General features: G+C 36.5%; 3 protein-coding genes across 4 annotated transcripts; 1 reads left to right on the top strand and 2 right to left on the bottom strand.

Annotated features, from left to right (window-relative positions):
* Positions 1-2,106: 2,106 nt before the first annotated feature.
* Positions 2,107-3,647, bottom strand: LOC131429397 (uncharacterized). Its single transcript, XM_058593474.1, has 2 exons — positions 2,223-3,647; positions 2,107-2,127 (listed from the first exon to the last, which is right to left on the bottom strand). Exons 1-2 carry the CDS (start codon positions 3,645-3,647, stop codon positions 2,107-2,109), a joined length of 1,446 nt encoding a protein of 481 aa, XP_058449457.1.
* Positions 3,648-11,216: 7,569 nt separating this feature from the next.
* LOC131432118 (transmembrane protein 87A) lies at positions 11,217-14,312 on the top strand. 2 transcript variants are annotated; one of them, XM_058598210.1, is made up of 9 exons: positions 11,217-11,421; positions 11,667-11,727; positions 11,791-11,888; positions 11,967-12,140; positions 12,211-12,369; positions 12,433-12,716; positions 12,777-12,986; positions 13,043-13,314; positions 13,375-14,312. In XM_058598210.1, the coding sequence occupies exons 1-9, from the start codon at positions 11,320-11,322 to the stop codon at positions 13,593-13,595; spliced, it is 1,581 nt and encodes a 526-aa protein (XP_058454193.1). In that variant the 5' UTR covers positions 11,217-11,319; the 3' UTR covers positions 13,596-14,312. The 2 variants fall into 2 exon arrangements, with proteins under 2 accessions (XP_058454193.1, XP_058454192.1); XM_058598209.1 differs by having other exon boundaries at positions 11,952-12,140.
* Positions 14,313-29,915: 15,603 nt separating this feature from the next.
* LOC131432117 (uncharacterized) lies at positions 29,916-70,354 on the bottom strand. The gene is made up of 6 exons (XM_058598208.1): positions 69,011-70,354; positions 52,784-52,992; positions 52,538-52,673; positions 52,007-52,269; positions 51,754-51,886; positions 29,916-31,800 (listed from the first exon to the last, which is right to left on the bottom strand). The coding sequence occupies exons 1-6, from the start codon at positions 69,072-69,074 to the stop codon at positions 31,634-31,636; spliced, it is 972 nt and encodes a 323-aa protein (XP_058454191.1). The 5' UTR covers positions 69,075-70,354; the 3' UTR covers positions 29,916-31,633.
* Between the last annotated feature and the right edge of the window lie 1,735 nt (positions 70,355-72,089).

Here is a 72,089-nt window from a genome sequence, read left to right as displayed (position 1 = left end):
GCCAAATCTGGAGAATACGGTGGATGAGGGAGCAATTCGAAGCCCAATTCGTTCAATTTCAGCATGGTTTTCATCGACTTGTGACACGGTGCATTGTCTTGATGAAACAAAACTTTTTTCTTCTTCAAATGAGGCCGTTTTTTTGAAATTTCGTCCTTCAAACGCTCTAATAACGCTATATAATAGTCACTGTTGATGGTTTTTCCCTTTTCAAGGTATTCGATGAAAATTATACCATGCGAATCCCAAAATACAGACGCCATAACCTTACCGGCCGATTGTTGAGTCTTTCCACGTTTTGGGTTCGGTTCATCGCGTGCAGTCCACTCAGCTGACTGTCGATTGGACTCCGGAGTGAAGTGATGGAGCCATGTTTCGAAAAAAATCGGTTTTATTTCGATATAACAGCTCCAAACACTGCTCAGAATCATCAATTCGTTGTTGTTTTTGCTCGATTGTGAGCTCACGCGGCACCCATTTTGCACAAAGCTTTCTCATATCCAAATATTCGTGAATAATATGTCCAACACGTTCCTTTGATATCTTTAGGGAGTCAGCTATCTCGATCAACTTCACTTTACGGTCATTGAAAATCATTTTGTGGATTTTTTTCACGTTTTCATCGGTAACAGCCTCTTTTGGACGTCCACTGCGTTCATCGTCTTCGGTGCTCATATGACCAGTACGAAATTTTGCAAACCACTTACGAATTGTTGCTTCGCCCGGTGCAGAGTCTGGATAACACTCATCAAGCCATTTTTTGGTATCGGCGGCACTTTTTTTCATCAAAAAGTAGTGTTTCTTCAACACACGAAATTCCTTTTTTTCCATTTTTTTCACAATTACAAAAGTAGCTTCACTCAAAATGAAATATCTCACAAACTAATAATCAGGCAGCTGTCAAATTTATACACGTATCTTTTGAAGGTTGGTACTTACTAAAAATGGTATGCATTTAATTCTAGTGGCGCCCTCTCATACAAACGATACGAACTTTTCAGCCGATCTGTTATATATGGTGAAACGATTTGGTTTTACTGATTGAGGCAGTGCTGAGGTCGTAGCAAAGCCACTAAAATCACTAGATCCAACAGATGTGCTGGTTTGAATCTCATCTAACATTTCTAATTCAATATATTCGATGCAGTGTGCAGTATTTCCCTTAACATTTTCGTATCGGTTATCACAGATGTCCTGTTGGGACAACGATAAATCCAACGGGTCGATTTTATCATCTTGCAAAGATGATACACTGGCACAAGCCACATCGACGAATACATGCCCATCTCGGCTGAGTTCTACATTGTTTTCTTTGAGTACATTGTTTAACTATGTAAGGAAAATGTAAATATTAGTTGTAAACATACATACTACTAAACAAAATGATTTTCGCAGTCACAGTTTTCAAAATAACATACAATTTGCTGCAGATAGATATCATTGCTCGCCTTTGCTGCTCCCTGCTGCTTCTTTTTATTTCCACCTTCAAACAAACATATCGTTAGTTTTTGTTCGTCCTTTTTATAATTATACATACCAACACTAGTCTTTTGATCAGTTTTTCTGCTACGCTTAGGCATTTTACGCTTAATTAAAGAACAAGAAATGCTTGAACGCGACAGGATATCGTAAAATCTTTTTTTTCAATTCAAGGTTATAATGTGTGAAGTCATGTACACTGTTAATTGTTTTGGAAAAAACACAGTCGAGTTCAATAACGTAACAACATTTTATATTGTTCAAAATTTGTCTTTTATTTATTTAATAAACTATAATATCAGAGCTAATATTTGCATTTCGATGCATTCATTGAATTAAATAAAAATCATCTTAAAAATTCACGGAAGGTCAGGTGAGTTGACATACGTAATAATATTTTTTCAGCTGCTTTAGCCGTTGAGTGGAAATTCAAGAAAAAAAATTTAGTATGCTTAAAAAAATAAAATGATGTATTTACGAAGATTCGTTTGGCGGTATCGAAAAAAACTCATATTTTCCAACAATTGCCATTTTTCTATGATTGTGAATTACTTAATATCCTAAGCTTTAATAAAAAAAACTATGGAAAATAATGTAACAGTAAGTATTATTCTTAGACTGTTGGTTTTACATTGCTTGAAGTTGAATCTTTACAATAAAAAACAATAATTACCATGGTATATATTGTTCTTTACGCGTTTGTAAAATAAAAGTGAATGTAAATTTCTATTCGGGTAGGGTACCGTCGATGCGTCGGCAAAGCCATGCAGTTCGAACACCGTAGCACCATCCATTTTCAGTCCTCGCTCGATTCTAAGAACACTTATTTCGCAAAGCTCCGATCGTAATCTGGACCAGATGCGCAGCTGATCATCAGGAATCGGTTCGTCCCAATTCATCTTCTCCTTCCATAGTCGTTGCATTAACATCTTGGCACTAACCACCGTAGGTGCCAGGAAACCTAACAGATCGAACAGTTTGGCTGTCTCTGATAAAACCAAACGCTTCGTTGGCTTCATGGCATTTTCTTCGACAGGCTTCACACGGAACATAAAAACATCATTAATGGGATCCCATAGAATTCCGAGGGTCTTGATCACACCATCGACGTCAATATCTTCGAATTTCAATTGTTTCTCAATGGCGTGCTCCTTTATATTCTCCAGCAGTGCCTGATCGGTTGCGCACCACTTGAGCAATTCGAAACCACCTTTAGCTAACAGCTCCGTCAATTCCGCTTGCAAATGTTTCGCTTCCTCTAATGTATCTGCACCAGCCAGCAAGTCATCGATGTAGAATGACCTTAGAACAACATCACTAGCTGCTGGGTAGTTATCACGTTCGTCATTAGCCAGTTGTACAATTGCTCGTGTTGCTAAATAAGGTGCAGCCGCCATTCCGTAAGTTACGGTATTCAATTCAAGTTCCTTTATCGGTTCGTTGGTATTTTCACGCCACAGAATACGTTGATAATGTCTCTGAGCCGGGTTCACTGGCACCTGACGGTACATTTTAGAAATGTCAGCCGTAAAGGCGAATCTATACATGCGAAACCGGAGAAAAATATCGAATAAAGGATCCTGGACCGTTGGGCCAACCATCATCACATCGTTCAGCGATATCTCGGTGGTGCTTTTCGCTGAGGCATCAAATACCACTCTTAATTTGGTAGACGAGCTTCCTGGTTTCATCACACAATGGTGAAGAAGGTAGTACGCCGATTCTGATTTGTGTTCTGCATCACTCACAACACAGCAATGACCTAATGTTAGGTACTCATTGATAAAATCAACGTACATTTTCTTCGTTTCCGGAAATCTTACTAATCTTATTTCTAATGAGTGAAATCTTCTCAGCGCCTGCTTTCGAGATTCACCCAATTCACACAAGTTGTCAGAGAATGGAATCATCACGACATATCGTCCCTCCGGAGTTCGATAATGCGTCCTTGTGAAGTGAACGTCGCAATCGTCGCTGTGTTCATCAGGCAGACTGTCTTGTTGATTATCAATCGTCCAGAATTTCTTCAGCAGCTCACTCAATCTTTCGTCTGTTACCTCCGATGGAGCAGCTTGACACACTTTCACCGTATTAATAGCTGTTGCACAACCAACGGGTCCTGCTACCAGCCATCCCAAATAACTTGCCTGTAGAACATTCGAAGACATTCGACATTTACCTGATTGAATCCGATCAAAAAATATTTCTGCGCCGATCAGCATGTCAATGCGACTCGGTTCGTAAAACTGTGGATCCGCCAAAGCGGTTTTGGAATCGGCCAATTCGAAGAATCAATTTTCATCGCTGGAAGAATTCCAGTCACTCGCGGTACAACAAGATAATCTAGAATAAAATTGTAATCGAACGTTTTCGAAGCCACCTTAGCTTTTATGAACTTTGAGTCATCGATTGGCCACCAGGAGGCAGCACCCGCAACAGATAATGGTTTGGGCCGCTGTAACCGCAGATGGGCGCTCTCCAATCGTTTTCATCGAGCCTGGCGTCAAGGTAAATGCGACATATTATCGGGAAAGTATTCTGGAGGTTGCTTTGAAGCCGTGGGCAGACAAACATTTCGGTGGCAGACCATGGACGTTTCAGCAGGACTCGGCACCGTCTCACAAAGCTCGAGTGAACCAAGAATGGCTGAAAAACAACGTTCCGAACTTCATCACGTCCACACAATGGCTCTCGAATTCACCAGATGCGAATCCAATGGATTATTCTCTTAGGGCCATTTTGGAGAGCAAAGTCCGAACTAAAAGATACACCAGTCTCGAGGCGCTGAAAAAAGTTATTGTCCGCGAGTGGGCCAAAATACACCTGCAAGTCACATTCGGGCAGCTTGCGATTCGTTTTTTGACTGTCTCAAGGCCATAGTCAAGGCAAAAGGTGGTCATATCGAGCAAAAGTGAATTGATTCTGAATTTTGTATTATTTTTACATATTTTGTACTTTGAATTAAGTAAAAGTAATTTTCCAAACTGAATTTATGGCCTTTTTAATTGGTTACACTTCGAGTGCCGGACCCTGTAAGATTTTCATTTCAGTGCTGAACCAGAAGTTACATTCACACTTGATCGTCGAACTTGATCAATAGTAGCTTTCAAACAAGCATAAAGTTTATTGAAACCGGTTCTACTTTAAAATTGAGTAGTAATAACATCTCTGGGAAGTGCATGCACATAAATACAAACACACACACAACACATGCATTTACCGATCTCATCAAACTGAGTCGAATGGTATATAACACTGGTTCAATCGATCTCCCCACACCAAGAAGAAAAATTTCAAGATAAAAGGAACAAGCTATGGACTCATGCGACCGTTGGTCATATGATGACAATTTTAATAGTATTATAAATATATAGAGAACATGTCATACAATTTCGAGTTAGTGAAAATAAAGTTCAGTTAAATGACATAAATATATGCTCGGTAATGGTACCGGATCAATTTTGAGACGATTTGACGATTTAATTCATTCCCTCTCTACGTACGTGACGTCCTGTTCGAGATGAAAAATTTGTAGGAACGATTATTTCGATAGAATAGTATCAAATTGCAATACAAAAGCCTAACCAAGGGCGTTTGCGATGCCAATGAAATATATGTATTGAGCGTATTAAAGGCCTGAGGACAGTGGGTCGCGTATTGATTTTAGATCGCTCTCCCTGACTCCCTCAATTCCCTTTGTAACCGTGTCTTTAGGAACCTTGTCGAGTAAATTTTATTTCTCTTCATGACTTGACGTTTTGATGTGGAACAGATGTTTATTTTCTATATAGGGGTGCAAATTAGAAACTCAAGGAAAACTGCACGTAGAAATGTGGTCAGGTTTTAAACACTTACAGCTCAGTATATTTTGTATCAATTATTAATATTGTTTCATTATTTGATTGGAAATTGAAGGTAATGAACGGGTAAGCAAACAAATAAAAGCATTCTAACGGGAAAAGTATTTTGAATCCGCTTTCTAGAGGAAAACTTGTTTCTTTCTCATCTGTAATTGCATGTCGACACTAGTGAGTATTCTGCTCTTGTGCGTCTAATTTTGAATCTTTTGATATAATTCGAATGTTCTTACTTCAATGTGTTTGCGAAAATCTCTCATTTAGTAACAACAGCAACAACAAAAGCTTTATTAGTACTAATGTCGATGCGAACGGATCGTCAGTTCCAAGAGCCGCGGAATCGATAACAGCAGCTGGATATAAACAGTAGTGGTGCTCCAGCCGGAACGAGATTCTTGGTTCTAACGTTGAAGCGAACGGATCTCCTACTCAACAGCAGCAGCAGCAACAACAACAACAACTGGTTGCCCTACTATAAATAGCAGTGGTACTCCAGTCGGGGCTTCAACAGTTCACCAAATAGCAAACGTCACTACCGTCAACGAGAAACTTATTTCAGCCAATAGAAAATTTCAAGAAAAATGTGCAATTTCTGAATACCCTCTAAATAGTTCACTATTTTAGTTTTTGTTGTAGCTTAGTTTTAAAAATCAAACTGTCTGACAGTTAAACTGTTAAAAAGAAATTCAATCAAAAATTATTAACTAGTAAATTACCGTGAATTAAAAGATGAAAAGTAACATTACTATATCACTTGACATCAGTGCGGAAAAATTTCATTTTCAATCGAATAACATAAGATGAAAATGAAATTTATGGCCACTGACCGTCAGCACATTCCTACTAATTCATTTGACTTTTGCTGCCATTTTTTAATTGAAGCTCCCAGAATTTATAGTTAGTTGAATAATCGTACCTAATATTTGAAGTTTTGCTTCCTCAGTTTCAAGTGTCAAGTAGTCTAGCTGCTTCATTGTCTTCGCTCTTGGTAGTGAGCAAGTTCAACTGAATAGAATTATAAATGGAGTAAAGTATAAAAATTGAAACTGAATAAAGAAACTATTAATTTATGTATATTCTGTAAATGATATTTCAGCTATCTAATTTGTCTTTCATCTATTATCTTGAACCAATTCGAATGTTTACATGAACCTCATTTGAAGGCCGCTTTCAGAGTATTGAAAGAGATATTTTGTTACTTCAAGAGTTCAACTGACGGTAATTAAACTGAGCCTCGATTGAAGAGAAACGAGTGAAAAACTGAATGCTTCCCGTTGGTACGTCAGCGAACGTTGTATGTGTCAGAGTATGAAGTTTGCTGCAGTAGGGTGATCGTCAATGTATTCCACATTCAGTTTCAATTGAATTGAATGAAGTTTTACTGCACTGCTTGACATGTAACATCATACAGAAATGTTACCAATATTCTAACGTTGAAGCGAACGGTTCTCCTACTCAACAGCAGCAGAAGCAACAACAACAACGGATAAACGGACAAGAACTATTTAGAAATACTTCGATATATTCTGCTTTTAATGTGGAACACATTTTTGTTTTCTATATACGAGTGCCAATTAGAAACTCAAGAAAAATACACGTAGAAATGTGGTCAGGTTTTGATCAATTACAGCTCAGTCAGTTTTGTATCAATTATTAATATCATGTCACCATTCGATTGGAAATATTTCTACGCATTGATTTGAATGTTCATAGCCATGTATTTTTGATAGTATATCATTGAAATGTTGATCAATAGCTAGCAGTGTCCTATTTTATCTGCAAACAATATCCGGCATACCGGATTTCCCTTCCATAGTCGACGGTTTTGAAGGAGTAAGCGATATATCAAAGGGAAAGCATCACTCTGATTGGTCAATCGATGCAAAAGCGAAGTCGTTGGAATCACGCGAATCTATAAATAGGAGCGAAATTATAGCTAACGTTCCAGTCCTACGCGTAGCTTGCTAGAGGTAGGTTGCTAGACAGCAAGATAAAAAGTGCCATAAAACGATTTGAAGCTTTAATTGCTATGCTCTGATCTTGTGTCATGAAAGATTGGATGAAATTCCATGTTATGTCGTTTCGCCTGAGAAATTGACAACTACCCCAGGGTAAATTTTGAGTGCGTAAGAATAATTTCTAATTTATATAAGATGAACTCGATTGATAATCAGAAAAAGTTTATCGCTTCAATCGAAATCGCAGAATGGTTGTAATCAGTGATGCCACTTTTCCCTGAGGTGAAATCCGTAGATTTGGTTCCAAGTGTATTTATTCTCATATATTTGCGTTAAATTATTATTGTTGTTATGTCGCTTATTTAAACACGTGCGTGAAAAGCTTGGTGCTCTGAGCCATAAAGCCAAAGATGAAGATGATGTAACGATATTTCAAGTGTTTTTTTCCGAATAATGGCCAGTAAGTCATTGGTCAACATCCCCTTTCCGATTACTGTTATAACTGACTACCAGTGAGAGCCAAGTCATCCAGAATCATTCTTTAAAGTGAATGTTGACAGATGGATCATAGGCCATGTTCAGAAAAAACGCGAGATTTAATTATTGACCGTAGATATCTGGAGAAATAATGCGAAATCCGTAGATACCAAGAGGTTCATCCGTAAATCCGTAGAAAAGGCAGAAATCCGTAGATCTACGGATTAATCCGTAGGGTTGGCATCGCTGGTTGTAATGGTAGAGAAACGCTATAAAAATAATTGCTTGCATACAAAACTTGAACACAAATTTGGCGAAGAGAAGCTTAAATATCGATATCCGTATCGTGTACAAACCACCCATCTGACACCGGTATGTGAGCACCAGCCATTTGAAAGTATACCGATTACGTTGAGCCCCTCGCGTTTCGAGCCCCAAACACTGCGATGTTTTGATACTCATCGCGACTCTCAAATTGTGAAAATTATCTCCACTTGATGTCCCAAAACACTGACAGCGTTATTTTAGGTAAACCGAAAAGTTATTGTGAGAGAGTCGAGCCAAAATTCAGTAATTTCCGTGCACTAAACAAGGTAAACGCGTAAAACAAATGTATTACTGTTTGTTTGTTTACGTTGAAATCAGTTGATTTTAAAGTTCCGAGTTTGATCTCATCAAGATGGCGTCGTGACAGGAGGCCGGTACAAACATATAATTGCATACACTTTTGCTATTGGTGTAATTTCGTCGGCTTCAAAACAAATACAAATCACGAGAAATAAAATCTATATTCTGGGTTCGCGTTGTTCGGTTTTGGTTCCTAATAAAGTTCAATCTAAGCAGATTCTCGTGCATTTGCGAATTCAAAAGTGTGACAATTGATTAATCTATTCGATTGTAGATGGAGCTTTTCTTCACTCATGAAACTGAAAATTTTCACTAATCGCACCGAAATACCGAAACCGGAAGTCGGATCTGGATTAACTTTTCAGAGACCTTTTAAAGAATTTTAAGACTTTTTATTTGCTGCTCAGTTTGTGAAAATCGGTTAAGAAATTTACGAGAAAATTGATTGCGCATTTTTTCATAAATTTGCACATATTTCTTTGTAATTCCGGAACCGGAAGTCGGATCCAAAACTCAGGAACTTTGTATGGAACCTTCATCGAGATCACAAAATGTCTGCCTGTGTGTATGTGTGTGTATGTGTGTGTGTATGTATTTGTGTATGTATCGAATAATGTCAATTGTCTCAGAGATGGTCGTACCAATTTTCACAAACTCAGATTCAAACGAAAGGTTTTCGAATGTCTTATGGTTTTGATTATAATTTATAGGAGTTTTGTAATTGATTTTTCAATCACTACCTGTTTTATGACAACTATAATAAGTGTCTCTTTTAACCAGTAATATCATGGTTTTCAAAGCTTCTGTAAAACCCTTTACCTAATCTAACAACAGAACTAAAAACAAAACAATTTGTACTAGGATAAAACCATGCAAACACTCTTAATATTGCTTTCAATTATTTTCTTTAAAACATTATTCTCAGTTAAATTCTTTCATAAATCTAGTTTTGTGTGTGCGTGTTCATTGGATGACAATTTCACCCAGAGCAAATTTGAGGGTTCTAAAGTAAATTTATGACACATTAGTTGTAGGCTATTTGATTTATTGCTTATTAGGTTAATTGTAATTTGCATTAAAGGAAATTTCATGGCCGCCATTATGATGTTCTATACCGTAGCATTTATTAACATCAAATAAAATTCGAAATGCAAAAACGGGGAAATATGATGGACTTTCATGATTTGTTTTCAGAATGTATGCACAAGTTTTAACGCCACGAAATAGTTTTATACAAAAATGACGATGAATCACGAAAAATAATTTTCATAAATCATGAAGACTTTCGCAAAAACCGCATTTATTTCAAGGCGATTAGTTATAATTCTTATTTTTATCCTTACATTCACGATAAAAATAAAAGCGCATGAATTTTTTACGTTCGGAAAAGGTCTTAAACTCGTAATTAAAACATAATATATTCTTACTGATTGCATTCAAAGTAGACATGACACACATAGTCAAGAAAAATATCATCAAAACGACAGTTTATTCATAGCGGAATTCATTCCATGGAAATAAATTTAATGTTGATCGTAAAGCTGGTTTCAAAATTTTCTTGAATTTGGAGTTTTAAAGCAGGTTTATGCAGATTCTTCATTTTGATTTATAAACCTTATGATGAATGGTCCATTTGGCAGGAACCTGCTCTTATAGAGGTTTCCAGTAGGCTTTCGTGGAGTTTTAAGTTTTATTGCAAGATTGATTATGTAGCATTGAAGACAGCTACAAGTATATATTAATATTAAAAATGTTACTTGGGATAGCTTGCTGTTGAATTTTGTTTTGATCCGAGTTACAGTTTTGGAATTACGGTAATATATGCAAATCTATGAGAAAATGCGCACTCATATTTTTCGGAAATTTCCTAATCGATTTTTACAAACTAAGATGCAAGTAAAAGGTCTTTATTTAAAAAAAATCCCCGAAAAGTTGATCCAGATCCGACTCTCGGTTCCGGTATGACAGCGCGATAAGTGAAAAATTTTCAATTTCATGAGTATTTTTTCAAAAGTGATGGGGAAATGAGGTGAAATTTTTTATAAATTTACTGGTAAGTTCATCTAGTTGACAGACCTTGTTAGGTAATAAATATATAAATCTATTTTGGACAACTAGTCCCCGGTTTCCGCTTCCGAAAGCACCGATAATAGTGAAGAAAAGCTCCAACAACGGAACTCACTTCGATTGCTCAGCAACGGTTAAACCGATTTTCACCAATCAGGATTTTAATTATAGCTCTCATTGACTTAAAAGATATCAAAACTTTTAAACTGTCAGACAAAATTATGCAAAACCGGTATGGTTCGCATATATTTTTGTGAATTAAAATCATACGATATCATTATGAAATTCTATATATTTTTTTATCCGAGTGTACACATCGCAATAATGCAGTTAAAGCCTAAAAATCATCGCGCGATTGTTATTTTCAAATGTAATGGACTATCGGACTTACTCGATTCTCCCCTAACTGTCAGTTTGCGAAAAAAATTGCGCCCACTACTTGTATACAAGTGCCCCCACAATCGGATGCCGATGGGATGCACCAAAGGGTTCACAAATTGAAAGTTAAATCGTACTGCAGTCTTTTTCTGTTCAGTTTAGAGTTTTGGGAATGTTTCTGAGGATTCGCAACGCAGGAATTTAAATAATAATGATAGTATTAAATTATCGCGAATGTTCAGTGTGTTATTTCTGTTGTTAGAAGTATTTGCACTTGGTCTGCAATTATGTGTCGATCGAACTTGCGCACCCCTCAACAGCACAACAAATCAGGAAAAAAGAAAACTAAATGATGTTTCTGTTACCTGTCAAACGTCAGTCAGTCTACCTACGTTCATGTTTGTGTTGGATGTGATGGAGAGATAGAACTTTTTCCAGGCTTTTCGTTCGCGTGAAAAAAAAAACATTTCAAAGCAATGAATAACTCCAAATTTGTGTTTCTTTGCTGCTTCTGGTCATTTTTCGGATTGCTGGTGGCCTTCCCGGAGCAAGGAAAGTGGGATTTTACACTGTCGACGGTGAGTACCGGGGGCAAGAAAGAAGCAAAAAACGAAAAAAAAAAAAGAACTGTCCTTCACGATGTTTGCTGGTGCTACGTCTGCAAATATCAGTCTCATCGAATGAGTCAAACCGAGTATTAATACCGACTCATCACTTAATGAGCGTAGGCCAGCTTTATGAGTTTTGTTCGTCACAAAGTTCTACATGCCTCTTATCTCAGTGCGGCTGTTTGAGTACAAATCGATATTTTTATCACTTACAGGATGGAAGGTACATGCCAATTCCGAAGTCGGTCTTCGCTGGTTTTAAAATATACACTCAAAGTAAGTTCAATTTCGCTAACAGTTCAAAAGTGTCTGATTCGATTGAAAGTCGTTTATTTTCAGTAAACTGTGAACCTGCGGACCCGGCGAAATCGTCTATTGCGGTGAAAATTTCATGGGACCTCCTGGAGTTGAAATGCTGGGAAGAGTACGTACGAAATGTAAGTTTTCGCCACCTGAATCCCATTCCTGAACCTAATGAAAGACGATTTATTTCATTCAAGTCGTACAACCCGCAGTACGAGGCGTTTTTTGCCACGCCGAATCAATCCAAAGTGAGCTACAAACCGACGGAAGATCAGCGATGCACCCGCGGTGGTCACATCAGTTTGCCGGAGTTGAAACTGAAGGAACCAAGCGAGAAATTGTCACCGCAACCGGTGGAGCAAAACGGCAAATCTCGGCGAGAGGCGGTACGAAGCGAATGCCCGGAAACGAAATGTTTGATTTCGATGACGGTTTTTTTTTTGTTTTATTTTGTAGGGACAAGCTGAACCGCAATCTATTTTCACCATCACCAAAGATGGATTGTACATTTTCATACTGAGAATCGACTCGGAAGAGGATTTTATCGCAAACATTCACGTCGAAATGAAGAGTTCCTATGGGTATCTGTCGGCCGTGGATTGGCCACTTTTACCGGTAAGATTGATTGATTTCGGTGGTGTCCTAGAAGCGTAATAAACTGTGAATATTTCCTTGAAGTTCTACGGTGCGATGTGTTTGGTTTACGTGGTTCTCGGCATCATCTGGCTGGTTGTGTCTTTCCTTCAGTGGAGAGATTTACTACGAATACAGTTCTGGATCGGAGGCGTTATCCTGTTGGGAATGCTGGAGAAGGCCATGTTCTACGGGGAATACCAGAGTATCAACTCGACGGGTATTTCGGTCCGAGGAATGGTTCTGTTTGCCGAGTGGGTGTCCTGTGGTAAGCGAACCCTAGCCAGAATGTTGGTGATTATCGTTTCTCTTGGATTCGGCATTGTCAAGTAAGATTAGCTGTTGAATTTTCAAGGGCTCCCAATTTAAAAACTTTTAACATTTTGTAGACCAAGGCTCGGACCGATGTTGCATCGTGTAGTCGGAACCGGTGCCCTGTATTTGGTGTTGGCCTGTGTCGAAAGCTTTCTTCGAATTATGCACACGAAGAACGATCAGCTTCTGGTCGCTAGCATTCCGCTAGCTGTACTGGACTCAGCTATTTGTTGGTGGATTTTCACTTCGCTTGTTCAAACGACGAGAACCCTGCGATTGCGAAGGTATTACTCCCTTTAATTTCATCGAATTTCAACTATACTGAATTTCCAATTTCCAGAAACATGGTCAAATTGTCACTGTACCGACACTTCACCAATACGCTGATCTTCGCAGTACTCGCTTCCGTAGTGTTTATGTTGTATTCCATCAAAACGCACCGATTCGCCGAGTGTCTGACCGATTGGAAGGAACTGTGGGTGGATGATGCTTTCTGGCATGTACTTTTCTCCACGCTTCTGTTGGTGATCATGATTTTGTGGCGGCCTACCAACAACAACCAGCGGTACGCTTTCACACCGCTTCTGGATAATCCGGAAGATGAAGATGATGGTAAAGTCGCGTTTCAACGAGAAGACTTCTTTGATTCAAACTCAAATGAATTCTTTTCAGACGAAGAAGAACAGTTCGTGTCCGATGCGTACGGGGTTAAAATGCGTGGTGCCCGCAGTACTTCGCCAAAACCGAACGCCCGGAGTCCGACCACGGAGGAGGACGATCTGAAGTGGGTCGAGGATAATATTCCAGCCGCAATCGCCGAGGCCGCACTGCCGGTGCTGGATTCCGACGAAGAAATTGTCAATACTAAGTTTGAGGTGTCGAAGATGCAATGAAGGAATGTTTGGCCGGGAAATGGAACTGAGAAAATATGAATTTTCTTGCATAGAGAGACTGCTGGAGTTGGACCGAAACTTCTCAATTTTATCCGTAGATTAAGTGACGAAATTTTTTTTATATATAGCTTGCACAGTTTTACAATAATCGCGCTAGTCAAAAGTGTTAACGGAAAAGTTTGGATTCCATTTTAATTGGGGAGTACTCCGTTTTATTTGTTTTTTCTCCCTATCTGATGCACTATGACACAGCTTTTCTGTCCATCTTATCATGGTTTACTGGCCGAGATAACGTTGCAATGGAACAGAATAAACAGTAGATTAGAATCAATTCAGGTGCTTGCGGCAGATCGCGTTTCCTAAGCTGAGTTTCCGCTAAGGAGAACATTTCCTGTCCATCTCTATGATGATAACTTAATCGACAGTACTAGCGTAATAAGTGGACGAATGTATTGAATTATTGTATTTATAAACAGTTTAATTTAAATGAGGAAATAATCTTACAACTCAAACGTAAAAACCTTGATCCTGACGAGAGACACTGCAGTGTTGAAAGTTTTAGGGCAAGTCATTTTCAAATGATGAAGTAGCAAATAATTTCTTTTGTACATAGGCATATTGTGTTATTAATTTCTTTCTGTAAATCAAACCTATATTATGTTCCGAAACAATAGAAATATACCAAGCTATCAACAGCATTGGAAAATTACAATAAAATTGAAGTGTTTATGAAAATGAGCTTTTTCTTGCATTCTAAAGTATTCATGTTTGATGCGAACCGGCCGCAGTTGCGTGCAAGTTGCAAAGCTTAGGTATTCGGTTTTTGGTGGCTTGTAATCGAAACAGCTTATGGAATGGTGGTTTTTTTCTATCCAATCGTGGAAATAGAAATGTTAAGTTTTTGATTATTGGTGAGATTTGTTCAAAGGTCTAGGAATTTTCGTTTGAATATTTAATATGATTTATTAGGATGGTTTCTCAAAGAATCGTACAACACAGCTTTAAACTTGATACCGAAGCTTTCATACATGAAAGTACATTGAAAATTATCTTTGCATGCGACTTTGCGTGCGAGAAACATCATCGCACGCAAATAAAAAGCAGTAATGCCAGATACACAGATTATCTGTAAATTGCGAACTGTGAATATTTTATGGTATTGTATTTAGAAACCACAAGGTGTTCAATAGATGTCTTGTACTAATAGTCATCTCATTAGTAGTAGACCTGTGCACCGCCGTCACCGATAATTTTGACAGCCGTTTATAACATTTTAATCATGCCGCCGATTATATTACATCAGCCGAAAAAATGATTTTATCAATGTGGACAATTGTTTACAGTTTTCATGAAAATTCAATAAAAATTAATCACTTAAGCATTATCCGCCTACTTATGCTGAAAATCAGTACTACCGACGTCAACCGAAGCCAATCACCCTCATTCTTGTTTACGTCCGTATCGACCATACAACGAACGAATACTTTCGAACGAATACGAATAAGCCATTCTTGTTTTCACTCGAATGAATTCGAACGCGACTCCTATTTTGTCTGCTAAAAATCTCCGACAAACCGGATTTCCCTGCCATAGACGACGGTTTTGAAGGAGTAAGCGATATATCAAAGGGAAAGCATCACTCTGATCGGTCAATCGATGCAAAAGCGATGCTGTTGGAAGCACGTGAATCTATAAATAGAAGCAAAATTATAGCTAACGTTTCAGTCCTACGCGTAGCATGCTAGAAGTAGGTTGCTGCTAGGCAACAAGACAAAAAGTGCCGTAAAACGATTGCAAGCTTTAATTGGTATGCTCTAATCTTGTGTCATGCAAGCTCGAATGAAATACCATGTTATGTCGTTTTTTCCTATCCTCAAACCTGATAAAAACCCAGCAGAAACATCAAGTTATCGACCAATTAGCTTACTTTCTTCTATCAGTGAGCTTTTTGAAAAAAAAATAACCTTGTTGAGAATGATGTCTCATATAAAGGGTGATTTTTTAAGAGCTTGAGAACTTTTTTAAACAATAAAACGCATAAAATTTGCAAAATCTCATCGGTTCTTTATTTTAAACGTTAGATTGGTACATGACATTTACTTTTTGAAGATAATTTCATTTAAATGTTGACCGCGGCTGCGTCTTAGGTGGTCCATTCGGAAAATCCGCTTTTTTATCGACAAATTTTGTTCAGCGATGAGGCTCATTTCTGGTTGAATGGCTACGTAAATAAGCAAAATTGCCGCATTTGGAGTGAAGAGCAACCAGAAGCCGTTCAAGAACTGCCCATGCATCCCGAAAAATGCACTGTTTGGTGTGGTTTGTACGCTGGTGGAATCATTGGACCGTATTTTTTCAAAGATGCTGTTGGACGCAACGTTACAGTGAATGGCGATCGCTATCGTTCGATGCTAACAAACTTTTTGTTGCCAAAAATGGAAGAACTGAACTTGGTTGACATGTGGTTTCAACAAGATGGCGCTACATGCCACACAGCTCGCGATTCTATGGCCATTTTGAGGGAAAACTTCGGAGAACAATTCATCTCAAGAAATGGACCGGTAAGTTGGCCACCAAGATCATGCGATTTGACGCCTTTAGACTATTTTTTGTGAGGCTACGTCAAGTCTAAAGTCTACAGAAATAAGCCAGTAACTATTCCAGCTTTGGAAGACAACATTTCCGAAGAAATTCGGGCTATTCCGGCCGAAATGCTCGAAAAAGTTGCCCAAAATTGGACTTTCCGAATGGACCACCTAAGACGCAGCCGTGGTCAACATTTAAATGAAATTATCTTCAAAAAGTAAATGTCATGTACCAATCTAACGTTTAAAATAAAGAACCGATGAGATTTTGCAAATTTTATGCGTTTTATTGTTTAAAAAAGTTCTCAAGCTCTTAAAAAATCACCCTTTAAATGAGAATCCAATTTTTTTACCAGAGCAGTTTGGATTTCGTCATGAACATTCAACTACTCATCAACTTGTAAGAGTAACGAACATGATAAAAGCAAATAAATCTTCTGGAGTTGCTCTTCTAGACATAGAAAATCATTCGACAGTGTTTGGCACAAAGGTTTAATAGCAAAAATGTCTGATTTCCAGTTTCCTATTTATTTGATCAAAATGATTCAAAACTATTTAACTGATCGTACTCTTCAGGTTAGCTATCAGAATTGTAAATCTGAATTGCTACCCGTACGAGCCGGTGTTCCGCAGGGATCGAGTGTAGCTCCAATCTTGTATAATATTTTCACTTCTGATCTTCCAATTCTACCCGTTGGTTGTCAGAAATCGCTATTCTGTGACGACACAAGTCTGTTAGCCACAGGTAGAAATCTAAGAGTGATCTGCAGTCGCCTACAAAGAAGTTTAAATATTTTCAGTGATTATCTGTCAAAATGGAAAATTAAACCAAATGCAGCAAAAACGCAATTAATTATTTTTCCTCATAAGCCAAAAGCTTCTTCTCTTAAATCAAACAATAATCACATTCTCAAATTAAATGGCTTGGAATTGACATTGTCTGATCAAGCTAAATACTTAGGTTTAATCTATGACAAAAAACTTACTTTCAAGGATCACATTGAAGGAATCCAGGCAAAATGTAAAAAATATATTAAATGTTTATATCCTCTTATAAACAGAAATTCTAAGCTCTGTCTAAAAAACAAATTGTTAATTTATAAACAAATTTTCAGACCAGCCATGCTTTATGCAGTACCAATTTGGTCAAGTTGTGGTTCCACCAGGAAGAAAACGCTTCAAAGGATTCAGAATAAAAGTCTGAAAATGATTTTGAAGCGTCCTCCCTGGTTTAGTACAAATAAGTTACACAGACTCACAAATATAGAACCATGCAATCTTCAATCGAATCGATTCGCTCTCTGTATTAGTTAGTAAGTTAGTATATAAGTTCCTTTTCCCCATTACACAATACAAGTAGGTTTAGAATTTTCCCAAATCATATATATAATAGGGCTGAAAAGTCACCACACAATTTAAATCTTAATAATTTATTTTAACTCATATTACAATACATAGTTATTACAAAAAGATGTTATGTCGTTTTCTCCTGAGAAATTGACAACTACCCAGGTAAATTTTGAGTGCTAAGATTAATATATATATATATATATATATATATATATATATATATATATATATATATATATATATATATATATATATATATATATATATATATATATATATATATATATATATATATATATATATATATATATATATATATATATATATATATATATATATATATTTATATTTATTTATTTATTTATTTATTTATTTATATAATATGAACTCGATTGATAATGAGAAAAAGTTTATTGCTTCAACCGAAATCTCAGAATGGTAGAGAAACTTAACGCTACACAGAAAAAAATAAATTGTGATATCACCTCAAAATCGCTGCTGCACATCATTGTTTAAGTAGATTGTTGTAATATAGCACATCTATGAGCCTTATTGAAACGACGTATGAGTATTGATGTTATTAAGGAGATGTACTGTACTTATTGTAATGTAGCACGACGTAATGAAAAATTGCGTGACGGCAATTGATGTGATCGCAAACAATGTGATTTAAAACAACGTAATTTCAAACGATGTATTTCGTGAATATAGGTATTATTATGAACCTATTTTAAACATTTACAAAAACATAAAATGTGGGTTTTTATATGAAAACAAAACATATAAGATAGGATAAAACGAATGCCAAAATTAGACACATTTTTTTCTTTTATATTGCTTGAAAATCACAAAAAATTTGGTCATGCAGTAGCTTGCATTACGATCAATGTGCAATGCATAATACGTTAGCGGTTGCAATTCTGATTTATTATTTTTGTGAAAATCTATGGAACAGTTTCGTTTGAAACCAAAAATAACTCAGTTTCGATCTTTACTGCTATCAACTGCAGTGGGTTGGAAGCTCAGCTACAAGCGAACACGCATAACTTGCATTCTTTTAAATGCATTACTAATGCCGTTTTTCATTGAAAAGCACTGGTGGCGTAGATTGCTCTGGTTTTGTATTTTCGAGCATAAATGCAATATTCTGACGGTGTTTCATTGCCATTTGATTTATTGAAAGAAAAAACATCGAACTCTGATACCGGCGCTGGAAATAGAGGTTATATTAGGGAAAATTAGTATGAATAATTTTCTGAACATTAAATCCGTGGCAGTTATAGCGATAATGATATTCTTCATTACAAAATATATCATATTACTAACCCAGAAAACGGGAAAATTCCCGTTTTCCCTTAACTTACGAACTTAGCTCTTAGCTCACGAAAGGCCCACAAAGTCTGACACAAACAGCATTGCACTGGGGAAAAAACACTTTAATTCATTAATGCGCGCAATAGTGTAACATCACACAATTTTTAGGGTATAGATGTGCATTAATTTCAACGAGTTAATAAATCCAAGCGTGTAATAAAACTTATTATTATAGCAACGTTCTCATGCTTGATATTACATTATTTGATGAAAATTGTTTACTATATAACTTCGATTGTGATATTATGTCGATTTGCATACAAGATTCAAACAGTTTGATGTTTATAAATTCAGTACGTTGCTTTGTTGTAATAATAGAAGATTAGGATATTATCACTTATGAAAAAATGTAATATTGTATCCAATTAACTATTACGTCTTTATTTCAAGCACATTAGTAGAAATTACATCGAGGATTATTACAACTTTTTTTGCTGTGTATAAAAAAACTGCTTGCATACAAAACTTGAACACAAGTTTGACGAATGGAAAGCTTTAAATCAAAATCGTATCGGAAGTATGTACGAAGATATAATTACGTACATTTGGGATATTGGCGCAATTTCGTCGGCTATAAAACAAACAATGTTCGGTGTTGGTTCCTAATCAAGACTCTCGTGCAGTTGCGGATTCAAAAGTGTGACGATTGATTGAACTGTTTGATTGTAGATCATTAGAAATTATGGTTGCCTTGTTCCACATCAATGGTTCGACAACCCCATGGAGCTGATCCTTATAGTCTTTAGTTGAATTTGAGAAATAGAACGTTGTTTTCAACCAACATAAATGGTTGAATTGGCTTCTGCAATTTGCAGCTATATGGCGCACTGTCACCGAAAAAACGTTAATACCGTTATGGCTACTAGCCACTAGATGGCACATGACTACCGAAAAGAATTTTTCAGTCGCCGTTGTCTTTTCTATATTCGCAGGTATAAAAAAGATGTTGTATTGGAGAAAAAGACATAAACGAAACATAAACTTCTCTGTAAATTTTTTTCTGCTAAATCGCTGTTTTCTTCATTCGACTTCGCGAAATCGACTCTCTCACTGAAAACTTTGAGCACTCGGAAAACAAAAGCCGAATACAAGTAGCACACCGGACGGCGTGGCCCGGAAGGTTGAAAGATACAAAAAAACATCATTTGACATATACAATTAGAAACTCACTTCACTGTTTCATGTAAACACATTATTACGCACAATCGCCTCGAATGCGCACCAATTCTGAATAAATACACTTTCCACTAAGAGTTTACGGCATTTTTACATATCGGTGTAGAAATTTAAATATGGATATAACGTAATACATGCGAAAAACATCAAAACAACTTGCAAGCAGTTTCAACCAGACTGTCCTTCTTAGCTTTTTGGTGGATTGTTTTGCTTTGACACTTCTCATGAGTTTTTGGCTAAAAAACTTGTTAATAAAACCAATTTCATTTTGGTTTTCTTTGTGCTGTCCTTCAGTAATGAGGGTGATAGAAAAATAGAGACAAATTTCCTGATTTTAGTCAAAAAATTAGTTGTCAATGAGAATTTCGTGTTGAATTGAAATATTGCTGGATTGTGTCTAGGATATTCGCCAACTAAAACATCCTTTAAAAATAAGAGTTTTTTTCAGCAAAGTAAATTCTCAATTTTAACTAAGGGGCTGCCCATAAAAGACGTCACGCTTTTTTTGACGATTTTTGACTCCCCATTTCATGCTGTCATTGGATTGAAAAATATCCCTAAAACTACAAAATCATCAGAAATATTTTATTAATATCAAATATATAATTTAACAAAAGTATTTGGTTGGAATGGATGAAACATTTAAATCATCTGTTTTATTCCTCCTAGGGGTACAAAGATATAATATAGTTTTAGGTAAAGAATAATATTTCCTTATTGTAGCATACAGGGCTGAGAAAATAAAGACCAAAACCTCATCAAAACGAGATCACTGCTGGAGAATCTTTTCATGGTCAGTTGATCAGTGAATTTTAAATCACATCGATCAATACCGGTACTGATCTTCCGTCACACAATGGGTAGTGTTTTTGAGCTAAAATCATTCTTGATTTATGTAAGCTCAACCATTGGATGATTCGATAAGCTTTGATGTTGGCGGAGGAAAATCACATATGATCAAGATAAGACATGACATGATCTACGTCTAAAATCGTTGATCTCCCGCCCTTTTTCGAATGGAGTAAAATTGAATAAACTGCATCAGAATCAGATAAGAGAAATTCTCATGATATACTATTATCAATGCTAGAAAATCAAATTACTGAAAAAATTGTCAGTGCATAACTTAAGTTAAACCGATTGAAGGCATCTTTTTATTTTTTACTCATATAAGGCAAAATTTATTAATTTCGCTAATTTACTCGCTCCTCCGTGCACCTTTGCTGATCACAACAGAACAACAGATTTCCTGCATCATTCATTTCCGAATTTACAAGAAGAAGCTTTTACATCAACAAATACAGGTTTTCCTATAGAATGTAAACGTTTATTGTGGAGATTTTTTCAGGAAATAGGGCAAAGCAGTAATATAACTAGGTATTTCAAAAATGCGCTCATTGAAAATATTGGACGTCACATTCCAAAAACCTCCCCCCCTTCCCCCTGTCACAAAAGGTCACGTTTTATGAAACACCCCCCTCCCCCTTGCGGCGTGACGTCTTTTATGGACAGCCCCTAAAGTAATAGTGTTGCGCAAAACCCCTCGAGTGCAGCGCACCTCGACGTACAGCAACCTTGTCTCGAGATTGATCGACAGAACAACGGAAACCAAACTGTCAAACCGCAGGAATGATATGTAAAACCATTTCTTCAGCGAACGTTCGGTGTGTTAGATCACGTTGGAAATCTCGTTATTACTATCGAAAGTTGAATTGTTTAAATTAAGATTCGCGCATGTTACATTGAACTTTATAAATTTTTGTAGAGAGGTAATCACATATTACATTTATATTCATATTTCTTATGACTAACATCGGCAAAAATTCTGTCAGGTGAAATTGAAGGTTAGGTTCAGTAGATCGCACAAATCCTCGCTTCAAATACTTTCAATGTCCTTCTTAAACCTAATTATAGTTGCTCTAACTCAGATAATTGTGTGTAAGCATTACATTTAAACATCGGGTAAATTGAATACTGAAACCCACTAAACGTAAGTAGCTTGAAGAAATGAATCTTATATTGGTAGTTACAACTATAATTTGCCTTGCAGGAGAAATTTAATATACCAGTTTCGAAATAAAACGTTATTAAAAGCTCGGAAATCGTTGCTAGACGCAACAAATAGTTAGTTTGGACATTATGTTGTTAAAATCAACTAATTCAAAAACAGTAATACGAATTAGGCGCAGAGCTAATTTCGGTCGTTCCGTGATGGATTTGATGAAACAGCAAGTTACTGATAAAAAAAACACGAAACGGTGGATGCTTTTAGCAAAATTCATAGCAAAATGAAAGATTATGGATACAATATCAGAAGAATTAAAAAAACATTGGATAGCATGATTGAAACATAAAAGTTGAATCTCGAAAAGCAGCGACGCCACAACAAAGCATTAGAAATAGCATATAAGGAAAAAATACAGCTGAAACGACAAATATTGGAAATGATGAACCTTATCTTTTGAATAATTTCAAATATATTTTATGAAAAATTCAAATACAAGCCGATTTTATTACAATGCACTCTTGAAATATATTACACATTTCAGTACTTCTCTCACCAAAATTTCAACAGCAATAAATGTTAGAAATAATTTATTTTACGAAATTTTCAAGTAACTCAGTAAAAATATGCATTTATGGGTTATTGTAAGCACAAGCAACATTAATAGTTGATGGCTGCCTTCTCTGGAGAATAGCGTAATTGTCGGCACCTAATATGCATCCAAAACCGAAGGCTACTTTGGACGAATTTTGTGCGTATTTTTTACAAAGCTACCTCCAAATTTGTGAATTATTTCAAATAAGTTTGGGCAGCCTTTTGTCCCAAACGTCTTCAATTGGCCCAGCCACGATCCAAATTATATTAACACATTTGATACGTTCTTGTGCATATATTCTCTAAACATCGGGTTTTGCTGAGTACTCAAACGGTTTCGTACGATATACTCGAGCCATCCTTTTTACTTCTTTTTAAGACATTACATGGATAGAGCCAACATTTCAAAACTCATCGACATGTTCTACCTCTTCGAAACGATTCACTTCCTTGCGCACAAACTGTTTCGACTTTAGGATGTATTTCACTTGCCATCATTGCAAGATGATTGACGGAGCATGAAGGATTCAATAGTGTGAGAAAAATACTTATACCATTTTACTTCTTTGATCGCCAGCAATCATGATCACGATCTTCTGAAACCGACTTTTATAAAAAAATTCCATCCAAAAATAATTTATGAGTGATACGAAGTTCGCCGGGGCAGCTCAGGTACAGAAACAAGAAGAACAAGTCCAGAACGCACAGGAAAAAGTGTAGAGGGCACAGAAACAGGCGAAAAAAATGCAAAAACTTGAGAAAAAAAATACTGAAAGTGCAGTAACAAGCACAAATAGTATAATAACAAGTACAGATAATACAGGAACAGGTGCAGGTATGAAAAGTACAGCAAGAATAGAAATTATAGAAGTAATTGTAGAAAGTACAGAAAAGAAGTTTTAAGTTTGAAAAATAATGGAAAATGTTATCGAGGGCTTCAAGAAGGGCCAAATTGTGGAATTCTCTACGATTGTTAAAAACCGCTGTAACCAAACGGATAGTAACGTGAGCTCCGAATGCTCCCCGATCGATAATTGTCAAATGACGAACGGCGACGGTAGCGAAGGCAAACACTCAACAAAAGAAGTAGAAGTAAAACCAGTCTGAGTCAGTGCATAAGTGTGCTCACATCTTCATGGTTTGCAGTCGGAATCTACGGTGGTCAACGTTAGATTAGAAATCACGAAGCAAACCAACCGGTGAATCAACCAGTGAACGAAGATCTGTTGTTTTGTTGATCAAAATCACCTGCTAATACGTGAATTTATATATTACATTTTTAATAAAATATAAAATTGTTTAATCTATACCGATCCTAGTATAAGCTAATCTATCTAACTAGAATAACGAGTTACCTATTGAATTGTATAATCTAAAGTAACTAAACGAAAACTTGTATAACCTACGAAAATGAATTCATAACCTAAACTATACCTAACATGCAGACTATTATATCACGTGTTCATCTGTCTAACAGAAATCATTTATGGTAGGATGTCACTGGCATAAAGAGTCAGAACAGTCGGTGTTGAACAGTCGTTCGCACCGCACGCGTATAGCTCTTGGCTCCTGGAATTTTTTTCTGGCTACCTAGAGTTTCATTGATTCAAGGCTTCAGTCTTTTTCAAGGCTACCTGAATCACTAACTAAGTGATACAAAGAGTGACTAAGAAATTAATCAGCCTTTTTTAAGGCTAGCTAGGAGTCTAATCGAAGACTAATTTAGCCTAGTTAATTTAATTTAAAATTTCATTAATTTCCAAAATGCCTGCGTCCAACCGGAAAGGCAACAAGCCTAAGGCTAAAAATAATTCAATACGGAATAAATCACAATCCGTTATTCAACATTTTTCTAATAACATTCACGATCTTATAGAATCTGAATGTAAAAATAAAAGACAACGGACGGATTTCCCTTCCGTTGATTCTATGCCGTCTAACAATATTTACGAGATTCTTCCTGAATCCGATTGTAGCGACATAGAAGAAAATTCTTCAAAAATTCCCAAAATGGACGCTTGTCGTTCTGGGAAGAAACATCAATCTATGCCACCAGTGACGGTGATGATTTCCGACTTCAAAGCATTCCGGATTGAGGTTTCTACTTTTCTCCTGGAAGTAAAAGTCTCATTTCAAATCGGACGAAGAGGAGAATGTCGAGTCTTGGTGGATGGATTGGATGATTACGAACGTCTTATTCGATATTTGTCCGAGAAACTTCATAAATTTTATTCATATGATATAAAATCAGACAGACCCTTCAAGGCTGTCTTGAAAGGATTATCAAATGATCAAAGTATTGATGAAATTAAAAATGAACTAAAAGAATTGCTTGGTTTTGCCCCTTCCCAAGTAATACTTATGAAAAAAAGAGCGAATGGTACTTCTAAACCACGCTCTGGAATTTCCCATGAACTTTACCTAATACACTTCAATCGAAGTGATGTAAACAATTTGAAAACTTTAGAAAAGGTACGTTTCATTTCCCACATTAAAATTCATTGGGAACATTATAAACGGCATAATCGTATTGCAAACTTAACGCAATGTCGTCGTTGCCAAGGCTTCGGTCATGGAACCAAAAATTGTCATATGGATATACGGTGTTTGAATTGTGGTAAATCGCATTCGAAAGACGATTGTCCAACGAATGAAACCACTGATAAATTTTCATGTTCAAATTGCAATGGAAATCATAAATCCAATTATTTGAAATGTCCTGTCAGGGAAAAAATTTTAAACGCTCGTTCGCTTCGACAACAAGTCAAATCAACGACCTTAAATTTACAGAACATACCTGAAAATCAGAAAACCGTTACAAATGCCACGCCTAATTCGGCACTGATTTCTTCGAAACAAAAAACAGGTACGCCTGCCAATTCGTCTTCTAACGAAAACAATTTATTGACAGGTAGATCGACCTCGTCATCATCTTCTTCTAATGTCAGTTATGCTGGTATATTAGGTAGAAATCTATCACCTATTTCTTCTAATGTAAATAATCAAAACACAGGACCGCCTTGCAGTTCTTCTTCTAACGAAAACAATTTATTAATAGGTAGACCGGCCAAATCATCTTCTTCCAATGGCAGTCTACCTACAAATATTCCTTCAATGCCATTCGCTTCTTTAAATGAAGTCGATTTAGGCGATATAACTGAAAATAAAATGATCTACCTACAAGATCAACTTTTTCAAATGATCATCCAAATGAATTCAACTTCATCACTTTTTGAAGCATTTCAAATCGGATGGAAATTTGCAAATAATATTATAATGAATTTAAAATTTAACAGTGATGTTAAATAATTATTTGAATATTTTAAATTGGAATGCTCGATCTTTGAAATCGAGTGAAGATGAATTTTATAATTTTCTCAAAGTTCACAAAATTCATATTGCCATTGTGACAGAAACTTTTCTTAAACCAAATGTAAAATTGAAAAGTAATCCACATTATGTGGTTCATCGATTTGACAGGTTTACTGGAATTGGTGGTGGAGTTGCCATTTTTGTCCAACGGCAAATTAAACATCGAATTTTACCTTCTTTCAATACTAAAGTTATTGAAAGCTTGGGAATCGAAGTTGAAACCATTCATGGAATTTATTTCATCGCTGGAGCATATTTGCCATTCCAATGCACCGGCGAACAATTAAATTTCTTTAAAGGCGATTTGCAAAAACTTACAAGATATCGATCGAAATTTTTCGTAATAGGGGACTTAAATGCTAAGCATGTCCAGTGGAATTGTAGGCAAAATAACAGTAATGGTAAAATACTTCATAATCAACTCTCAGCTGGTTACTTCACAGTTCTTCATCCCAGTAATCCTACTTGTTTCTCTTCCGTGAAAAACCCGTCTACAATTGATCTGGTTCTAACAGATCAAAGTCACATTTGTAGTGAACCGATTACTCATGCTGACTTTGACTCAGATCATCTTCCAGTAACATTCAGACTTTCCAACGAAGCTATAATTAATCCAATTAGTTCTATTTTCAACTATCATAGAGCTAATTGGTTGGATTACAGATCTCACATTGAAAATCATGTGGATCATGAAACTATTTTAGAAAATTCTGCGGACATCGACACAGCAATTGACAATTTGAATCATTATATTATCGAAGCTAGAAATCTTTCAGTTCCCAAAGCTCAAACTAAATTAAATTCTCCTATCATCGATGACAATCTTCAACTGCTCATTCGGTTGAAGAATGTTCGTCGCCGACAATATCAACGTTCTCGTGATCCTGCTATGAAAAACATAGTTAAGGATTTACAAAAAGAAATTAAACATAGATTTACTCTTTTGCGAAATGAAAATTTCGCTAAAGAAGTTGAACAAATTAAACCATATTCTAAACCTTTCTGGAAACTTTCTAGGGTTCTTAAGAAACCTCAGAAACCAATTCCTGCTCTCAAGGAAGGAAATCAAATACTTCTTACAAATGGTGAAAAAGCTCAAAAGCTAGCTCAGCAGTTCGAGAGTGTCCACAATTTTAATTTAAACGTTGTGAGTCCTATTGAAAATGAAGTCTCACTGAAGTATGATCATATTTCAACCCAAGTGTTATCACACGATGACATTATTGAGACGAATTTTGATGAAATTAAATCAATTATTAGGAAACTCAAAAACATGAAGGCTCCTGGTAATGATGGAATTTTTAATATTCTTATTAAAAATCTTCCCGATGTTGCCTTGAGACTCCTGGTTAAAATTTTCAACAAGTGTTTTTCATTAGCTTACTCCCCAAAAAGATGGAAAAACGCTAAAGTAATTCCTATCCTAAAACCTGATAAAAACCCAACAGAAACATCAAGTTATCGCCCAATTAGCTTACTTTCTTCTATCAGTAAACTTTTTGAAAAAATTATCTTGTTGAGAATGATGACTCATATAAATGAGAATTCAATTTTTTTACCAGAGCAGTTTGGATTTCGTCATGAACATTCAACTACTCATCAGCTTGTCAGAGTAACGAACATGCTAAAATCAAATAAATCTTCTGGGTTATCCACTGGAGTTGCTCTTCTAGACATAGAAAAAGCATTCGACAGTGTTTGGCACAAAGGTTTAATAGCAAAAATGTCTGATTTCCAGTTTCCTATTTATTTGATCAAAATGATTCAAAATTATTTAATTGATCGTACTCTTCAGGTTAACTATCAGAATTGTAAATCTGAATTGCTACCCGTACGAGCCGGTGTTCCGCAGGGTTCGAGCGTAGCTCCAATCTTGTATAATATTTTCACTTCTGATCTTCCAAATCTACCCGCTGGTTGTCAGAAATCGCTATTCTGTGACGACACAAGTCGTTAGCCACAGGTAGAAATCTAAGAGTGATCTGCAGTCGCCTACAAAGAAGTTTAAATACTTTCAGTGATTATCTGTCAAAATGGAAAATTAAACCAAATGCAGCAAAAACGCAATTAATTATCTTTCCTCACAAGCCAAGAGCTTCTTTTCTTAAACCAAACAATAATCACATTCTTAAATTGAATGGCTTGGAATTGACATGGTCTGATCAAGCTAAATACTTAGGTTTAACGTATGACAAAAAACTCACTTTCAAGGATCACATTGAAGGAATCCAGGCAAAGTGTAATAAATATATTAAATGTTTATATCCTCTTATAAACAGAAATTCTAAGCTCTGTCTAAAAAACAAACTGTTAATTTATAAACAAATTTTCAGACCAGCCATGCTTTATACGGTACCAATTTGGTCAAGTTGTTGTTCCACCAGGAAGAAAACGCTTCAAAGGATTCAGAATAAAATTCTGAAAATGATTTTGAAGCGTCCTCCCTGGTTTAGCACAAATGAGTTACACAGACTCACAAATATAGAACCATTAGATGTAATGTCACATAATATTATAAGCAAATTCCGACAAAAATCGATGCAATCTTCAATTGAATCGATTCGCTCTCTGTATTAGTTAGTAAGTTAGTATATAAGTTCCTTTTCCCCATTACACAATACAAGTAGGTTTAGAATTTTCCCTACACAATAATCTCAGAATTGCGGAAGCAAATAATGTCTTCATGGTAATAACCAAATAATATATATATAACAGGGCTGAAAAGTCACCACTTGTGGCTGAACACCCAATTTAAATCTTAATTATTTAATTTTAACTCATATTCCAATGAATAGTTATTTAAAAAAAAAAAAAAAAAGAGTCAGAAATTGCAGAAGTAGAATTATTTGCGGAGTGAACTCGAGAAATACTGAATGTAAGTTCCTGATGTATTTGTGAAGTTACACTAAAAATGTTTAATAAATTCCAGTATAAAAGCTGTTTCCAACCGAGACTGTCAAATGATCGTGTTTTGCTCTAGAAAGTCCGCCTTATGAACAACGATATTAAATACACATCGGAATATTTTTCTTGGACGCGATGCAACCAAATGCTAGCTTTATTTGCGCTCATTTGGTGTGAATTTAGCACAGTGAAAAGTGCACAAAACTAATCAAATTATTCCAGATTGGCACTAAATGATTTTTACCGTCGATTTGCAGAGATATAATATTAATAGTTCTTTAGATAATGATTGTATAGTGTTCCCTATCGTTGTCCACTTTTCGTTTTCTTTTTCTCCAATGCAAACGACCAGCAGCTGGAAGACGCAATCACTCTTCTTGGAAGTGAAACTCTCACTGCGAACGTCCAACAGCAGATATGCTCACTGAAGAACTTGTTGTTTTTCTGCGATTAGGCTAGAGGAACGGAGCCGTCATTGATTCAAGTACCGGTTGAATATTGCCGGGTATAGCTCCATTATCTTGACGTAGATGGCGGTCTGCGCTCTCGATGTGTTTTCGTTCATGGATTATCATAGACTGAAGCTAGCAATCGTGCAACTATGCATTCATAGATTCAGTTGATTTTGATGTTTCGTATTTGGACCTAGTTTTTCACTATTTAAACAATGTAGTCCTACGTAAAAAAACTTGTCAATTTAACTAACAGATTGCGTAGTTATTTTTGCGTGAAGATTCACCCAAAATAGTTCTGGATGTGAATACTGCCCCCTGAGTAAGTTTTACACAGAAGTTAATATAGGAGCCATATCTGTTTTCTGTGATATTATCAAAAGTGACTTGCCATAATCATGTACAGTTTTATCCTAGAAACTAAATCGACTGTTGACTTACCTGACTACCTGATTGAAAAGTTAGATGATGGTATTTGTGATCGCAATCAATGGCAAAGACGACGATAAAAGATTCATGAATTTATACATTTATTAATAAAATACACTAAATCGTATCTGATTCATATGAAAATTATTTACAATAATAATCAACCCTATCGCCTATTGCTAAGACGTTTGGTAATATAAAATAAACGAATCGGCTCATTGTTCCAACCCTTCTTCTCCTCATCGATAACAACAAATTTTGCCTAGATTTTGGGGTCTTCTGCTTCTCTCTGGGCTCGGAACGGGGATTTCAATTGTATTTTTTCTTCTTCCTCTCCTCGCTCTCTCGGTCTATCATTCGAGAGAGGGGCAAAGCGGGGAAATTTTCTTACAGATTTTTTTTTATCATTTTTCAAACATTAACATAAAAAATATAGTTATGACCTAAACGAAACATATTTTCACCATTAGTTTCTCAACAATCATCACATTCAATTCCGAAACAGAAGACCTTGCGCTCCCATCTCTTTCGGATTAACAAAACATTCTTCGTAGCATTCTGAATGTACGTCATATACTTGGATTGAAGTCTCTTCTTTTATTTTCATTTTCTGCTTGTTTTTTTTTTCTGTTGTGGGGATTCTTAACAAATGATCTTATCGACTAGATGCGTTTTGTTTTTTTTTGCAGCGAAGATTCGCATGGGGGAGGATGCTGCTGCTGATATGGCTTTCTTCGGGGGAAAAGTTTGATTTCTCTGTAAAATTTGATGAGGGCTGATAATGAATCTCGAAGCCCAAAGTGTTGGTTTCGATTCGATATTTGCTGCCATATGTAGCTTCGTCGACTAATACTGATGATGTTTCGAGTGTTTTTTTCAATATGTGAGACGTTTCGAATCCAGTTAAGGGGAAATTAATTTATCTTGCAAAGGAAAAAATCACATTGAATCCGAGTAGACAGCAGTGCCGTTGCAGCAGCTGCTGTTGGCTTTCCCATAAATATGTACTTTTTTTAAGTTTAAGAGCGAAATTTCCGTCACATAAATAAGTAGTTTAAAAAGTGTGTATTTACGCGTATTTCCACCTGATATGACGAATTAGTTAGTCTGTTTCAGTTTGTTTGTTTGATAGTTTAGTTCAACGATAAGTAATACTGTTTTTTTTTGTGTAGAAACATTGTTCTTCTTTCTTTTCCTTTAACTTTTCTCATAAATTGACATGTATTAATTGCGAGACCGCTTGAATGATCGATGTTATCAACCTTGTTTTTGTCTAGATTTTCATTTGTTTTTGTTTTTTTCTAAGTAGCAACTTAGGATAAACTTTTGGTTTTGTTTCCAAGCACTCCAAGCCTCGGATCGTATCGTTAAAACTTAGAAACAAATTTTACATTTATGTACAGAACCGTATCTCACAGTTTGATTCGCACCCTCTCACTCTGTCTTGACTCGACTCGCTCACTCCGAATGGCACCCAGTGTTATTAATTTTTCTCCCCTCCACTCCGTCGTTGGTTGTAATCTCGCAAAATTTACAGCTCCTTCTTTTATATCTTTGGCATTCAATTTAATCTAGAAAGTGTTTGCTCTCTTGCTAGTTTTTGGAGGGGGGAGGTGAATTGGAAGTGGGTTTACTTCTTCATTAAAATCTAAAACGTAATATAAAAGCCACTAAGATACGTGATTCGCCACCCGACGACGGGTGGCCAGCGACTGCGAGATGCTGATAGTTTTTTCTTTCTTCTTCCTGCTGGTCTTCGTTTATTCGTTTTCCATTTTCGTCTCCTCGGGGATGAAGTTATCTTCCGATCGAGGAAAACCTTGGTGACGGTGCCAACGAGGCCACTGACGGCGAGTTGAGCAGCACCGAAAGCAGCGACGGCAGCATCAACAGGAGCACGTTGGTAACAGCCGAAGCACCGGTCATAAATCTCCGCCGCTGGTTGCTGGAGCTGGAGTTACTTTCTACAGGAGCACAGGAGGAAAGATAGATAAAAGAGAAAGAAAAATGGTCTTTATTGTGGTGTTTTTGGAAACAGGAGACTACGACAGCATCCGGAAACCGGAAAGGTCAACTGTAATCCATGTGGCCGCTAGCTAACTGCCTCGTCGCCAGGGGCTGACAGTCATTTGGCGTCTGGATTAGAGTGTACTTTATTGCAGCGTTGCAGGGAGAAATATTCGAAGCTTGGAACAAGCGTTGGAACTGGTTGGAACGGAATAGAAATTTCACAGCCTACTGATCGCCGCATTCGCTTCGATCGTACATTTCTTTTCCACAACTGTCAAAAGGTTTAGGCTTTGAATGCAAGATTCGTCACTGATGCAGCAGCATCGGAACAACAGTTTTTGTTTTGTTATGGATGATGGAATCGATGAAAAATTTTTCTGTGTCGGTCAAGGGCGAAGGAATTTTTTTCGTTGTTTGTTACATAGTGACTGATAGGAACTATAGAAGATCCCGATCAGAAAGTTACAGCAACGATTTGAAATATCTAAATGGATTTCTTTTGATTTTCAGATAAAATTGATGGAAAATTTAACAGACGTAGAACTGATAATTTAAACAAAAAATAGTGTAGAAAATTACTTTTTCGACTATCTCCATTATACCTTAAAAAATCATTAAACCTGAAACTGGAGACTTGAGTATTGATCACACCACATTATTCACACTAACTAGGGGTCTAATTACCGAAAAAGCTACGATGTGGCTTGTGATTAGTATTGGAAACCATAAAACCAATTATCAACAATGTCCTATTAGACCAAAAAATTTAAATTTACATGTAATTAAATTCAATTTGAATTCATTAGATGTACATATACCTAAGGTACATCAGTCATATCATCCCATTTTTGGAATGCAGCATGTTCACGATTTCAATGCGTTGATGAGCAAATAAATCAAATGATAGCTGTGAAAACGCACAAGATATCGATCTATTTTTTCCTAACAAGATTCTAAATGCTCATGGAGTAATCAGAAAGTACGAGTTCTTCATGATGAACTTTCCTGGTTTGAGCCAGTTTTATTTCCAATAGTTCAACTAATTCATTTTCTACGAATAATCTTTCCACAATGGATCCGATTCTAGCAAATCAATGTAACATTTGTATTTGTTCGGATTTTCGGAAAAACAATCCTTATCAGAGCTTAAAATTGTCACGCATTCTCAATGAAAGAAACCATTTCAGCAGAAAGAAACCATTCCGCTTGGCTATAAAAAGTAACTAAAATATGGCAAATCGAAGTAATTACATCCCAGAACCTCTTTGGAAACAAAAACTACCTCAAACTCGAGCACCAACAGGTAAAAGTCATTGTGAAACCTTTTTCTGTTATTTTCGATTCTCAAAGCTTCGGTTGAATATCGACACTGAATACGATGGGATTTTCACTGAAAACTGCAAATGACTGAAAGGGCAAATGATAGAAAGAACACAATTTTGAAACTTCTGTCCCGCTTATGTCATTGACTGCACATGGATTTCGTTCTCATAGTTTACAAGCGAAACTGAGAGTGACAGTAATTTCTTGTCATTTTCGTCTGTTTTTTAGTCAATGAAAATGACTTTTATTAGCTCTGATCCTTATAGCAGCCCTTCTTGCCTCTCATATAGAAAGGTTATGCAATCACTGTGAAAACCGACTTTTTAACAGAGGCTCAGTTAAATATGCCATATGCCATTCGACTCAGCTCGACGAATTGAGCAAATCTCTCTCTCTCTCTCTTTTACTCGGATCGGACTTCCGGTTCGGGAGTAACGGGATAAAATGTGTAAAATAAACTAAAAACGTTTCATCGATATTTTCAGAGACCGCTCATTCAATTTGCACTAGCGTAGGTTCAAATGAAAGGTCTTATAACTCCATATAATCCTACCAAATTTCATCCGTATACGACTTCCGGTTCCGGAATTACAAACTGGTAGGTATAAAAAATTTATTTTCTGGAGCGTGTTCTTATACATAACACGGACAAATCCCATCAAATAATGCATTCAAATAGCCGTATAATTCATGAAGTGGACAGATTTAGTTAGTTTGTGACCAAATACATTGGTTTTGGGTAAACCAGATCTTCGTTTCAGTTTCCGGAAGTATGAAAAAAAGTGATTGCGTACTCCAAACCGGAAATCACTCCAATTTTTTAAAAGTGGATGAACCGATTTTCACAAACTCCGATTCAAATGGAAGGTCTTGTATTCACGCACCAAATTCCTGATTTTTTTTTGGATTCGACCTCCGATTTCAGAATTATAGGGTAAAGTGTGTTGAAAATTTTACACCATCACTTAAAGGGCGAAACAAATGACTTAAAAAAAATAAAAACGACATCAACACTGCTTAAATCGGTAGTCATTATTAGTAAACGACCAAACAAAGCGATTCCGGTTATTTCTTAGCAGTATTATATATGATAGAATCATCACAGATTATCACAGTATTATATATGATAGAATAATTGATATGAGAAAGGCATCATTGCACCACTAGGAGGATTAAAACAGGTTTCTTTCATTAGCGGCAGCTTAAAGCTTTAATAACGATTTATTTGAAATATAGTCTTCATTTTATGCCATTATGCTTACATATTTTGTTTCTCCTGTCTTCTCACGAAGCAAAGAGTATTTGTCACCGAAATCCGTGACGTATTACTATTCTAACTAAGGTTTTTATATGAAAATAAGAATGGAAATGGAAAAGGTATGCTCCGAAAGCTCTCCTGTATCCCAAAAGTTATTCGCGAAAATATAAATTGAAATAAATCTAGCTAATTCACTGGTGACCCCGACGTGATGGTGACTTTGATTCAGATCATCTACCAATAACAATCAAGGTTTCCAATTGGGAAATGATTAGTTCAACTAGTTATATATTCTACCACCTCAGAACTAATCGGCTAGAATACAGATCTCATATCGAAAGGAATGGAAACCCTGTAATTGTTTTGAGAAATATCGATACAGCCATAAATAATTGAAATTATTACATTTTTGAAGTTCCAAAAGCTCAAACTAAATTCCATTCATCTTCACTACATCAATATCAGCGTTCTTGTAATCCTATACTATGCAATAGTTGAGGACCTTTAAAAGGAAATTAAACATTCACTGAACAAATCAATCCATATTCTGAATCTTTCTCAGCTTCTATACTGTTCCTCAGCAACCATTTTCAGCTCTCAAATCAAGGAAACCAAATACTCCCTGCAAACGGTGAGCCGACAACTCATCCAATTTTGTAAGTCCTATTGACATCTCACAGAAATATTAGCATAAGACAAGTATTGTTTCAAGATGACATTACATTTTGCAAGTGTGTTGAACACGTATTCCAAAACGTAATAAAAATCCAACAGAAGCATCCAAATTATCCTTATTTTTTAAAATGCGCATTCATTGTGTTAACAACTAAGAAAGCTCTGATGTTTCCTAATTGATTTAAAACTGATGTTGAACCTTTAAAAATCGTTGGACGAGACATGGGGTGTTGGTCCAATTTCCAATGGAATGTTCAGCATAGCACAAGTATGAGACAATAAGTTGTTTCAACATTTTTACTGAACATCACGCTCAAACGCAAAATTGGGTGTTGTCTCCTACTTTTCACTTGTTGAAAAAAAAATCATTATGCCAACAGATATAACTCATATGTGAGCTAGTAATATTTTTCCCAGTTGTTCACTAAATTTCCCGACTTTTTCCTGGTTTTTCCCGGTGAAACCAAATTCCCGACTTTTTCCAGGTTTTCCCGATTTTCCCGGTCACTTGCCACCCTGTAACTATTTCTTGTTTTTACATTTTGTTTTTGACTCATCAGTTCATGACAAGTTTAAGTAGATCTACTAACGCCACCAAACGGTTCAACATGAACAGCTAAGCCGACGTGAAGGTAATTTAATTTGCAAAACTGTTTTTGCTCCAAAGTGCTCTATCTTTACTGAGAAGCCCAAAGATTAAAAATTTTGTCGATATTTGATCACACTGTAGTTTTCATATATGTGTTAACTACAAGAGGGATTTAACTGCAAAAGTAAAAACAAATAAAGGCAGTTTTATATCGGTTAAAAAAGCCACCTATAATCAGTTTTTTTTGGAGCAGAATTCATTACCTTCATGAAACACTGTAAGAAGAGTTTCGTCGTAACAACAATTTAAGGCAAAGCGAAAAGACGCTCGGTTCATAGTAAACAATAGTCTGTTGGATTCAACAAACCGTGTCCTAGAAATTCGTATGATTGGAACATATGAACAGGAAATCTTTGAGAATTGAACAATTGAAAAGAAAATATATCAAATGTTGCGTGCAGCTTATGGGTCCTTTTTCTAAAATGTGTCAAATCGCATCCTCAAATACTCAAAGTGGTAGAACAGTTCCAGTGATTGGGTACAGTATACAAATTCGAGTCTTGTCTCTGATAAGAACATTTTATTCTTTGAGCAATCCCATCTAATCATCGAGCGATTCCCAATCTGCTGCTTGTTGGGTACTGATTGAAAGTTAAGTTAATGATAACTTCATGCCATAACGAACGCTCGTATCCGTACTGTATTTTAAAGTATTGTGCTGTATTTATGACCCAAATACTGCGTACTGTTTTTCCCATTAAAATGTACTGTATATTAAATTATTCATTCATCCACGTTTAATTCAGGAGGACTACTCTCTTCAATACAGATTGATTCTTGATACTCAGTAATGAGTTCCCAAGAAAAATTGTTTATATTATTATTCGGACCTTACTAAAGCAAAAAACCTAGTTTTGAGTAAGTTTTGATTGAACAAGCGCTGAACAAACGAGGTTTGTATGCGAGAGGCCACCGCTTTCGATGGCGAGTCGGCGGCCAGCTCAGCTGCCGATTCATGCGGCTTCGGTTATGTGACTGTGCCACATGAATTGTCCAGTCAGATGTCTGTTTTTATATTTGCTGCTTGCTTAGAGGCAGTTATTTATTTACTTTTCGATGGGTATTGTAGACATAATCAACTTAGTTTTAATGTATAATTTTGTCGTGAATACTACTTACTTTACTATGGGGTGCCTTTTCAAAATTTACCCTCTGAGAGAGTGATAAGTTTTTGATCGTGAATATCTCTTGTTGTATCTAACAAATCAACATAATTTTTGCTACATGCCATCGGAAATATGATCACAATTTTATGATAAAATATTCAGTTGTGTGACATAATCTCAAATAATTCAAAATTAAACTTTTCTGAAATGTTTGGTATAAACGAGTATCAAAGAGGATAATTGGTCCTTCTGAAAGACAGGAATGAATCCCATACAGCATCCTGATAGTTTCTTTCAATGAAATGCAAATCCGAAATGAAACAATCGAAATTAAAATTCTACATGCTGCTATTTTTATAGCCGTTAGGACCGCCCATTAGTGAAAAAGCTACAGACGAAATCACGTATAAAGAAACCTCTTAACAAAAATTGGAGCAGTTTGGGTTCTATCGCCACTGCGAGCAGATGTATTTTGTATCGTTTGCAAGGCTAGTTTCGCTTCCGACAAGAGCGATTACGTCACAGCTGCGAGTCATTTGCATTGGCGACAAAACAACGGTGGAGAGCATCACACAAAATCAGCTGTTCTAAAGGCTCTAAAAGTTTTCTAAAGAACTATTTGGTTTTGTTGTTCGCAAATCGAAGGTAAATATCCTCAGTTTAGTGCAAATCTAGAACAGTTTGATTAGATTTGGGCACTTTTCGCTGTGTGAAATTCACAGTAATCGAGATTAAGTGAAGCCTTCTTTGTTTTTGCGAAAAATGTGAAAAAGGGGAATGCTTGCATAATTCATACAATTGATCAACTAATTGATATTCGGAAGTGTTAAGGAACATATCAGTTCTTTTCGTGTTCACGACATCCAATTATGTTTCTGACATTACCCACCCGCCTTTTTTGTTCGACAGAACTACTCTGCCAATCGTGGAAATTTGAAAAGACATCTCCATGCGATTAGTGCAATCGTGGTCGGATCCAAAATTCAGAGGGATGCAAAATTTTTTGACTTTGAGGTCAAGGGATCAGTGTAAAATATTTGGTTCGGCAGGTAATATGGTCGCTGGAAGCTGTGGTCGAGGAAGATAAAGCTTCATCACTACCGGAACTATAAACAACGAAATATATCATGCAAAATAACTAAAGAAACGATTGTTTCCGTTTCTACGCAGCCATGACGCTCCCTCCCTTGTCTGGCCTATTTTGGCATCTTGTCACTACGCCAAAGATGATTTGAAATCGCAAACACATCGAACTACAACTGTAGAAATTTGTTTGAAAATCTTGAAGAAAAGTACCCAAACCGTTTGCAGAGAAGTCTGCATAGATCCCAATGGCTGCAGTAAACTCTACAGTTCGTGGTTTCTTCATGCATCCTAATTAAGTAAATGTAATTAGTTTCAAAATGATCATTAATGTACAATTAAATGGATAAAAAATACATCTTGAATTGAATCAAAGTCCTGGCATGTTATATTGTCGTGAATACGACTTACTTTACTTTGGGGCGCTTTTTCAAAATTTACCCTTTGAGAGAGTGATAAGTTTTTGAATGTGAATATCTCTTGTTGTATCTAACGTATCAACTGAACTAAACCAGTATCAAAGTATCAAAGAGACGCGTGTTTGCCTGTCTTGTATTTGGAAGCTCATAGCTCAGTGATCTGTAACAGGATTTATATAATCTAGCTACCAATAGATTCGAAATTTTTCAACTTGAACGTGTATTGCAAAAAGGTTGAAGTATTACAATAGAACACAGGCCCGTACCCAGGATTTTGTTTCGGGAGGGGCCCAAAGATAAAAAATAATGTTACCGAAGATTGTTTATGTACCTAATTCTCGGTGTGCCTTTTACGGGTGTTTTTAACAGACACTTTAAACTTTTCCACTGAAACTGTTATTGTTTTACATTTCTCTACGTTCACTGTCTTGTTATTTCTGCAACACATGTCTTAGACCTTCTAAATAATTATATATCTGTTTTTGATTTCGGGAGGGGCCCGGGCCCCTCGGGCCCCCCCTCTGGGTACGTGACTGATAGAACACTATTGAAAAACTTCTCTGATTTGACCCATGTCAGCACAATCCAGTCAAAACGCGTTCAGAGGAAGAGAACAGAATATCTTTAACTGTATTGGTAAGGCCTTCCGAATTCTCATGCGTGCACAAATGCGACGGAGAGAGCACACCGAAATTGTGTGTGTCGCATATCTTTCCGTTGAGTATGAGAGCCGACTCACAGAGAAAACCAAAAGTGATTACGAGACGCGTAGCGAGCGCATAGAAACTAGATGTGCTGTTTGAAATTTTAGAGCATCGCATTTTCTTGTGCGCGCGGCTCGTGAGCTTTAGTCTTATGAGACAGCGCACGAGATTATTTACGAGCGCTGTTTGTGTGTAACGCACCTCGGTAGAAGCAACTGTTCGCACCAATTTTGCTTCTTACTTTTCGCACAACTAGCGCGATTTGCAGGCTGAGCTTATTTTATAAATCTGGACTCGAATAGAATCTAGCTCGTTGGTCACAATGAATGCGAGTTGGTTTAGTTATTTTTTAACTTCATATATTGTAGAAAATATCGTTGAAATCATACAACATAGTCAAAAGTTCACATATGCACGGTAACATTATTTCGAGATCGCTTTGCAATACTTGTCATTTTCAGTTTCATATGGTTTGAAGCATGAATATTTTCGAAAATTGTTGAGCGTGATTTGTTCCCTGCATGTATGGTGTTCCGGCTTGTTTTTTAAATCAACCATGTCTTCCATCGCACAAACAAATAAGAATTTCAATAAACTGTAAACCTACTACTTCTAAACCCAAGTAGCAAATGTAACTTATTGAATTTTCAAGATGTTTTACATTTGATTTAGAAATGTTATTTATGTTAGATATGTTTAGAAATATATATTAAAATTTGTTGTACAACTTATCACTGTTAAATTTCACAATACTACCGAAAAAATCACTGTAAAACAACTTTAAGTACATCTAAAACAATTGTGCAGTAAATCACCAACTTGTTAATGTTTCACTAGAAGCTCTACAAAAAATTTCACATCGTCATGTAAAACGGGAGTAACTATAACAATTGTGCAACTTATCAAAAACTTTCCAAATGGCTGTCATAATTGTACCGGACACAATATACGTCGAAATTGATATAAATCTCTTGTACAAGAAAAATTGGTGAAATGATTTATGCTCTCTGCAAGGCAAAAAGTGCTAAGTCGAATTGATAGCCTTGCTGTAAAAAATATATTTCTGCAGAGTCCGCATTGTTTTGGCTGCCTCATGAATTTTTAGATCAGTGAGATTATTATCATAAAAGTTGCAGGAATACAGTGTTATATACGCAATGGAAAAAAAATCAATCAGATAATTTGTATTCGGTTTTCATCTCGCGAAAAAAAATAAGCAGACCTGATATCACTTTTCAAAGATATTGAACGAAAAGTTAATTTCGGATTAAAATCTTCTTCCACCAAAAGTTGCGCCTTTCTAGGCTCTTGTATTTCTTAGAACATTACTTTATTGAGAAAATTCAAATGAAAATGTTATTAAATAAAAACTGTTTTTCAAGAAGCACCCTAACTTAGGATATGTAAACCGTTCTAATGTAAAAACGGTTAAAGATACACAACCAATATCTTCGACAAAGTTGCTTTAAATTGATTATTGTAAATTATTGTGGAAGGATGCATTGTTCTATCTCATCCAGATTTTGAAATAATTTTTTAATTCATAGTTTGCTTTAGGACCATCCTAAAACCACTATGGCCGAAAAACGCAGTTTATTAATTGCAACTAATGTGCCGCAGACTTCAAATTTCTAAGCCCAACAATAAAAGCCTAAACAATTGTTTCCTGCTAATTTTGCTTCCTGGACCACTGTGCATTGTTATATATTACCGCTTGTGCAACTTGTTTTTGCAACTCCAGCACACGGACTTGCCAAAATAATACCTACAGTGCGTATCACAAAAGTCGGGTCCTCTATTTCTGTTAGACTATACTGTATTGTATTAATTTAACTAGAAGATTAAAACTGATAAAAAACAAAACGTAGAGAATTTCTTTCCAAGATATTAACATGTTAATTTTTCCTGATAATATATATCATTACGTTGGGTGAACCATTTTCTATTCAACTCACTGTTACAATCGATGCCATATTGGAAAATATTCAAGATTAAATTCGAGAGTTTTCAGATTTAATTACACATTAGTTTGATCATAATCGTCTGGGAATTTTGAAGAATGTTTGAATACACGTATTTTAAACACCATTCCGATGATTCTCATTAAAAATAATAGACTGTTATTTTCACAGAAATTTGGGTATAATCATCAAAACACGTTAATTTAAAGGCGCTTGAAAATTTCGAGCGTACGAATACATATTTCACCATAAAAATGCAGTTCGTTGTCGATTTTTTTATTTACAAAAACACAAAAGATTAATTCTACAATATGTGCATTATCATTTTTCATGTGCAGATTATTTTACAAGATCCATGTGTTTGTGTTGAGAGCAGTTGTATTGAAAATCAAATGTGAAACTTATTTATAAGAAATTAAGTTTGCATGTTTTAGTAAACGTCATTTCATTTCTTGTTTACATTACGTAGTAGTTCTCACGAGTTTCACAATTATTTTTTCGCTGATTTTATTACTGCCTTTGTGATGGGATCGACGCAGGAATTTTTGTATCAGTTGCACAATCGTTGTGAATAAATGTTCGTAATAACGGATGAACTTGCACTTGGTATGTTGCACAGCACAGAAAAATTGCGCTTTTTCCATAACACAACAGTTACTAGAATAGTGATGTAAACTAACTTGATAAATTGTACAATCAGTAGAAATATACAGGACAGCAACTTAACATGCTACTTGGGAAACGTCCGGATTCGGAAATCGATTACCGAAATAGTGAAATTCAATTGAATGGAATTTAGTTTATATTTCAAGGTATTCATTGCTTTGTACGTGATTAAAAGTAGATTTAAATTGATCAGAATAACCAACACATTTCAAGGCCATATTTTCAAAATTTTCATGTTTGAGCACGCAAACAATTTTGAAAAACTTTACAGAGGGACTTTTTAAGAATCTAACCTTTTTTTTGTAAAAGTTGAGCTTAGTTGCCAGCACTCAGTTTACAAATAATCCGGAGAGATAACAACTTTTCAACATTTGTTAAAATTAAATTAAAATTGTTATATATGTTTTTTACTTCTGCCATCTTTGCACCAACTTTGTTGTGTTTTATTTATCAATCATTAACATGGTGTTCAATACCTTATGTAAATTAGTGATTAGAGAAAAAATGAGATGGAAAACGCTAGGATGTTCGGCTGAATTGTAGGATATTGAAGACTATTTAATAATTTTGAATTAAATTTAAATTTAAGATCATTTAATCAGTAATCTTTAAATCACATCGAATAAAATCGGTACTGATCTTTTGTCACATAAAATCGGTAGTTTTGAGCTAAAATGATTCGTGATATATGTAAGATCAATCATTGGATGATTTGATCACCTTTGAGCACTATGAAAGAAAATCACACTAGTATTCATATTATAGGCACCAAAGAGTTTGTTTACTTCCAGCTAGCTGATGATGCTGATGATGTTGATGCACTATTTTCATTAATGCTATTAGACATAAATTTAATCTAAAAAAGTGAAAAGAGCGCATGTTTCAAACATATTGCCGGCGCAGCGTTTGAATGACCACAGCCAACATATAGGCTATATTATTTGCTGCTGAAATTCCGATGCAGCTGACCAAATAAACTCATTGAAAATCTTTCCTTCTTTCTGTCATATTTTCATTAAAGTAGCTATGAATTTTCTCAATTTCTAGCGATTGGTGCACACAAGCTCATATAAATTGACAAAAAATATACTTTTATTCAACCGTTTGAAGACATCATCTTTCAATACTCATAATATGCAAAATTTATTAATTTCACTAGTAGCCCTACTGTACTCTTTTGCTGATCACATCAGAAACGATTCTCTACATCAATCATTTCCGATCGAATCAATAGTGATTTTTTAGAATTTAGATATTTACTGATCTCGACTTGACATGATCATGGTCATACAAAAATTAAAATCACTTGAATATGAGTTGTGATTACACGATAAATTTTTGTTTGGATAAAATCACTTGTGATGTAATCAGTATTGATTTATGTACGCGATCAGTCTTAAGATCGACATTGAGTCTAAATCAACAATGATTTTTGATTTTTGGTGTTTTTCCCAGCCCCGATTGCTGGTAATTTCTTGATGTCAAAAGCTGTTAAGAATATAAAACACGTTGAAATATATCCTTTAAGTCTTTCAATTATCATAATTTCGATATTGACACACTTCACGCTATCGTAAGCTTTTAACTGAATAGAGCATGAAATACGTACGAGAAGTACAATAATTTCATTCTACCGTTTTCTTATTTCTTAAACAGCATTGCTTGTCCGCATGAAATTCAGTACGACCAGAAGTTTCCATGCTGGAAGAACTTTTTTTTTTTTTCAACAATATAATATAATTTTTTTGGCACACTGCTTAAGCTCTAAGATGCCGGTTTTTTCTAATTTTAGTTAACGACTAACATAAAACTGTAATATTGGTGTTGAAATTGTCTATTCTCGAGAATCCAGCCTACAGCTGGCAATCCGCAGTGGTTGATGAACTGAGTATAGCGTGTGTCTTCCAGATGACGTTGGTAAATATTCATGCTGGCCGCATCCTTTGGTCCGTATGGGTCCGCGGAAAACACCCCCAGGCTACGAAGACCCGGCGGGTGGCCCGCATGCTGGTCATCGATTGGAGCGGTCTTCCATTGGGGTTGATTGTTATGTTACGGAAGAGAATAAAAGAGACATAGACTAGTAAATATTGTAGAAAAACGGGGTAAAAAGGGGATATGGGAACGAAATGCCTAGAAAACGACAGAGATCTAATTAGTTGACAACGAGATGGTGAAGAGACGGGGAAAGGGAGAACAGAAAAGTTAGTGACAACAAAAAGATCTAGTTAGTTCCAATGAAGATGGTGGACAGGACGAGGGGTCGATAGAATCGGGCGGATGTTAGTGTCGAACCTGCAGTTGGAGATTATTCTTAGCCATAGTTAAAATATCGTCGAGGAATGGGAGGAACTTTCTCTGCAAGATATAATAGATTACACTTGTATACGAATGTGTTTAAGGAATTGGTATATGAGAAGCATGTATGAACTATCCCGACTCGCCAACACATCCCGAACCGGAACCTCAGGCGGTCTACCTCGGGCCCTAAGGGATTCCAGTAGCTTCGACCTGGCGTCACGATACTCTACGCACGACCACACGACATGCTCGATGTCCTGGTAACCGTCGCCACAGGTGCAGAGATTGCTCTCCACGAGCCCAATACGCCGGAGATGTGCGTTGAATGTATAATGATTTGACATGAGCCGCGACATAACACGAATGAAATCGCGACTCACATTCATCCCCTTGAACCAAGGTTTCGTCGATACCTTAGGGATAATGGCGTGTAGCCATCGTCCCAGTTCGTCATTCGTCCATGAAGTTTGCCAACTTTCGAGAGTTTTCTGACGAGAAATACTGAAAAATTCATTGAAGCAGATTGGTCTTTCATAAATATCACCTTCTAATGCACCCACCTTAGCCAATGAGTCTGCCTTTTCATTGCCCGGAATGGAACAATGCGAAGGGACCCAGACTAACGATATTGAATAAGACCGTTCAGATAAAGTTCTCAAATGTTCCCGTATTTTCCCCAGGAAATATGGGGGATACTTTCCTGGCTTCATTGCCCGGAGAGCTTCTATTGAGCTTAGACTGTCCGTGACAATGAAGTAATGGTCTTTGGGCAAGGTTTCAATGATCTCGAGGGTGTACTGAATAGCAGCTAATTCTGCGACGTAAACTGAAGCCGGATCACTGAGTTTGTACGAAGCGGTGATGTTCTGATTGAAGATACCGAAGCCTGTGGCCTCGTTGATGTTTGATCCGTCAGTGTAAAACACTTTTTCACAGTTGACTGTTCTTAGTTTATTATAAAAAATATTAGGGGCCACTTGAGGGCGTATGTGATCCGGAATTCCACGAATCTCTTCTCTCATGGATGTGTCAAAAAACACAGTAGAATCAGAAGTATCCAGGAAATGAGCACGGTTGGAAACAAACGAAGAAGGATTAATATTCTGAGCCATGTAATCAAAATACAAGGACATAAAACGGGTTTGAGAATTAAGCTCAACTAACCTTTCGAAGTTTTCAATCACCATCGGATTCAAGATATCGCATCGGATAAGCAATCGGTATGAGAGATCCCAGAATCGATTTTTCAACGGTAAGACGCCCGCGAGCACTTCGAGACTCATCGTATGAGTCGATTGCATGCAACCTAGGGCAATACGCAAACAACGATACTGAATTCTTTCCAGTTTAATGAAATGGGTGTTCGCGGCGGATCGGAAGCAGAAGCATCCATATTCCATTACGGACAATATCGTTGTTTGGTAAAGCCTGATCAAGTCTCCTGGGTGGGCACCCCACCAAGTTCCGGTTATTGTGCGAAGAAAATTGATTCTCTGCTGGCATTTTTGTTTCAGATACCTAATGTGACATCCCCAGGTGCCTTTGGAGTCGAGCCAGACCCCGAGATATTTGAATGTGAAGACCTGAGCTATGTTTTCACCCCCTAGTTGAAGCTGTAGTTGTGCTGGTTCTCGCTTCCTTGAAAATACAACCAACTCAGTTTTCTCCGTAGAGAACTCAATACCCATTTGAAGAGCCCATATGGATAAGTTGGCAAGAGTATCTTGTAACGGCCCTTGCAGATCGCCAGCTTTGGGTCCTATAATAGACACAACGCTGTCGTCGGCAAGTTGTCTTAGCGTGCAAGATGTATTGATACATTTATCGATGTCGTTTACGTAAAAATTGTATAAAAGGGGGCTTAAGCATGAGCCCTGAGGAAGACCCATGTAACTGAATCGTATTGTCGACAAATCACCATGCGCGAAATACATGTATTTCTCGGACAATAGATTGTACAAGAAGTTATTCAAAATTGGTGAAAGACCATGCTGATGCAACTTCTCAGATAGGATATTTATGGAAACTGAGTCAAAAGCCCCCTTGATGTCTAGGAAAACTGATGCCATTTGTTCCTTACGAGCAAATGCCATTTGAATTTCTGTTGAGAGCAACGCAAGACAATCGTTCGTTCCTTTTCCTCTGCGGAAACCAAATTGTGTATCTGAAAGTAAGCCATTAGTCTCGACCCAATTGTCTAGACGAAACAGAATCATTTTTTCGAACAATTTCCGGATACAGGAAAGCATAGCAATCGGCCGATACGAATTGTGATCGGAGGCTGGTTTCCCTGGTTTTTGAATGGCAATAACTCTTACTTGTCTCCAGTCATGTGGGACAATATTATCCTCAAGAAGCCTATTGAATAAATTCAATAAGCGCCTTTTGGCAGAGTCAGGTAAATTTTTCAACAAGTTGAATTTGATTTTGTCTAACCCCGGAGATTTATTGTTACACGATAAGAGCGCAAGTGAGAACTCTACCATCGAAAACGGTATTTCGTTTGCATTTGACGTCGCGGCGCGGGAGATCCTCTGGTCCGGAGCAGAGTCTGGGCATACTTTTTTAGCGAAATCGAATATCCAGCGGTTAGAATATTCCTCGCTTTCGTTTGTGGTGTTTTTGTTGCGCATTCGTCGGGCTGTGTTCCAAAGAGTGCTCATCGATGTTTCTTTTGTTAATCCGTCGACAAACCGGCGCCAGTAACCGCGTTTTTTTGCTTTAATTAAGTTCTTCATTTGCGTGTCTAACGTTGCGTAATTACGATAATTATCAGGTGTTCCATTGGCTCTAAACTGTTTGAACGCGGAGGCTCTATCAGCGTTCAGTGATGAGCACTCTTTGTCCCACCACGGATTGGGAGGACGGATGTTAGTTTTCGCGCCAGGTACACGTTTCGTCTGAGCTTGAATCGCAGTATCGAGAATCAAGCCAGCCATAAACGTGTACTCTTCCTCCGGAGGAAGTTCTTGTGTTGTTTTGAGTTTCTCAGATATCGAATTTGCGTAGTCTTTCCAATCAATATTTCGTGTGAGGTCATACGAAACATTGATTGTCTCCGATGGTCTTAATCCGCAGGTGATTGAGATTACGATAGGTAGATGATCGCTACCGTGGGGATCAGGGATCACCTTCCACTTGCAATCTAACCGTAGCGATGTCGAGCAGAGGGATAAATCCAGCGCACTTGGTCTTGCTGGTGGTGCAGGAATCCGTGTCATTTCTCCCGTATTCAAGAGTGTCATATTGAAGTTGTCGCAAATATCATGGATCATAGTTGATCTGTTATCATCGTGAAGACAGCCCCATCCCGTACCGTGCGAGTTAAAGTCTCCTAAAACCAACGTCGGTGCAGGAAGGAGCTCTACGATATCACTGAGCCGCCGATGCCCAACCGAGGCTCTTATGCTGGAAGAACTAGCAGCGGGTATGCGTTTGCATTGCTTGCATTGGCCAGCAGAAACAATAAGGATGAGAGAGAACGAGAATAATGCTTCATGAAGCGAACGCTGATGCGTACATACACCAGCAAAGCAAAGCGAAGCGCACAAATCACACAGAAATCACATGAAACCGGCGCGCCGCGCTGTCTCATGAGATCGGAGCACATGAGCCTCGCTCTTGGCTAAATGCGACGAGATTGTATAAAGAAGCGCACTCTAGCCTAGCTTCTGCTGCGCTACGGAAATGTGCGAGAGAGTTTTCATGAGAGCAGCAAAGGAACGTCGCCTGCGCGTGGTGGTCTTATGATAATGAGAACAATTTTGTCTCAGCGCAAAATAAACAGCGCGCGTGCATAAGGTCTGCCTGTTAGTCGTGATAAATCAAAGCACTTTTCAGTCTCACTGATCATAACTAGGAATTAATTGAATTTTTCCTACCAAAAGCATCAGATTCATCGAAATAGGCGTTGAAAAATTTGCGCACGGAACGACCGAAATTAGCTCTGCGCCTAATTCGTATTACTGTTTTTGAATTAGTTGATTTTAACAACAAAATTTCCAAAATAACTATAAAATTAGTTAAAATTGAGAATTTACTTTGCTAAAAAAACTCTTATTTTTAGAGAATGTGTTTAGTTGGCGATTATTCTGGACACAAACCAGCAATATTTCAATCCAACACGAAATTCTCATTGACAACTAATTTCGTGATTAAAATCAGAAAATTTGTTTCTATTTATCTATCACCGTCATTACTGAAGGACAGCACAAAAAACAAAAATGAAATTGGTTTTATTAACAAGTTTATTAGTCAAAAACTCATGAGAAGTGTCAAAGCAAAACAATCCATTAAAAAGCTAAAAAGAACAGTCTTGTTGAAACTGCTTGCAAATTGTTTATACGTTTTTCGCATGTGTTACGATATATCCGTATATAAATTTCTAAACCGATATGTGAAAATGACGTAAACTGTTAGTGGAAAGTGTATTTATTCAGAATTTGTGCGCATTTGAAGCGATTGTGGGTAATAATGTTTTTACGCGGAACAGTGAAGTGAGTTTCGAATGTTTCACTCTAATTGTACACGTCAAATGATGTTTTTTGTATCTTCTAATATTCCGGGCTACGCCGTCCGGTGTATTACTTGTATTCGATTTTTGTTTTCCGAGTGCTCAAAGTTTTCAGTGAGAGAGTCGATTTCGCGAAGTCGAATGAAGAAAACAGCGATTTAGAAGTAAAATTTTCAAAAAGAAGTTTATGTTTCGCTTATGTCTTTTTCTCCAATACAACATCGTATTTATACCTGCCAATATAGAAAAGATAACCGCGACTGAAATTTTTGTCGGTAGTAGTGTGCCATCTAGTGGCTAGTAGCCATTATGGTGCTAACGTTTTTTCGGTGACAGAGCGCCATATAGCTGCGAATTGCAGAAACCAATTCAACCATTTATGTTGGTTGAAAACAACGTTTTATTTCTTTAATTCAACTATAAAATTAGTTGAATGGATATGAAGTGTGCCGTAGCTAAGAAATGACAGCACGTTGAATTGGTGAATTCAACTAAAAAAATAGCCATATCAACAAATATTTTATTATTATTAAGGGAACTAGAATTAGAAAATCTAAATCAGCAAAAGTAAGATTTTTTTAGTTATCTCAAAAAATAAATAACTGAAATCAGAAAATCAACTAATTTTTTCGCCAAAATGCTGATTTCGGTCTTTCCGTGCGCCGTCACAAATACAGGGTCCGCCATCTAATTTTATTTTTTGAACTAGTGGTTACCTTAATGTCACTTCTGATTTGACAGAAACTTAGTTTTATCCTTCCGCTGAACGAAAATGGTTGTGTATACGCTTGAGGAACGCGTGAAAATAGTGCCAACTGGGCTTGCGATCAGCTTGAAGAAGACGCCGATTTTTGCCATTCTGCCTTCTCGGATGAGGCACATTTTCATCTCGGCGGGTATGTTAATAAGCAAAATTGTCGCATCTGGGGGACGGAAAACCCGCACGTGTTCATGGATAAGCCGATGCATCCTCAGAGAGTGACGGTTTGGTGCGGATTTTGGTCTGGCGGCATCATTGGGCCATTTTTCTCCACAAATGAGGCAGGAGCCGCTGCCGCCGTTACTTGAAGAAGAAGACTTGGACACCATTTGGTTCCAACAAGACGGAGCTCCGGAGCCACACAGACAACGCTACGATCGATCTTCTGCGCACAGTCTTCGAAGATTGAATTATCAGTCGAAACTCGGATGTCGTTTGGCCGCCTCGGTGCTGTGATTTGACGCCGTTAGACTATTATCTTTGGGTGGCTGTCAAAGATAAGTGTTGTGTGGACAAGGCAGAGACAATTCAAGCCTTGAAGGACAACATTCGTGCAGCCATAGCTGAAATAAAGCTGCATACAATCGAAAATGTACTAAAAAACTGGACCGTATGGCGTACTGCAAAACCAGCCGAGGCAGCCATTTGAATTAATTAAATTCCACAATTAACCGGGAGGATTGTACTTTAATATGAAAAAATAAATTCTGAAATCGGATGAACAGTTTGTGTTTTATTGCATGTTCAAAAAAAAGTTACATGGCTGACACTGTACATTTAATTACGGCGGGCAACACTCTCGCAATTCGAAAATAGAACGCATCTTTATACTAGTATGGGTTTCGATTCTAAATATGCCGTGCGAAACAAGCTTGTCACATATACAGTTCAATCTGTATTTTATTTCTCCTGAAAAATACAGACCTCAATGTGGTGAAAGGAAAGAATCTCTTAACACCACTAAAAAGCAACGTTTGTTTAAAAAGTATTTTTCTAGATATATTTCATATTTCTCTGCGGATTAAGGAATCAAGTGGGGGTTTCAATATAGATGATGTAGAACAAGATAATATTGAATTCATTGATTTGATGAGCAAGTATTTGAAGCTGGATATGAAATCTGTTCCCTTACAAGCTACTACGTTTGAGGTACATGTATTGATCTCGTATTTGCTAGAAATATCAATGTAGAAAGTCGTAGATATATTTCATACTTTTCATATCATAGGCCTATTGTATCAGCGAATCAGGCCCGTACCCAGGATTTCGTTTCGGAAGGGGCCCTGAATTAGAAAAAAAAAATTATGGTAATGTTACTGTGCGCGTTTAGCGGCGTTTTTAATAGACACTTTAAACGTTTCCGCTGGAATTATCATTATTGAGTATTTAAATAAAATTTGTGACTACGACCGAGGGAAGGTAAACATCTTCTAAATTTGTAAGTCATATTAGTTTATGGCGATACAAACTAACTTTGGCTATACAGATTTCGGTATTAGTTTCCGAAAGTAGCGGTCTAAAATTTCAAAATGAAACTTAAATCGATTTCTCAGAGATGACTTGAGATTTGCGAACAGATAATACTTCGAGAAGCCCAAACCAGCTGAACTTATTTATACTAATTTATAGAACCATTAGATGTTTTATAAGAAAATTTCAAAAAAAATTGGTGCAAGCTTTTATTGAATATGTTAGATTCGCTGCTTTTCATAGTAAGTAAAGAATGATGTTATTCGGCGAAATTACTCTTTCGGCGAAATGACCCTGATCCTTATGACGGGCGTACAGGGCCACCGAGAGAAAATTCTAAATATGAAAAATAAAAAACATTGTGAGCATGGAATATCATCGAATCAAGAGATTTCTAAATACTTTATTTTGATAAAATAATTTGCAAGCCAAATTTGTTTCGATTTTTGATATTTTGATTTGTAACGAAGAATGAAAAAATAAAAATTTGAATTCGAATTCCTGGGCCCCTTGAAAAAGTCGTGGCCCGGGGGAATTCCCCCAATTTCCCCCTCCCCTCTCGGCGGCCCAGCGGGCGTATGTCTAGAGCAACACCGGGATTTGGCAACCCTGATTTTCGCTGCATTATCAGGAACGTACTGCTTAAACTCGCATGATAGCTCCATATGGATTTTCTTCAGTTTTGAGTGAACGAATTGAAGGTTTGTTCAGTAAAATATTAAATAAAAATCAAGGACTCTCAAACTTCTGCATTTTTTTTTTCATTATATGAATATATGGTGATTATATGCGATAGGAAAGTAAGTTACATACATTTATAACATAGGTATAAAATCTTCACAAATCTAGCAATTAGGTATTCTTTAATGATGAGTTCGAAAGTTTCGTCTCACATAAATACGATGGGTTGTCTAATAAGTACAACAAAACCACTTCCACCGCAGAAGAAATGTTTCATTGTGATGAAACGAACAAATGAAGCACAAACACCAACAAAAAATCCGTAACATCAGTCCTACCTTGCCGATCCGCCCGGGATCCGTTGGGATGGAGTGTCTCTTTCGACTCGAGCGCCGGTGGTTTCGGCTGCTTGTCACCTTCCACGCTTTCTTCGTTGCTCTTCCAGTACACGTGAGCTATCGTGGCAACGCACTGTGAAGTAAACAGAAATCCGACATTACCACTCACAGCTTGACGTATTATCATGACATACTACGATGCCCGAAACCCGGCCCCAGGATGGACGGGTTTCGTTTCGGAATAGGCACTCACTTTCAGCTTCATATCACCGCGTTTGAAATGCCGCAACCGCACGCGGAATTCTAATCCTAAAATTGTAGTCTCTAGGCCTTCTCTCCCAGTTATCACAGTGTCGTAGCGGCGCAGGAAGGTTGGATCGGCCACCTCTCCGTTGATGAACCACGTCAGTTTGGCCGCTGGCTTCGACCGTCCCGATGTGCAGTTCACCCGGACCATGTCACCGATCTGATAGCGAGGCTTTCCACCAGTGATTTTCGGATCCGTGTCCGGTAAGGCTGCGTTGGAAGACGTTAGAGAAAAGACTAGTATAAACATAAACTGATTTTCTGACTAAAATTCGGTGTTTTCGAATCACCCTAGCAGTGCACAGCAATGTTTAATTTTGCTGGATTCTGCACTGGTTGGCACGTTGTGGGGACCAAGTCCTAGAGCATATTTTCAGCTGAATCAAGCTGTTCCAGGTATTTCAACGGAATTGCTTGCTAAACAGTTGACTGACCCGGAAGCAGAGCCCGCTGGCTGCAAAGTTATTCAATCACTTACCGACCACTACCATGTCGCCGTGGCTGGAGACGGTCTGAAAAGAGGGCGCTTCTGCTGACACTTCGCAACGATACCGTCCGGACGAGGCCAGAGTTACATTGTTTAGCACCATCTGATTTTCAGTCGAATTTAGTAGCTGTTGAAGGAGAAGCGATGTAGCAACGTGTTGACATGACATAGGAACATCAAGGGGGGAAGGAGATATAGAATGAAATGACACAGCAGCGCAGAGTGAATGATACTCACATCAACTGACACTCCCGTCAGGAGGAAGAACTGAGCTGGTGGGCTATCTCTAGGAACGTATCGGTAGAACTCGTTGCCGTCTTTGTACCACTTGACCGAGTAGAGCGCCTCGCCGTTCAGGTCGAAGTGACATTCGAGCTGGACGGTGCTATTCTTGGCCACATGGTTGGGGATGCGAACCTCCGTCAGGCGCAGGCAGAAGCAAATGTCTGAAAGTTTATAGAAATTCGAAACGGTGGATTATTTCACTGCAATGTTAAAACTAATTGCTAAATATTCGTTCATGTTAGAAATTCGAACACAGGCAACAAGAGACTTTTCTGAAATCCTCGCTCTTGGCAATCTTGGAGATTTGATTCGTACTGCATGGACAGCAAATAACACGAAAAGTTGAAAAACACTAATGAATATGGAATTGATTGATTTCAAAGTTTCATACGACAACAATCGAAAGAAATGCACGAATATGGCTTCAAAATGGCTTGATGTCGTTTTCGTATTATTCCAAACCTAACGCAGTTTCATCCCTAAAATGTTTGTTGGATGAAACTACCCTGAGTCAGTTTCGGTTTTCTCAATATATGCCTTTCCGGTCAATTTCTTTTATTTATCAAAAATTAGCTAAATTATCCGATAAAGTTTATTTGATAAAGAAAGGCTGTTTGTCATCCTACAAATGTTATCGAAAAAAAATTTGGGTTTCATTCAAATTAACAATAGCAATACTATTTAGCTAGACATTGAAATTCCTGCCCATCTCTCAAAAAATGAGAGATGAAAACTGATTTTCAAGGCCCCCACCGCCTAGTTTAACGACCGAAAAAACGGGGTCCTATTCTATTCATTAGTTTGCGAATTATTGTGCTAAGAGTGACGCTGCTTTTGTTATTTTCAGAACAATGGTTAAAAAACAATTTCGTGTTTGAATTTAACAATGTTTCTTGATGGAAAAAATACCGTTCTAGCGAAGCAATGGTTTGAAAAGTATTATGGAGACTCCGCTCCATCAAAAACAACAATAAAACATTGGTTTGCTGATTTCAAACGTGGTCATAGAGTTAGCTTTAGAGTCGCGTGAGTTAGCTAACATCGTAAAGATATCAAAAAAACGTGTTGGCTTTATATTGCATGAAAATTTGACTATGAGAATGCTCTGTTCAAAGTGGGTGCCGCGTTTGGTCACTGTTGACCAAAAACGAGAAACAAACCGGAATTTTCGCGTCGATATGTAACAATGGATGAAACATGGATTCATCACTTCACTCCGGAATATGAGTGGACAACAACTGGTGAACCTCATCCAGAGCACCTGAAAGCACAACAATCGACTGCAAAGGTTATGGCCTCGGTATTTTGGGATGTGCGTAGTGTAATATTTATCGACTGTCCTGAGAAAGGAAATACCATTAACATTACATTTTATAAGCGTTATTGGAGCGTTTGAAGGCTGAAATTGCAAAGAAATGACAGCATATGGCAAAGAATTTTTTTTTGTTTCATCAAGACAACACACCGAGTTCCAAGCCAATCAAAACAATTGCAAAGCTACGTGAATTGAACTTCGAAGTGCCCCTACATCCACCGTATTCACCAGATTTGCCTCCCAGCGACTATCCCCGCAAGAATGAAGAGGTTATCGCTGAAACTGAGGCCTATTTTTTGGGCAAAAGATAAATCGTTCGATAAAAGTGGTTGACCTTTGTACCCACTTAACAGATCGGCTGAAAAGTTCGTATCGTTTCTATGAGAGGGTGCCACTTGAATTAAATCCATACCATTTTCAGTTAGTACCAACCTTCAAAAGATACGTGTATAAATTTGACAGCTGTCTGATTATTAGTTTGTGAGATATTGCATTTTGAGTGAAGCTACTTTTGTAATTGTGAAAAAAATGGAAAAAAAGGAATTTCGTGTGTTGATGAAACACTACTTTTTGATGAAAAAAAGTGCCGCCGATACCCAAAAATGGCTTGATGAGTGTTATCCAGACTCTGCACCGGGCGAAGCAACAATTCGTAAGTGGTTTGCAAAATTTCGTACTGGTCATATGAGCACCGAAGACGATGAACGCAGTGGACGTCCAAAAGAGGCTGTTACCGATGAAAACGTGAAAAAAATCCACAAAATGATTTTCAATGACCGTAAAGTGAAGTTGATCGAGATAGCTGACACCCTAAAGATATCAAAGGAACGTGTTGGACATATTATTCACGAATCTTTGGATATGAGAAAGCTTTGTGCAAAATGGGTGCCGCGTGAGCTCACAATCGATCAAAAACAACAACGAATTGATGATTCTGAGCAGTGTTTGGAGCTGTTATATCGAAATAAAACCGATTTTTCCGTCGATATATAACAATGGACGAAACATGGCTCCATCACTTCACTCCGGAGTCCAATCGACAGTCAGCTGAGTGGACTGCACGCGATGAACCGAACCCAAAGCGTGGAAAGACTCAACAATCGGCCGGTAAGGTTATGGCGTCTGTATTTTGGGATTCGCATGGTATAATTTTCATCGACTACCTTGAAAAGGGAAAAACCATCAACAATCACGCTATTGTATAGCGTGATTAGAGCGTTTGAAGGACGAAATTTCAAAAAGACGGCCTTATTTGAAGAAGAAAAAAGTTTTGTTTCATCAAGACAATGCACCGTGTCACAAGTCGATGAAAACCATGCTGAAATTGAACGAATTGGGCTTCGAATTGCTCCCTCATCCACCGTATTCTCCAGATTTGGCCCCCAGTGACTTTTTCCTGTTCTCAGACCTCAAGAGGATGCTCGCTGGTAAAAAATTTGGAAGCAATGAAAAGGTAATCGCTGAAACTGTGGCCTATTTTGAGGCAAAGGACAAATCGTACTACAAAAATGGTATCGAAAAGTTTGAAGATCGCTATAATCGCTGTATCGCCTCTGATGGCAATCATGTTGAATAATAAAAACGAATTTTGGCAAAAAAAATGTGTGTTTCTATTAAACGATATGAACTTTTCAGCCGAACTGTTACTTCATACGCCCACCCCTCTGCAAATACGCTTAAATCATATGTGAGATTTGCATACTACTGTGGGCACAAAGTAGTAAGACTTTTGAATTATATTTCGCGCGGTAACCTCATTCGTCGATATATTTTTTTTCTAGGTTTGTATGACTGTCAGTGACATCTGTGCCAAGTGTCACGTCAAAATATTCATTAGTGTTTAGGGTACGTCTGTCTTTCTAGAGTATTAAAAGTGCAATCGTCGGAAGAATAAATAAAGAATTTTGAAATTAGGAACAATGTCTTACTATTTTTTGTCCACAGAACAGAGCAAATAAAAGTCATTTGCATTGACTCAAGCTAGACGAAAATGACAAGAAATTACTGTCACTCTCAGATTCGCTTGCAAACTATGAGAACGAAATCCATGTCCAGTCAATGACATAAGCGAAACACAAGTTTCAAAATTGTGTTCTTTCTTTCATTTGCCCTCGTTTGTGTCATTTGTGGTTTTCAGTGAAAATCCCATAGTATTCAGTGTCGAAATTCAACCGAAGCTTTGAGAATCGAAAATAACAGAAAAAGGTTTCACAATGACTTTTACCTGTTGGTGCTCGAGTTTGAGGTAGTTTTTGTTTCCAAAGAGGTTCTGGGATGTAATTACTTCGATTTGCCATATTTTAGTTACTTTTTATAGCCAAGCGTCACCGATTTTCAATACATCGATGAAAAAATGAGAATTGAAATTGTGCTGATGCTCCCGCTGAAGACGTTAGTTTGGTTTCGTCTTGTCATAGAGGAAAGAGTGACGTTGGCAATTATACTCTCTCATTTTTTCGATGAGAAACGAAATTGCTTCGTCTCTCTTCGTTTGTTCTGGTGTCGGTCATTTACGAATGAGACAGTAAAACATTGAAAATGAGACTGTTGGAATGGTTTCTTTCATTGAGAATGCGTGATAATTTTAAGCTCTGCTATCGAATAAAAATAAATTCATTAAACGAAGACGAAATCCTCGCGGTTGGCGATTTTTAGAATACTTCGCAAGCAACAATACATCCATTTGAAGCTTACTATAAGAAAGACAATGGACTCAGTTATTCATCTAAAAATTGCAGATTTTATGAAACAATTGACACTGAACAGTACAACAAAATGTCCGAAGAACCGTATAATAACTCCAAAACAATATCCATCAGCAGTTTTGTGCCTATTCCTGGTGGCAAAAAAGATGTAAAAAGGTATTCGAATTCACAAGATGAACCAAAAATATTTTCCTTGTATAGAAACAATAAAAAATTGCATGCATGAGGATAGCTTTAAGACAAATGACAGACAAATAAATATTTGTGTAAAATTCAATACATAATGCTATGGTGGTTATTCCTTTACACGGTCTTTCCTAAGAACTAAACAAGAAAACAAAGAAGTAATAATACAATATTTGTTCGAAGAAATGAAGTCTTTTCAATTAAATTCTTAATAAATAAAAATATACTTAGTTGCCATATTATACAAAATCTTCTCACAAACTGAGTTTCTTTGAATTCTGAAATAGTTATGTCTTTTGTTGCTTTAGTTTTCGATAAAATTACATTGAAAAATAAATCAGTTTGGATAATGAAAAGTTTTTTTCAAATAACTTTTTTTCTTTAAAAGTGCCCAATTTGAATTTTCGAGGTAAGTAGGGAACCTATCTTGTAACGAAATTTCATTCAAATAAAAAGTGTATTTTTTTGCAAAACGGTTTTAAATTTTTAAAATCAATTTTGGGGACGGGTATACCGTGATGGATAGTCGAAGCCTTTCACGCAACCCACCTGGGTTCGATTCCCAACCCCGCACATAGGGTCAGAAAGATCTTCTGGTCCGAAGAGGCGAACGACTTTGAGCTGTTAAAACCTCTATAATTTTTTATTTCAATATTTTTATTCTAAAACTGAACTCATTTAGTAAACACCACTTATACAATACTTTGTTGTATGATTTGTCGTTTTTCGATTACAGTCATTTAAAAAATAATTGTAAATTGGTTTGATCATTTTCAAAAGACAGTCTAGATCATTTTTGGAAATATAAAGTATGCAAAGCGATTTTTTGTGACAACGTCAAAAAAAAACTTGCTGCCAACTCTGAATACGATTTAGTGCAGGAATTGTCTATATAAAATTGTTCATTTTGAGGTATTTTCATGGGCCCCCAAAATCTTTGCCGAGGTAAACCTCTTTCAAGGTAAACAAACCCCCTTCAGGGGCCTTTCTCGTCGGGAACCCTGGGGTACCGCCCCACCTACCCTATGCTAGCTACGGCCCTGCTCATGACCTTATTTGCACCGAACAGTCATCGTTTCTAAGGAATAAAAAAGATTCATGAAAATAAGACGAAATTCTTGCGACTTGTGACTTTTCTGAAAATTATTCATTTATTATTCAAAACACTGCTCAAGGATATCATTGAAATAATTAGCTAGCACAATACATCCATTTGAAGTTTACTATAAGAAAGACAATAAATTTACAAATGTTAGCTTTATCATCATATCAGAAGTAATGACTCACGATACAATTTCAGTTCAGTTATTCATCTCAATAAAGAAAGATTTTATGAAACTATTGAAACTGAACAGTACAACAAAATGTATGAAGAACTGTATAGTAAAGCCAAAACAATATCTAGCACTTTGCAATTCCACAGTTTTGGGCCTATTCCTGGTGGCAAAGTAGAGGTGAAAAGGTATTCGAATTCAAAAGATGGACCAAACATATTTTTCTAGTATAGAAACATTAAAAAAATAGCATGCATGAAGATAGTTTTAGGTCAAATGTTATGTATTAAAATAGATAAATATTTGTTTAAAATTCAATACATAAAGTTGTGGTGATTATTTCTTTCTCCCGATCTTTCCTTAGAACTAAACAAAAAACTAAAGAAGTATTAATGCAATATTTGTTTATTGAAATAAACTCTTTTCAATGAAATTCTTGATAAATAAAAATACAGGGGAAGATGTTCGGTTGCCGGCACCCCACCGTAACTTTTGACAGAAAGCAAGTAGCGTCACTCCGATCAAGTCATGTGTGTGTAATAGCAGCACGTTCTTTTTGTGCCGAATACCAAAGCAAACAGATGCTTGTACTTTTTGCTGCGCTTAAAACAAATTCTATTTACGTGAAAATAAACACAAAAGTTTTTTATGACTTTTTTATAATATCATAAATTGAAAAGCATCAATCGGGAAGGTAAGTGGATTGAATATTTATGAGGTGAAGTAGATCTTTTTCGTGATTTAATACCGATTAAATGATAGCATCTTAAAAATTTTGGCAAACAAAGTTTTGTTTTAGTAATTTTCAAAATGCCTACCGATTTCGGTTACCGATACCCCATATTTTTCGACAAATCACGAAAAATTTCGTTTTTACCTTATTTTATATATATAAAAAATAGATATAGAATTCGCTCAAACTTTCGAAAAATTTTCCGAGGCCCGGAGGGCCGAATGTCATATACCAATCGATTCAGCTCGACGAACTGTGCAAATGTCTGTGTGTGTGTCTGTGTATGTTTGAGTGTCTGTATGTGTGTTGTCAACTAAGTGGTCGAGATCTCAGAGATGGCTGAACCGATTTTGATCAAACTAGTCTCAAATGAAAGGTCTCCCCGTCACACAAAACGCTATTGAATGGTTTTGAGATCGGATGTTTACTTTTTGAGTTATTCGAAGTTTTATGTCAAAATTTTCAGTTTTTTGACAGTATCTGTCACAATTGACCTTGAAAACAGAATATGTTTTCAGACTTAGATTCCGCACGATAATACCTATTCAACAAACCATAGATTGTTAAAATCCGTCCATTTTTAACGGAAATATCGAAATTTTTGTGTAAACTACTTTTTCCCCTATTCCAGTAGTAGAAGTTTTGAGCGCTGTATAATAAAGAAATACTTGGGAGCAACGAAAAACACGATTTTCTATTCTGTTACATACAATTGTTTCTAAGTACCAAAAAGACTGTGTACAGCATCCTTTTTCATGACAATTTGCCTCGGACCGATTTTAGCACGGCTCGTTTTTGGCAACATAATCGTTCGAATATGACATATATATGTTAAACCAGATGATGGCAGATTTTTTTTAATTATATTGTTTTAAACTACTTACAGCAATAAATGCAGGAAGAACATAACATCCATATACCATTCGAATCAGTTCGTCGAGATCAGCAAATGCGTGTGTGACAAATAATTTCACTCAATTTTCTCTGAAAATTTCTTTTCTACAAATTAAGATTCATACGAAAATTCGCATGCTCTCAAACAAAGTTCCTGAATTATGTTTGGTTCCGACCTCTGGTTCCGGAACTACAGGATGATATGTGAAACGAAATCAAATTTTTTCTCGTAGATGGCTGAACCGATCTAAGATTCAAATGAAATCTAAGAATCATCTAAGATGGAAATGAAAAGTTTCAAGATTCTTTTAAACATCTTGCTCTTCAGTCAGATCCAACTTCCGGTTTCGGGGATACAGGGTGATTAGTATAAAAATGTCTATTCCACATAAATTAATCAGGTTTTCTCAAAAAAAGCCTAATCGAATTTCAGAAACAAGAATTCAAATTGAATTAAACTTATATACAAAATTAATTAGTTTTATACATACATACAAAAATTAATGAATTTTATCCAATTAAGCTTCAAAATTGTACTCAAAACTGTAATTTATTCGTCATATGGCCATACGAATCGGTTTGGGTTATGCTGGTTCCTGAATACCGGCTCTGGAAGTACCTTAAATTACCGTAAACTCTAAAGTGGAACTTACTTCGACATATCAAGGCATGTTTAATCGATTAACACACTTTTAGTTTCAAATTCGATCCGATTTGCAGTTTCGACATTACAGAGTAATGAGTGATTAAAATCTCAAATTGTCGCTTAAAACGACGGTCATTAAAATAATGTAATGAAAACTTAAACACCGAAGATTATTCATGCAAAAAACACATGCGAATCGATAAAAAAAACGTGTTTAATCCACCTAGCAGTGAGACGATACCTTTTTTTTTATCGAAATGGTAGCGCGTATGCACGGAATGCATAAGAACGCAGGTTAGAGTCCTGTCTCTGAGCGTATCTTTTTCCAAAAAATTCATCTTTTCTGTTAGTTTTCCTTTCACTTGGCTTCTCCAATATATATTTCCGCTCAGTCATTGCAAAAACTGAACTTGGTCATGGCGGCTTTACGTCAAACTAAAATTAATAAATTGTCATTTTTATACTAATCACCTTGTATCTACGAAACCGGAAGTTGGATCTGACTGGAAAACAAGATGTTCTATAGAATCTTAAAACTTTTCATTTGAATCTAAGATGATTCTTAGATGTCATTTGAATCTTAGATCGGCTCAGCCATCTACGAGAAAAATAAGTTAAACAATTTTGATTTCGTTTGATTTGAGAGGTCGGAACCAAACATAACTCAGGAACTTTGTTTGGAAGTATACGACTTTTCATATGAATCTGAGTTTGTAAAAAACGGTTGAGTCATCTCCAAAAAAAAAAATGAGTGAAATTATTTGTCACACATGGATGTAATATTCTTCCAGCGTTTAGTGCTGTAAGTAGTTTAAAACAATATAATTAAAAAAATTCTGCCATCATCTGGTTTAACATATATATGTCATATTCGAACGATTATGTTGCCAAAAACGAGCCGTGCTAAAATCGGTCCGAGGCAAATTGTCATGAAAAAGGATGCTGTACACAGTCTTTTTGGTACTTAGAAACAATTGTATGTAACAGAATAGAAAATCGTGTTTTTCGTTGCTCCCAAGTATTTCTTTATTATACAGCGCTCAAAACTTCTACTACTGGAATAGGGGAAAAAGTAGTTTACACAAAAATTTCGATATTTCCGTTAAAAATGGACGGATTTTAACAATCTATGGTTTGTTGAATAGGTATTATCGTGCGGAATCTAAGTCTGAAAACATATTCTGTTTTCAAGGTCAATTGTGACAGATACTGTCAAAAAACTGAAAATTTTGACATAAAACTTCGAATAACTCAAAAAGTAAACATCCGATCTCAAAACCATTCAATAGCGTTTTGTGTGACGGGGAGACCTTTCATTTGAGACTAGTTTGATCAAAATCGGTCCAGCCATCTCTGAGATCTCGACCTCTTAGTTGACAACACACATACAGACACACACACATACACACACACACATACACACACACACACACATACACACACACACACACACACACACACACACACGCACACACACACACGGACATTTGCTCAGTTCGTCGAGCTGAATCGATTGGTATATGACATTCGGCTCTCCGGGCCTCGGAAAATTTTTCGAAAGTTTAAGCGAATTCTATACCAATTTTTATATATATATATATATATATATATATATATATATATATATATATATATATATATATATATATATATATATATATATATATATATATATATATATATATATATATATATATATATATATATATATATATATATATATATATATATATATATATATAAAAGGTAAAAGGTATCATCTCACTGCTAGGTGGATTAATCACGTTTTTCTTTGAATAATTGCAGTTTTTATTTATATTTTTCCATTTTAGGCGAAATTTATTGGGGTGTCGGTAACCGAACACCGTTTTTGAAATGGCCAAAATTTATTACTTTACTAAATTTATAATAATTTTATTTTAAATTGATTGAATCAATTTAGTTTTTTGTTCAGTTGTTAGCTAGGGACTATAGCTTTCCAGTGATGTACAGATGTCTGCATAATGTGCACTTAGTCAGAGGTCATAAGCTTAGAAGAAAAGGGTGCCGGTAACCAATCACTTTCCCTGCTACTTAGTTGTTATATTAAACAATCTTCAAACTTAGTTTCATTGAACTCTGAGATAATTATGACATTCGTTGGTTTAGTTCTCGATAAAAATACATTGAAAAAATCAGTTTGGACAAGAAAAAAATTTCTTTCAAATTATTTAGTAGGGAACATAATCACCTATCTTGTAACTAGAATTTTTTTCAATATTTTTATTTACAAACTCAACTAATTTTGTAACAACCACTTGTACTTTTTTTACGATTAGTCATTTTTCGATAACAGCCATTTGAAAAAAAAATTGGTAAGAAAGTTTGACCCTATTCAAAAGACAGTCTAAATCATTTTTGGAAAAACAAAGTAGGCAAAGTCTTCATGTCCATGAAGTTTCATTAAAATCTAAGAGGGTACTGCCAACTCTGAATACGATTTAGTGCGAAATTCGTCAATTTTATATAATGCTGAGTGTTTAAAAAAATCTCACCTACATACCAAAATACAAAGAGAAAATTTCGTTCGAAACATTCATGCAAATCATGCAATGCAATCATAAAATTATGACTCAAAATTGCTTTCATAATACACATCGTTACATTATTTTAGACTTAAGCAATTCGTTCAAAATTGCTCAAATTCTTTTATACTATATTCAAATTTTTATTAAAATACCAGCACAATCGCTATTTCCAAGTTCAGATTATATTGGCATGATTTTCTTCTACTAAGTTTTAAACCAGAGGCATGTAACAACTGAGAAAAATTTATAAGGCGCAGAAATGCGTAGGCTGACACATAGATTTTCGAAAAGTAGAGGGAAAATGTTACAAAATTAGTTATTAGTGAACAGTTACAGTCGTTTCCTACTCATTCGAAACGTTAGGAACGAAACATGATATTTGCGCAATACGCTTTATATGAAGAAATAAAATATATTTCACAGTACCCTTAGTTTAAAAAATTCTAGAGAGATTAGTTCTCATTCAAGAATTTTTCGAATTTTGAGTTACGATTCTTAATTTCATGGAAAATATAATAGCATCCAAAACAAAAATATTTTTTTTTTTGGATTTCTGCCACCTCGGCATGTAATATTTCTTTTTAGAAGTGACATCCGTCGGGTACGATTCAAAGTTTTAGGACCGTAGTAAATCGATTTGAAATCCACCGAATCCAGCGATACCAGTATTTTTAGAACAAGTTTGGAAAAAAAATCGACTTTTAAAAATAATTGGGTCGTTTTCGTTTCGTTTCGTTTTATATTTAAAATTTCACTGAAAGGACTCTTCTAAATCTTCTAAATCTATGGTTGGAAAATAAACAAATCAATTCATTCTGCTTAGAATTGCTCGAGAAAAATATTTTCAGTTTCAGCTTACTTCCACTAACACACTTGATTAGCAACAAACACATTCCTACATGGAAATAAAGATTTACGTATCTTCTATAAGTAATCCGGCAAAAAAGGAACCTTTAATTTAACACGCGAAACGCAATGGATATGAAAGGCATTCGTAAAACTATTTATTTTTCCGGAAAACTGCTTTTTTAACACAAAATATTTAGTCTTGTTTATTTTGTGTAGCGCGATCTAATATAAATGCATTGGATCAGTGTAGCAAACTTTTTTATTAGGGAATTAAAATCTACATTCATAAAATGTAAGCAATTTTTCATCAAACATTGGTGAAAAATTGAACAAAACTAATTTTTTCATCCAAAATATCAGGCTAAACATTCATTTTAGAATAAATTATTGCTAAAAAGATTGTTTTATACTCAATCGTTTAAGCCACTTTGGGGCTAGTTGGCCGAGTGGCTTTTACGAAAAGACTATTATGTGCAAAGGCGACATCTATTGTGATTTTGGTGGAGTATTAGGCCACCCATGTACCGACGTATCACGAAAAACCCTCCAATCAAAAAATTACGAAAATTTTTGATTTTTGCAGTTGTCGTTTTAACTAATAATTAGTTGATTCAACCAATTTGCTATTTGATTTGCACATATTGAAGTAATTGAAAAATATGTTGCTTTTTAATGCTGTCTAATGTCAAAAACAGCACAAAGTAAAACAAAAATCGCAATAAAAAATCAACCATTCCTTTAGTTGAAATTCAAACGCGTTTCTTAAACATTTTCATGCAAACGAAATTCGCTAATTATACGTTTGTAAAACTCGTGAGGAGTAATTCCTGAATGATAGTAAATTAATGTTCATCATAACACTAGTTGTCAGAATATTAATGTGATGATAAATTATCTACATCTTTCCTGCTCTTGCTCTGGTGTTACAAGAAGAAACGATTGATATAAAAGTGCTATGCACAGAATTGATAGCCGTTAGAGATATTACAATTAACAAAACGTGTTTAACCAAAAATAGAACCCAGTGAACTGTATGCGTTTGAATTTTGGTCTCAAAATCACCTTGATTCTCCATCGTGAAATGCATGTTAATGAATAAGTATCATGTTATCTTCAAGTCATGTACAAAAATTATATGAACAAAGTGATTAAATTGAAAATGTTTAATATTCATTCATATAATCTGTTGAAACTGTAAGTTGCAATGGTTAAAAAAATAAAAATCAGTGCATTCGGTTCGACTTTTTGCTCGTAAGTAATATAGTAATCACAATTAGAAAGTTTAGTTGACACCAGCACTACTAAAGGACAGTATATTATTTATAATAAATATTATATATTTTCTAATATATCTTAACATACCGAATTTTCACTTCAAAGGAGCTTTCATACCGTGGTTGAATTACTCGTCTGCGATCGTCTGCAGGCGAGATATGTTCTTTTCAAATATTCTTGTCCTTGACATTTGCAATGATAAAAAAAAACAAAAATAGTTTCAAATTTACTAAAGAAAATCGAAAAATTAGTTATTTCACAGAAATTTTAAAATTAAAATAAAATTAATCCTGTTTGACATTTAGCATGAAATTCATATCGAACATTTAGGCATCGTTGATCACCAATCGATTGAATATTGCTTCAATTAAATTTTTTATTAGGAAATTCTATCATAATTACTAAAAATCTCAAGAAATTTTGTATTTTTACAGAAATCTTATAACGCACATAGAAAACACTTATCAAACCTTTTCTCTAACAATCGAATTTCTATTTAATGGGAGATTTTGTCGAGTCTCTATTGCCTTCTGTTTTCTTTACCCAATGTTTGCTCGATTATATCTTGAACTAACATTATCTTTTACCCTTATAGAATTAGAAGAAGAAAGCTAATTTTTTGCTTTTCTTTCTCTACTTTAGATTGTACACTCTAGTTAACTGCAAAAATTGTAAATCGATTGACATAGTATTTTTCAAAATTTTCTTCTGTGAACAGTAGAAAGAATAATATATCAAAAATGGGCATTCGACCAAACTCGTTTTGGAACCACTGCAGTATGCAGAATGGCTGTTTGTGACAAAGTCTACAAGTCTACAAAGTTTCAGTCAAATCTGAGAGGGTGCTGCCAACTATAAATATGATTTGGTGCAATACTTTTCTATTACCGTATTTTTAAAAATTTCGTTGTGAAAATTTTACATAGCATTCTTCTAATGTCATACTTTGATGGGTCATTAATGTTTGTAAAAAGATGTTGACGAAACCAAGCATGCTTAGCAGTACTTGGTCACCACGGCATTCACTTTACGGTCCGTTGAAAAAAAAAAGACATGCATTTTTTTTAAAACTTTTTTTCTGGAAGATTTAAGCATTTTTACAGGATACATACAAACATTAAAACAATTTAATGAGTCGTTCAAAAGTTATGATTTCTTTTTTTTTTTGTTTCAGTTATAGAATTTTCAAACCTTAAGGTTATTCGTCTCTTCGAATCAGGAAAACTTTCTGACCTTGTGTACGGGGTTGGCAATCGAACCCAGGTCGACTAACCCGCTACATACGTCTCCCAATTTCTTTTTAAATGAGAATGGTTGATAAATGCATGACTTAAAATTTTCAAAAAATTATAACTCAAAAACGAAGAATTTCACTTCGGTAATTTTTGCATAAGTTGTATAGAAAGATCTAAATTAAAAAAAAAATATATGAAAACATGAAGCGCCCTCTATTTACAATCCATGAAAACTGCTAAGATCGTATACAATTGATGTTATCAGCCACAATATTCAAACTTTACACATTTATTTATTGACAAAATATTCAAAAATTGATAAAAATCGATTCAGTGGTGACCAAGTTATGAATTTGAAAAAGCCAGTTGTTCAAAAAATCACCAAAAAAAAAACAATATTCTTATCCACATTTACGACATGGAATGAAAAGTACCGGGCCTCTCCCAGAAAGGACGTAAACAGTTTCGAACCGTGTATATTTTTGTTGAGAACAAAGCTCTAGATGGTCTAATACCGAATTTCATGACAGTCTATCCACTACTGTTTGAATGACAGCTGATCGTGTCAGCCTAGTTTTAATTTTTCATCAAGCTATGGAAAAAAGATGAGTTTCGTGTCCTGGTAAAAAAGCAACGGTGAAATTGAATGATTTGCGGTACGGATTGGTTCAGCATCCTTCGTATTCTCCAGACCTGGCCCCCAGCGACTATTATCTGTTTCCAAAGCTGAAAAAGTGTCTTCAATTTTCGTCGATTGCTGAGGTCATTACAGAAACGGAAGCCTATTTTGAAGGCCTTAACATTTTTTTTGTTTTCAAAGGACATCAAAATGTTGGAGGTTCGATCGGTCAAGTGTATTTCTCTATATGAAGGTTATACTGAAGATTAAAACCTGTATTAATCCACCTAGTGGCCTTTCTCATATCAATCAGACTATCCTATATAATACTGTGGTATTCTTCAAAATAAATTTCTTCGATTATTAAAACAATCACCGAAATCGGTTTGTTTGACCGTCTACTGATAAAAACTATCAATTGGAGAAGATTTGAGGTCGATTTAGAAAACTTTTTATGGTTTTTCGCCTTTTTCAGTGATGACATAAAATTTTTAACACACTTTACCCTATATTTTCGGGTCCGGATGAAATTCAGGAATCTCGCATGGAACCACAAGACCTTTCATTTGAATCTAAGGTTGTGAAAATCGGTTCAGCCATCTCCGAGAAAAGTTAGTGCAAAAAAACGTTACACACACACACACAAACACACAGACATTTTGCGTACTCGACGAACTGAGTCGAATGGTATATGACACTCGGCCCTCCGGGCCTCGGTTCAAAAGTCGGTTTTCACAGTGATTGCATAACCTTTCTATATGAGAAAGGCAAAAATTTTCCACGGTAAAATGTCGACTTGTTCTTTGTTAGGTCCGGGAATTCTCATACCTTGTAGTACATGAAAATGATCACCTAGCAAAATAAAGAAATACGAGTCTAATATTTTTTGATGGAGAATTTCTGACGTCGTAAATCTTTTTTTCATGAAATTGCTACCTGTATATAAAGCAAAAATACGATATCGTTTATCGATATATTTGATACTTCGGTAGTGTCGAACTCCTAAATATTTACGCAAAACTCAAATGCAGTCCTACGTCAATACTGCGAATAAATCATTGATATTACCTATTCCTAGTTTATTTTCTGTAGATTTAACTGTAGCATGAAAATTATATTATCCCAACATTGAATGATTCTGCTTCGGTTTTGTTTCGTACAATTCTTGACAAATGATAAACCAAAATCGCTTCCAGATTAAATAGAATTTTTTAATCGCTAGCAATTCAGGTTGATTATAAAACGCCTGAAGTCTAACAAAAACTGCAAACTTCCGAGAGCAACTATTTTCTTGATAAATGAACTGTTGTCATGTTGGAGAAAAAAATTAAATACCATAGGAAGCTATCGCTGTAAACAGAAGAATGTTCCACTACCGGAAAACATATTTACGAATAGCTTGTAAAGCATGAAGCTGGCAGCCGGGAAACGAAGAAACAGGAAGAAGTGATCAACATTCTCCGGCAGAAAGTAAGTGAGCGTAAGTTATCCTTAATCATCATGGGAAGCATTATAATCCAATCAATGATTTTCATGCAAGAACGACATAAGACACAGCAGACATAAGATTTTTCCTCGTTTTATCGGGACGGTTTGCTCACTTTTTTCTTCGGTAGTCGCTTCGACTAATCGGATTCATGCCATAATGATCTTGTTAACAATCGCTTATTGCCACAAAGTTTAGCAGCCCGTCGCGAATTGTTTGGTGGGGGCGGGGGAGGGTTGGGTGCAAATTTCCCCCTCAACATTATCCAACAGTTTCATCTAATTCAACTTCTTAGTAGCACTAATTATATAATCACTGTACGACCGGAGAATCCTCCGAACAACTTTTTTTTTCTCTCTCTCTGTTGGCACGTTTCATTGTAGTTCTTCGCTCACCTTTTGCCAGTCCGAACACGAAGATCAAAAGCGATATGATTATATTCCTCTGCATGAATTCCATTTCTGTTCCGTGCGAAGTTTTCGCAACGCTTGGCAGGGCAGTAGCGGTCGCAGTAGTAGCGGCAGTAGCAGCGTGTTGACGTTGATGGAACCTGTCTGCCTTACGACTGCTGAGTACTGCCGGTAGGCCCGAGGGAGTGCGGTTGTACGGCTCGTGAATCCTCGCCTTTGCCTGTCTCCTGGCGTACTCCTTCAAACACCACCACCACCCACGACGTGAATTGCCAAACCGCGGTAGCTAATGGGCTTCATTTTTTTTTTGCTTCGCTAGTGTGTTTCCTACAGGAGGCAGTTTCCGAACTGCCTTGGTTGTTGTTGTTATTTTTTTCTTTTCTCGTTTTGCTTAGTCACGCGAGTTTCCGTACTTTCCCGCTTCCCCTTCACCACTCTGATCGCACGCCGCACGCCAAATTCACCGTTTAGCTTAAAGCTTTAATCCAGAGAAACATTTTCATGACCTTTTTGAAAACAGGAGACACAATTTTACTTGATTGGTATGTGATTATTATTTATTTTTTATTCCGAGCCCAGCACTAGCTTAGCACGGCGTTGGTACTCCAATGTGTCCGTCACCATTCGTAAATCTGATTACAGGTCACTCACTTTTCACTTGATTCCGACTGACTTTCCCGTTGAACCACTGGAATGTACAAACTATTCACGGAATGTCGGACTCGGCACGGTTAAATAATCCTTTTTTGTTTTGCTGCCGCCGCAAACAAAACTATGGTATCTGGAAAAGGGTTTCGAACCGCAAAAAAAAAAGTTGAAACAGATTCTCCGTCGCAACCAGCTTACACCGATTCTCTCACATTCGGAGACGGACCATCTGAACTGTTCGTAGCTTTTTCGATTCCGCTGCTCACCACTTTTCACAAATCATAATCCAAGGTCGTTTGCCGCTTCCTTTCGGTTCCTCTGCTGGGGCACTTTCCGGTAGCTCTTCAGCATCTTCAGGAAGGAAAAGAATCGCACCTTTTTTAATCACTTTTCACAACACAAAGTGGTTCTAGCCTAAGCCTCAAAAGAAAATATCGATTTTCCTTCTTTCAGTCGTTTGCTGGCACGGAATAAGAGCCACAGATCAGATACAACGATTGCACACAATGGAATCCACCAGTTCAGGCTTTTTATCCTCACTTCCTTCAAGCAGTGGAATTTTTTTTTCTCCACTCTGTTACAAACTGATACAACAATTGACCAAACTGAGCGCGCGACACAATTCTTCCATCCCTTCCGATGATTGTCGACACCAAACTGATCTTGGATCGGGTGAAAAATATGTGCTTTCCCTCTGGCTCTAGTCGTACCGCAGTAGGCTTTGGCGTTCGGTCGGACCTGCTTTTTTCCCGAACACGCGAGAAGTGGCAAGCGAGAGATGGAGAGAGTGAGAGTCCAGAGCAGTGTCCTCGCCGTGTTCGGGAATTTTCTCCCGCGCCACAATTTTCCACAGCTTTGTGTGTAAAGATTTTCGTCAAATTGGATTAACCATCCCGGCGGCAGTTCTGTCGGGTGGTGGTGATGATGCCCTTCGTGGCGGAAGCTGTCACCCGAGAGAGCGAGAGAGAGAGAGAGAGAGCTGTCCATGAGAGTATCCAAAATGTAAAAGCGGCCCGAAAGGATCCGATCGGTTCGTTGCGTTGGTGATTCGGTGAAATGAGAAACTTATCCACCGTCGTACAGCAGAAAAGAGTAGTCCCCAAGCTGGGGTTCTCTTTCACACATCTCAGATTTGCTCCAAAGGAAGAACAGGAATGTGGCGCCCGTTCGATGCGATGTGGCTGGGCTTCGCATCTAGGGATTCGGTTCGGTGGCTTCCAGTTTGTGTGTGTGTGTGTTAGTCAGAGCAGCTAGAAATGAGTGTTGAATGAACTCAATTCTCGGGATGGTAAAAGTCAGTTCATTTTATATGGTGTCTTTCCGTTGGCATTCTTGGCATAAATTTATTTAAAATTTCGACTGTTTTCAATGACATTTTGGTTACGGAATTTAGATCAGTCATCAATCCTTTTTACCGAGGGCCTCATTAGGGGCTGTCCATATAAGACGTCACGCTTTTTTTTTACGATTTTTGACTCCCCATCCCCCCTTTGTCACAAATTGTCACAGAAGCAAAGACCCCCCCCCCCCCCCCCCCCCCCCCTATGTCACATGTTACGAATACAAAATAAATAAAATTCATCTCCATACATGCTCAATATGTATAACAAACCATACAAATATGAGGGAAAAATCGATTTATTACATGCTGTCATTAGATTCAAAAATATCCTTAAAACTACAAAATCATCGGAATTATTTTATTAATATCAATTATATAATTTAACAAAAGTATTTGGTTGGAATTGATGAAACATTTAAATCGTCTGTTTTATTCCTCCTAGGGGTATACAGATATATTATTGTTTTAGGTAAAGAATAATCAACAGTTTCACTTTTTCTGTACCATTTAATTCCACTATTTCACTGTCACGTTATTACACTTTCACAAAGTCACTATACTTTAATGAAGCATAACATACGTTACAATGCAGATACGCGTATTTCGGAATGTTACTTACATCCTTCTTCAGTGTATCGGTTTTATAACTTATAAAACCTATACACTGTATAAAACCTATACCTATAACTTATAAAACCTATACACTGAAGAAGGATGTAAGTAACATTCCGAAATACGCGTATCTGCATTGTAACGTATGTTATGCTTCATTAAAGTATAGTGACTTTGTGAAAGTGTAATAACGTGACAGTGAAATAGTGGAATTAAATGGTACAGAAAAAGTGAAACTGTTGAATACATTCCACTAACAGCTCCAGGTAAAAAATAGTAAAGAATAATATTGCCTTAGTGTAGCATACAGGGCAGAGAAAATAAAGACCAAAACCTCATCAAAACGAGATCACTGCCGGAGAATCTTTTCATGATCAGTTGATCAGTGAATTTTAAATCACATCGATCAATACCGGTACTGATCTTCCGTCACACAATGGGTAGTGTTTTTGAGCTAAAATC

Source organism: Malaya genurostris, chromosome 2 (genome assembly GCF_030247185.1).
Source record: "Malaya genurostris strain Urasoe2022 chromosome 2, Malgen_1.1, whole genome shotgun sequence".
In the NCBI taxonomy this organism is placed as follows: Eukaryota; Metazoa; Arthropoda; class Insecta; order Diptera; family Culicidae; genus Malaya; species Malaya genurostris.
This window is presented reverse-complemented; position numbering and strand designations above follow the sequence as displayed.

What these genes read in the sequence shown, in the direction of transcription:
- LOC131429397 (XM_058593474.1), bottom strand. Translation starts at nt 3,647, where the DNA reads ATGTCTTCGAATGTTCTACAGGCAAGTTATTTGGGATGGCTGGTAGCA. An exon ending in GCTTTGCCGACGCATCGACG is followed by an intron (nt 2,128 to 2,222) that starts GTACCCTACCCG and finishes TTTATTGTAAAG; the next exon opens with ATTCAACTTCAAGCAATGTA.
- LOC131432118 (XM_058598209.1), top strand. Translation starts at nt 11,320, where the DNA reads ATGAATAACTCCAAATTTGTGTTTCTTTGCTGCTTCTGGTCATTTTTC. An exon ending in GGGAAGAGTACGTACGAAAT is followed by an intron (nt 11,889 to 11,951) that starts GTAAGTTTTCGC and finishes ATTTCATTCAAG; the next exon opens with TCGTACAACCCGCAGTACGA. An exon ending in TGGATTGGCCACTTTTACCG is followed by an intron (nt 12,370 to 12,432) that starts GTAAGATTGATT and finishes ATTTCCTTGAAG; the next exon opens with TTCTACGGTGCGATGTGTTT.
- LOC131432117 (XM_058598208.1), bottom strand. Translation starts at nt 69,074, where the DNA reads ATGGAATTCATGCAGAGGAATATAATCATATCGCTTTTGATCTTCGTG. An exon ending in GCGGTGATATGAAGCTGAAA is followed by an intron (nt 51,887 to 52,006) that starts GTGAGTGCCTAT and finishes TTTACTTCACAG; the next exon opens with TGCGTTGCCACGATAGCTCA. An exon ending in ATCCCGGGCGGATCGGCAAG is followed by an intron (nt 31,801 to 51,753) that starts GTAGGACTGATG and finishes GTGCTCCTGTAG; the next exon opens with AAAGTAACTCCAGCTCCAGC.